General features: G+C 41.3%; 5 protein-coding genes and 1 long non-coding RNA gene across 12 annotated transcripts in view; 2 read left to right on the forward strand and 4 right to left on the reverse strand.

The window, feature by feature from the left end:
• Positions 1 to 10,687: 10,687 nt before the first annotated feature.
• Positions 10,688 to 19,658, forward strand: LOC120790871 (adhesion G protein-coupled receptor G3-like). 3 transcript variants are annotated; one of them, XM_040128831.1, is made up of 12 exons: positions 10,688 to 10,791; positions 11,149 to 11,200; positions 13,278 to 13,365; positions 13,712 to 13,840; positions 14,114 to 14,281; positions 14,373 to 14,427; positions 14,514 to 14,605; positions 15,094 to 15,212; positions 17,003 to 17,283; positions 18,396 to 18,504; positions 18,675 to 18,985; positions 19,075 to 19,658. In XM_040128831.1, the coding sequence occupies exons 1-12, from the start codon at positions 10,734 to 10,736 to the stop codon at positions 19,188 to 19,190; spliced, it is 1,578 nt and encodes a 525-aa protein (XP_039984765.1). In that variant the 5' UTR covers positions 10,688 to 10,733; the 3' UTR covers positions 19,191 to 19,658. The 3 variants fall into 3 exon arrangements, with proteins under 3 accessions (XP_039984765.1, XP_039984773.1, XP_039984782.1); XM_040128839.1 differs by having other exon boundaries at positions 14,117 to 14,281; positions 19,075 to 19,327; XM_040128848.1 differs by lacking the exons at positions 11,149 to 11,200; positions 13,278 to 13,365 and having other exon boundaries at positions 10,698 to 10,791; positions 19,075 to 19,653.
• On the reverse strand, positions 19,356 to 21,531 carry LOC120790896. Its single transcript, XR_005707586.1, has 2 exons — positions 21,343 to 21,531; positions 19,356 to 19,912 (listed from the first exon to the last, which is right to left on the reverse strand). It is a non-coding gene; the product is annotated as an uncharacterized LOC120790896 (long non-coding RNA).
• On the forward strand, positions 20,418 to 25,911 carry slc7a6os (solute carrier family 7 member 6 opposite strand). The gene is made up of 5 exons (XM_040128861.1): positions 20,418 to 20,702; positions 21,528 to 21,857; positions 23,113 to 23,319; positions 24,040 to 24,172; positions 24,892 to 25,911. The coding sequence occupies exons 1-5, from the start codon at positions 20,421 to 20,423 to the stop codon at positions 25,020 to 25,022; spliced, it is 1,083 nt and encodes a 360-aa protein (XP_039984795.1). The 5' UTR covers positions 20,418 to 20,420; the 3' UTR covers positions 25,023 to 25,911.
• An 83-nt stretch (positions 25,912 to 25,994) lies between these two features.
• Positions 25,995 to 34,859, reverse strand: slc7a6 (solute carrier family 7 member 6). Of its 3 annotated transcripts, none has more exons than XM_040136582.1 (10): positions 34,780 to 34,859; positions 30,682 to 31,264; positions 30,439 to 30,564; positions 30,063 to 30,207; positions 29,840 to 29,963; positions 29,600 to 29,703; positions 29,320 to 29,416; positions 28,755 to 28,904; positions 28,001 to 28,184; positions 25,995 to 27,884 (listed from the first exon to the last, which is right to left on the reverse strand). In XM_040136582.1, the coding sequence occupies exons 2-10, from the start codon at positions 31,169 to 31,171 to the stop codon at positions 27,817 to 27,819; spliced, it is 1,488 nt and encodes a 495-aa protein (XP_039992516.1). In that variant the 5' UTR covers positions 31,172 to 31,264; positions 34,780 to 34,859; the 3' UTR covers positions 25,995 to 27,816. The 3 variants fall into 3 exon arrangements, with proteins under 3 accessions (XP_039992516.1, XP_039992535.1, XP_039992524.1); XM_040136601.1 differs by lacking the exon at positions 34,780 to 34,859 and adding an exon at positions 34,370 to 34,611; XM_040136590.1 differs by lacking the exon at positions 34,780 to 34,859 and adding an exon at positions 32,191 to 32,904.
• Positions 34,860 to 38,916: 4,057 nt separating this feature from the next.
• adgrg1 (adhesion G protein-coupled receptor G1) lies at positions 38,917 to 59,260 on the reverse strand. Of its 2 annotated transcripts, XM_040137233.1 has the most exons (17): positions 58,981 to 59,260; positions 51,113 to 51,273; positions 48,387 to 48,459; positions 46,268 to 46,530; positions 45,845 to 46,031; positions 45,497 to 45,542; positions 45,115 to 45,211; positions 43,375 to 43,497; positions 43,015 to 43,131; positions 42,247 to 42,289; positions 42,019 to 42,125; positions 41,596 to 41,711; positions 41,224 to 41,483; positions 41,029 to 41,128; positions 40,548 to 40,822; positions 39,308 to 39,449; positions 38,917 to 39,152 (listed from the first exon to the last, which is right to left on the reverse strand). In XM_040137233.1, exons 3-16 carry the CDS (start codon positions 48,448 to 48,450, stop codon positions 39,322 to 39,324), a joined length of 1,926 nt encoding a protein of 641 aa, XP_039993167.1. In that variant the 5' UTR covers positions 48,451 to 48,459; positions 51,113 to 51,273; positions 58,981 to 59,260; the 3' UTR covers positions 38,917 to 39,152; positions 39,308 to 39,321. The 2 variants fall into 2 exon arrangements, with proteins under 2 accessions (XP_039993167.1, XP_039993157.1); XM_040137223.1 differs by lacking the exon at positions 51,113 to 51,273.
• A 6,771-nt stretch (positions 59,261 to 66,031) lies between these two features.
• The window catches only part of LOC120788657 (synapse-associated protein 1-like), a 4,666-nt gene continuing 650 nt past the window's right edge, over positions 66,032 to 70,047 (reverse strand). Inside the window, exons 2-9 of one of the 2 annotated variants that reach the window (XM_040124726.1) lie at positions 69,992 to 70,047; positions 69,665 to 69,731; positions 68,417 to 68,490; positions 68,150 to 68,289; positions 67,767 to 67,918; positions 67,121 to 67,170; positions 66,852 to 66,999; positions 66,032 to 66,670 (exon numbers count right to left, since the gene is read on the reverse strand). The exon at positions 69,992 to 70,047 is cut by the window's right edge and continues 63 nt beyond it. In XM_040124726.1, the coding sequence (XP_039980660.1) occupies positions 66,540 to 66,670; positions 66,852 to 66,999; positions 67,121 to 67,170; positions 67,767 to 67,918; positions 68,150 to 68,289; positions 68,417 to 68,490; positions 69,665 to 69,731; positions 69,992 to 70,047 (818 nt within the window). In that variant the 3' untranslated portion in view covers positions 66,032 to 66,539. Of the gene's footprint in view, positions 66,671 to 66,851; positions 67,009 to 67,120; positions 67,171 to 67,766; positions 67,919 to 68,149; positions 68,290 to 68,416; positions 68,491 to 69,664; positions 69,732 to 69,991 lie in introns of both variants that reach the window. The other variant, XM_040124640.1, reaches the window with a different exon arrangement.

Below are 70,047 nucleotides of genomic sequence, written 5' to 3' on the forward strand. Positions count from 1 at the left end.
GAAGGCTCTTCACATTGTTGGGCTGTCTTGGCTGACACGCCTCTTCAATGTTGCTTGGAGGTCGGGGAAAGTGCCTGTGGACTGGCAGACCAGAGTGGTGGTTCCCATTTTTAAAAAGGGGGACAGGAGGGTGTGCTCGAATTATCGGGTTATCACACTGCTCAGCCTCCCAACCAAAGCTTATGCCAGGGTGCTGGAAAGGGGGCTCCGACCAATGGTCGAACCTTGGATTCAGGAGGGGCAATGTAGATTCTATCCTGGCTGTGAAACAATGGAGCAACTCTTTACCCATGTAAGGCTACTTGGGAGTTTACCCATCCAGTCTACATGTGCTTTGTGGACTTGGAGAAGGCCTACGACCGGTTCCCTTGTGGGATCTTGTCAGGGGTAGTGTGGGACTATGGAGATCCTGGGCCATTGCTTCGAGCCATTCAGTCCCTGCATAACCAGAGTGAGAGTTGTGTCTGTATTCTTGTCATGAAGTAACACATGTTTTCGGTGGGTGTTGGCCTCCATCAGGAATGTAATTTATCACCAGTCCTGTTTGTGATCTTCATCGATAGCATTTCAAGGCGCAGCCCGGGGGAGGAGAATATCTGGTTTCGTGGCCTCAGAATTGCGTCACTGCTATTTGCAGATGACATGGTTCTGTTGGCTTCATCAGACCGTGACCTTCAGTACGCACTGTGGCAGTTTGAAGCCAATTGAGATGAGGGTCAGCACCTCCAAGCTTGAGGACATCTCTCTCTCCCGGAAAATGGTGGATTGCTCCCTTCCAGTTGGGAAGGAGTTTCTGCCCAACGTGACAGAGTTTAAGTATTTCGGGGTCTTTTTCATGAGTGAGGGTAGGATGGAACAGGAGATTGAAAGGTGGATCCGTGGGGCATCAACAATAAAGCGGGCACTGTATCGGACCGTTGTGGTGAAGAGGGAGCTGAGCTGAAAGACAAAGCTTTTGATTTACCAGTCGATATAAATTCTGACTCTCACCTATGGTCATGAGCTTTGGGTAATGGCCAAAAGAATGAGATCGTGGACACAAACAGCTGAAATTAGTTTCCTCCGCGGGGTGGCTGGGCTCAACCTTAGAGATAGGATAAGGAGCTCTGATATCTGCAGGGAGCTCGGAATAGAGCCATTGCTCCTTCGCGTCATAAAAAGCCAGTTGAGGTGGTTCAGGCATCATCTTCTACTGGAAATCTTCCTGGCAGGTCAAACTCGTAGGAGACCCCGGGGTCTCCTACAAGTTACCAGAACACGCTGGAGAGATTATATATCTCATATGGCCTGAGAATGCCCTGGAAGCCCCCAGGAGAAAACGTTGCCGGGGAGAAGGACACGTGGGCTGCCTTGATTGACCTTCTGCCACCTCGATCTGACTTTGGATAAGCGGCAGAGAATGGATTGATAGATGGATGGACATATATATGTCCATATATATATGTATATATATATGTACTTGACTGAAAGTCTGTTCGCATAAGTGGTTTTTTGTTTTTTTTCTGCAGTGTGGCAAGACAGATAATCCATAATATCGTGGGAAGATCCCCTGCTTGAGCCTGGAGGCTCTATAAATTACAACTCTGCAGGAACCAAAGCCAGGATCCAAATAGAATCTCCATAGGTACACAAGCTGGCCTTGATGAAGATGGTGCTGATGAATTTAGAAGGAACAGTGCTGATTAAGATGGTATGATGGTGAATATGTTAATGTCGTTGTTATATTAGGCTGACATCATTTTAGGCAGTGTTCAGTGAAAACAAACCTTGTAGACCAATGTTATTATCATCCTTGATTATTATTTTTTTTGTGTGTGTCTGTGTTTTGAGTGTAAGCCACAATTCATCTTCTTATATCCACTGTTAGCTGCTGCCTCAGATTGAGTCATTGGTCCCTGAGACTCGGCTGCCTGTGTATGCCCTACACACCATCCCAAAGGAGGAGAGGATTATTGGTTTGGTCAGCTACATGCAGCAAAGCCAATTCCAAGTATATGCTTTGTCTTATTTACATGAATCCATCCTGACACCCTCATGTTTCAATCCATAAATTACATTTACAATTTAGTCTCTGTCATAATTCTCTGCAGATTCTTTGGTCATCATTGGTTTGACATTGAACACTTTAAATCAATCTTTCCTGTATCAAAAATATTTAAATTATATCATTTGTACATTGGTGTATGTTATAGTTCTCTATGTTTTCTTCCATTACTGTCTTCTCATTAGTTTGAACAGGAGAATATCTCATCAATGGTTCTCAGGATTGAACTACAAGGGGAATAATGCCTTCATAATAAGAATAAGTCAATCAAGATGATTTTTTCTTGTCTATACAGTGTGCTGTATGCTTTACAGACTGTAAAGATGCCAGACACTGTTTCAGTGGCTTTCTTGAAATTTGGGCTCTGATGTTATGCCTGTTCCTTTTGTATCTTAGACACCCTGTTTAAACTTACTGAATGAGGATATATTGTCCTTTTTGATGGTGTTATCACACTGAATTCTTCTAATTCATCACAAAATTGTCCTTGTGTCACTGAACCCTTAAATTTTAAAGGGAATGAAAAGAATTAATTTCACTGGATTTGATCACAGTATTGTGGCACTGGGTTTTTAGTATTTTCTTAAACCTGCTTTTAATCTACTGGGTAAACTTCATAACTGTGCAATGTACCATTGTTAACTTCAAGGTAGTTCTACATTTTTGTATTTTTACAGAACTACTAATTTTCACCATTTGATGTTGTTTGGTGCATGTGTATACCAACAGTTTTGTACATCACACATGACAGATATGTCTGCATGTAAAATAATATACTGTAAAGCCGTATATATAAAAGACATTTTTAATTTGTATGCGATGACGAGAGGTTTTAATGAAAGCAGTTTAAGTGACATAAGGTGGAATTTTTATTTTAATGCCCTTTAAGGGCATTTTGCCCTTCAGACAGAGCGAAATTAGGCCTAATTAACTAAACTGATTTTTTTCATGATCCCAAATTGGCTCTGGAAAACAGATGGATGTGAGACTTAAAATTGATAACCAAACTGACTTATTTGCAACTGCAACCATACAACAGAAAAAAATAAAACAGATGATAGTCATATATGAATCTTTGATTATCTTTATTCAGTATGGGTAAGTGCTGGTATTAACACAATATGAGAAAAATCTTGTTGCTTACATTTCTGACTTATTTCTAGATGTTAGTAAAAGTGAATCTGTAAATTGCAGAAAGTTAATCATGTTTTCTCCCATCTTTTCTGCACATAAGGCAACCAGTCGAAGAAGTCCACTGGAAAATACTGTCACACATCAGTTACGTAGGTTGTGGCTTGTCTGCTTTCTTTCAGTGCTTTGTCCCTCAGGGTGTATGTCTTCAGTCGGTAGGTATAAATATATCCTTTAGATTCGATGCAGATATCTAGTACACTCACCAAACACTTTATTAGGAACACCATAATAATGCTGGGTAGAGCCTCCCTTTTCTCTCAAAACAGCCTCAGTTCTTCTTGGCCTGGATTCCACAAGATGTCAGAAAGACTCGTTTGAGATTCTGGTCCATGTTGACATGATTACATCACATAATTTCTGCAGATTTTTCAGCTACACATTCATGCTGCCAATCTCCCGTTCCACCACGTCCCAAAAGTATTCTATTGGATTCAGATCTGGCATCTGGCGAGGCCACTGACGTCCACTGAACTCATTGTCATGTTCACAAAACCAGTTTGAGACAACGTAAATTGTTGCCTTAAAGGGATGTATATGGTCAGCAACAATATTCAGATAGGCTGTGGTGTTCAAACCATGATTGATTGGTATTAAGGGGTCCGAAGTGCCAAAAAAATATTCCCTACACCGTTACACCACCACCACCACCAGTCTGGACTGTTGACACAGCTTGGATTACTCCTTTTCTATTCATGTGTCTCTGAGCAGCTTATTTCTGCTCAATTCAACCTTCCTGCTGACTGAATGGGGGGCCAAAGTGGAGCCAGACCGGGTGTGTGTATTAGTTCCAGCTTTAATGCATTGATCCTTGCTCTGCTGTTAGACCTGGCTGGCTATTGAGGCACTTCACCTCTATCTGCTGCCGATGAAGGTGTTTAACATCCACTACAAACCCTACCCATTCAAACTGCCCCATCTTGCTGGATGGGGTGAGTGTTGCAAGAGTGCCTACTCTCTTTACCACTCCTATTACTTTGCTACTGAACCGGAGGCTAGCTAGAAGATGACTGGGATATCTTTATGTATGTGGATAGTATGAATAGCTCTGCCTCTTCTTTGATGCTTTTGTTGAACATTGGTGCAGGGTGAAAAAGAAACCCTTTGGTTCTCGTGATTGGCACCAAAACCTGTTGACTACTACTAATGTTTTGGTACATGTGTGATTCTCAGGTTATCCCTGGTGTAATCGTGGCAGTCTCTTTAGGAGTGAAGGACGTCAGACAGTTTTACAGAGTTACATAAATGACCATGGCCGATACTAACCAAACTGATGAAATGTGAATACATGTCAATTGCTTTTGGCAAGACAACAGATATAATCCATTCTAGCAATATGATTTTTTATGATAGTTTCTAAATTTTGTAAAGATTTCTTTTGACTACCATGTATAGTATAATTTATGAGAAATTCTAGTTGTGTGCAGGAGTGGCATCACTGTACTGTGTCTTACCTCCTTGATGGGGACCACCTGTCGCCTGGCCATCCCTACTCAGGATACATCAACTACCCCATTCTCTACCTTTTTATGAATCCCCAACTCCACTCAAGGTCTGCTGAGGGTTTGTCATGTTAAAATTTTGCTTGCTTGTTTTGAATAGCGTTTGCCTCTGAGGGCTTTTAAACCAGTCTGTATGCTGTTAGAATTTAATTAGAACATCTGTATCTCTTTGTCAAGGTATCTTTATCTTGCTCAGCCAAGACTGACAGACCCAGAAGAGAGATATGGAGGACAGGATGACTAAAACCCCTGTGAAGACTTCAGGAATCACATTCGATATGATAAAGCCTAGAGATGTAATCTGTGATTGCATAACTCCCCTGATAATCCACTTCCATGTAACCGTAGCTATAGCAACTACCGCACAGAGCCCTGTAAACATTAGGTTGAAAATTCCCTTAATTGTAATCTTTTGATTTAACCTTTTAAACATTTACCACTGTAATTTGTAAATATTCTTCACATTAAACAAAAACTCTTGTTTAAATCAATTCTGCCATAAAAGTAAAATTTTTTCCTTGACTAAACTACTGTAGAATATTGTAAATGTGTTATTGAATAAAGTTTTAACTAATCAATATGGGAGACTGATCAAGTTTGAATTAAATGAAATCATATGTAAACTGAATTAGCATCAGCACTGATACGATGGCATTTTCCACAAAAGTTGACTGTGTATCCGTAGCAGCACTGGCTCTCAGTTGCTGCCATGTGAAACGCCAAACCAAAAGAAATGTGGACAAATCTGTCCAAAAACAGTTTAACCTCTCTGTTCGGGATAGCTGTAGAATCATTATAGTTTATATTATCTCACATAAAAAGTAAGACTACATTTCTGTTGACTTCGAAACAAATACATAATGATTACTTGCTTCAGTTAGTATAAAATTCAGGAAAAATTGGTAAAATTGGAAGAATAACCACATGTCTTGATGTTGAATTTAATATATATATCAGAATATATATCTGAGATGAATGAAAGTCCATAATACAAACAAAGTAATACAAATACAAAGTAAGGAAAAAGGAAAGGCAGCTAAAACTATTAATAAATAAACATTTTTGAATGCAGCAAATTTTGCTGGCAGTTTTGTAAAATTGTTTTGTAAAATTGTGAAAAAAATGAGAAACAAGAGGTGACTCTTTCACTTTTTGCCGCCTTTTGGGGAAATTTCAGGTCTTTTTCTTAGAGAGAACACGCAACTGAAATCAATTACTGCAGAACTGTGCCTGATCGTTCTTCAAAACTCAGAAGCTCCCATACTGTTGATATACATAAAAATTTCCCACTGTGCAAGCATAGGTTAAATTGTACCCTTGTAATATCCATTATAAAAGATACGATATGAATCAGATTTCCTGGCCATATCAGTCCCGCACCAACCCACCAATCACCACCACCATGTTTATCACATAGTGGTGGTGATTGGTGGCTATGTTTGTTACTCTCTAAACACTCATCAAGGAAACTTCAAACAGATAACACTCTTCTGATGTTCTACAACCCAAACATATGGTTATTTCTCATGTGATTCCTCCGTGTTTACGCTTGCGTGCTTGTGAGGTGAATATTATTTTAATTATATTTGCAAGGTCGTGGATTATCAAAGCAAGAGAAAAATGAAGTCACTCATGGTCCTCTTGGGTAACTGGCGAATACGACATAATGATATCAATTGGCCTACAGGAAAGCTAACAGAGGAGTGCCTGCAGTAGGTCTGACACTCAGGCACGTTTTGTGGTTGCTACTGAAAAGCTGCACGCGCGACCCCCTATGTATAAGAGGTGCATCATTTCTTTCTGGTCAGAGCTGGCAATCTCCAACAAACTGAAGATGGTCGTGTCCTGGTGGAAGTGTATAATGCCTCTCAGGAGAGAGACGGGGATCAGACTCTAGGGCAAAGACTGAACTGCCTTTTTTTGGAGAGAAGACCATTGGGGGTGGATGTGAGCAGGTGTAGAACCTCTGAACAATTCCTGACCCCATGACGGAGAATGTGTGCTTCTAATGGTTATTGAGTGTTTGATTTATGTACAGGATTGCGTGTTTGATGTAAAAACTGGACGTCTAAACATTTTCCACAACCTGATTGCAGTAAAACAGAAACCATGTCACTTGGTCTCCGCATTTCGCAACACAAATTCTGCCGTCTCCTGGTTCCCTTTTAGAACAGATCACCTGAAAACTTTCAACGATGAAACAAATAAAATTAATAAAAAGTAAAATTAATAAAAAGCTGTCTCTTTTTTTTCATTTAAAAGTTGTTCCGAAATGCCCCACGTACAATTTTTTTAGGATTTGTCTCAGACCTTGTTACTCATTCTTATGAGATTTTGATAATTGCTGATTCCACTTTTCACTGGAATAAGGCCTGTTATCCCTGTAAGTAAAGACTTTCCGGCACTTTTGGTTTCACACAGTTAGTGTGTAAATCTACTCATTGCAACAGTAACACTCTTGACTTGATTCTATCACACCGGACTGTGGTTTCCGATCTGACTGTCTCTCCCATTAAAGTCAGATTGTGACTCCTGTGATGTCAGATCACTTCCTTAAATTGAAGCAATACTAGTCTGTCCTTTTAATTTTGCTGCTGATGTATTTGCCCCATGTCAAATTTGTCCATCAACTTTCAATGCTCTTGGTGAGAAGCTGCTAATGGTCTTGGCTCCTTTCACTACAGTGACAGGCCCAATTGGCAGGCCACAGCCAGTTCTAGTCTCCTGGAGTCAGTTGTACCTCTTACTACAAAAACTAGATGGTTAATAGGGTCTACAACCAGGTTTTTTCTGAAGAAACACAAGCTCTTAAGCAGGCGAGCGGGAGATTGGAACGCAAAAACTTTCTACCCCTCATGGCACGAATGGTTACTGAATTACAAATTATACAATGTCTGTTGCTAAAGCAGTTTATTTCTCTAACTAAATCAGTAAGAATAAATACAATAATAGATTTCTTTTTGACACCGTAGCCAAACTTACTCAAAAAGAGCCACTTCTTTGCTGCTTTTGCTTGCCGTTTATGTTTTTCTGTAGCAAATTTAGGCTCTTGTGTGGTTTCTTATTTACCAGTAAGAACACAGTGTGCTTCCTACAATAATACCACATCAGTATTTTCTGATGTGAGATATAGAGCATCTCAAGGCTCTGTTCTCAGTTCTGCTTTTCTCTCTTAACATTTAGCCTCTTGGTCAACTTATATGAACTCAGGAATTAATTTCCTGTGCGCATAATCTTCACTTGGGTAGAAAATTCAGTCCAAATCAGACTAGATGACTCCTATCATAACCAGGCCGCTTAGGTGGATGGAAGTGACATAGGCAGAAATGAAATCCGTGGTCAGCTGGACACTATGGAGATAGACAGAGGTGCATACGGCAATGTGTCTCGCCTGTCCATGTTCATATCACCCAAGACGCATGTTAATGCCAGATGCAAACAATGTCTTAATGCTGGACAACACTGAATGATCAATTTAAGTCCAGAATGTTGGATGTTATGTAACTGCAAAGTTATAGTCATGAACATTTCAGAGAGAAAGATTCCGTTATGTTATATTGTAATCAGGTCTTCAGGAGCAACTCAAAGCTTGGAGCAGAGACTGAGGGAAAGATTTGGAGAGACCCCGAGGATGTTCAGTGAGTCCTACAGGAGTGGCCTCACTGTGCTGGGTCTTACCAGCCTGACTGGGACCACCTGGGACAAGACTCTCCTGGGCTCGGAATACTTCAACTAACCCATCCTTTTCATGTAGAGCAGGTCTAGATTGTACTCTTTATAGTGAGATTTACAGAGACCCAACATTCCCCCATGAGCAAGCACTTGGTGACAGTGTCAAGGAAAAACTCCCTTTTAACAGGTGGGGGGTGCATCGCACAGTACAGGTACCACATAAAGATGTATAATAATAATTAGACTAATAATAAAACTAATAATTATAACAATAGGGTGAATAATAATACTAATAAAACTAAATGTAATAATAATAATGATAATCATAATAATTGAAGCAGTGGGTCTTGAGCAGGATCATGGGGGCAATAGGTGGTTTGCAGTCACAGATCCAGACTCTGCAGCACCAGGGGCAGAAATACCTGCCAAAAACAACAGAAGGAGAGAGGAGAGAGATGAGAAAGCACAAAACTATGGGAGAGAAGAAGCCAAGTTAGTAACAAGAATTGAGGGATATGAATGCGTACAGATCGAGAGGAAGAGGAGGAGAGAGGAGCTCAGTGCATCATGGGAAGTCCCCCGGCAGTCTAGGTCTATAGCAGCATAACTACGGGATGGGTCAAGTCAAGCCTGAGTCACCCCTGACAATAAGCTTTTTCAAAAAGGAAGGTTTTAAGCCTAATCTTACATGTTCAGCTGGTGTCTGCCTCCCAGACCAAAAGGGGAAGATGGTTCCACAGTAGAGGATCCTGATATCTGAAGACTCTGCCCCCCATTCTACTTTTGGAAACTCTAGGAACCACAAGCAAGCCTGTATTCTGGGGGGTTAAAGGACATATCCCGATTAACCAGTCTGTAAACGGTCAGATTGTTATCAGATGTATCTGTTCAAATTGTTTTACCAGCTCATAAACCCACCTAACAATTGTATCTCTTTGTCAAGGTTTCTTTCTCTTGCTGTGGCTCTGTCAGTCAGCCAATTAGCATAGGAAGAGATATGGAGGACAGGATGACTAAAACTCCTGTGAAGGCTCCAAGAATCAATCTGATTAGACCCCCTTTCCTGTCATTAATCTGTATGATGTAGCCTAGAAGTAGTCATTGATGGCGTAACTGCGCTGGTGACCCCCCTTCAAGTAACCGTAGCAACAGTAACTCCCACATGTAGCCCTGCCAACATGTTACGTGAGGAATTGTCCTAACTTTACATTTTTAAAGTGCCCTCAAGCTTTACAGATTTTCCTCGATCATTTTTTTTTTTTAATTTTCTTTACATACATATAAAATTTTTGTTAGGTGTAGATCAGTTCTGTCCTTAAAACAAAACTGTTCCCGTCCTTAACCCAGAATATTATACATCGTGTTTTTGGATACGTTCTTAACAAATCAGTATAGAAGAATGGGCAAGTGTTGCTATTTGCAAATAGTTTTAACAACAATCCTTGAATGCATATATGTAACTTTCAGTTATTCAGGTGACGTATTAAAGACTTTACAAATAATCTAAGCGTGGATGGCATTTTCATTTTCCTATTTGTGGTGCCAACTTTGGAAAACATTATGTGGTGCAGGTCTGAGTTTCTCTTCCCCAGCAAGCTGTAAGTGTCAGTACTTGCTGACCATTATGACTTAACTATTTCTTCTTTCTTGCGTATATGGGAAAATGGTAGCATTTGGAAACTTCCTCTTTTCTGTAAGGCAGGCTCGAACGTTGGAGATTTTTATCATAGTTAAATGTGGACTTCTGAGATCTGGTGTGTAGCGGTGGGTGGAGTTGAATACATGGGCCTATGTCAGTTGGCACGGTAATGTGCATGAAGCACGCTCTCATGCACACCCCGAATTACAGGCACACAGAGAGGGCCAGTAAAAACAGATGGATTTTTGACGGTCCATAAACCCAGATTATCATGTATAAAATTGCCATTTAGATTTATGTACTTATTAATTGAAGGTTCCACGACGCCGCTCCGGATCGCCCACTTTAATTTCGGGTCATATTGTCAGCGGTGGACATTTGATTTGCTTTCTTTCAGTGATAACGCTTTAAAATAAATAAATGATGATAGCTGGGCTTCACTACTAATCTATAAATACACAATTTGAGCAGATAAAATATGTCAGACAGTAGCTAAAATTAACATCAGCAGCTTATAAGAAAACACATCTCATATGAATCACTTCCTGCCCACATGGCATCTCCATCCCCACTCTACTACCATGTGATGTAGATGTGAAACTCCCTGCTCCCCTCATCAACAAGCAGAACAACACTGTGCATAAACTGTGTCACCATAAGTGTGTTTGAGGAACAGTGAGACACGATGTGGATTACTCCTTTTCTCATCACACTTGCCTGGTTTTCTACAACTCAAGCTAATGGTGAGTTTTCAACATTTGTTGTGTGTTTGCGGTTGTGTGCCTATGAGTTGAATAGCGTTTTAACTGTTAATCTATCAAAGCTTTGGATCATCAAACCGAAGGAAAAACGAAGTCAGTCGTGGTCCTTGTTACCTGGTTTTAGTAGCTCTTACCCAACCAGTTGTGCAACACTACAGTCCAGTTTCCCCCAGTGAGCGGTGGTCAAATAGTTACAACACAAAATCTTTCCTTTCGTGATTCTCTGGAGTGAGATCTGTCACTTACGAGTTTAATCTAATTCAACTGTCAGGCTTAATTTGTATGTCCATTCATATATTGTACTATCTTTGACTGTTTCTGTGTCTGCCACTCTGACAGATTACTGTGAAAATCTCCTCACAGAGTGTCGTCAAATAATCCCCTGGACCAGGTAACTCGTACAGTAGATACGAAGCTGATGCTGTAGATCTTACATTCCTTTTTTTTTGAAGGGTTATATCCGGTGTCTTTCTCCTACACTAATGTATACATGTGATTGTTCCCTGCTGTCTAATGACTGTCAGGATAGTTTTGACATGATTTTGCCCGAGACAAAATAAGCACATTAAAAATGACTATGCAACTCAATTTTTATAACTTATATTGTTGTCATGGAAAAGGCTGTCAGCCTTTCATGAACTAAACGCACATGCATTTCTCTGTTTATCTCAAAATGGTTTGTAATGGCTTCGTCAGTCAAAGTGGTGTACAACTTTCTCAACCCATAAATAACTATGATCAATAATCATGAAATTAATGACAAGAGTTTTCACTCAGCAGTGCTGTTGTGTAGTCCTTGTTGAATTATTTAGCACCTATTAATTTTAAGTACAGAATTTAGAATATCTTCAGAACTAAATGCAAATTAACCAATTTTGTAAAATCAAAATATTTTTAATAAAATGTGAAAGGTTACTGAACAAAATAAAATAAAAAAACAAACAAACAAAAAAAACAACACAATTTTGGCAGCCCCTAAAAATTTCATGTAACCATCCAGAAGCCGCTTGCACTTGTCTGCTCGTAGTTTCTGTCTCTCTTCCACTGCTTTGTGTTCAAGCTCTTTTAAGTTTGCAGGAGTCCTTTTTGCAATGGCAGATTTCAGCTCTCTCCAAAGGTTTTCATGGAACATAGGTCAGGACTCATTGCTTGCCAGTTTAAATCAGTCCATCTTTTCCTTTTCAACCGTTCTTTTGTGCTGCTGGATGTCTGCTTTGGGCCGTTGTCCTGCTGAAAGACCCAAGACCTTCACCTCAAACTGAGTTTTCTGACACTGGGTAACACATTTAACACATTCTAAAAATCCTTGGTAATCTTCTGATTTCATCATTCTTTTGATACAGTCAATGCTTCCAGTAGCACAGGAAGCAAAGCAGCTCGACAGCATGATAGAACCTCCACCATGTTTTACTATAGGTTGAATGTTCTTCTCCTTATGGACTTCATTTCATCACCTATAAACAAACTGATGCACTGTTTTCCCAAAGAGCTCTACTTTGGTTTCATCTGTCCATAGAACATTATCCCAGAAAGCCTGTGGCTCATCTTCTGAAAGGTTTTGCAAACATTAGTTTTGCCTTTTTGTGCCTTTCTATCAATGGTGGTGTCCTCCTTGGCACCCCCCCCCAATCAGGGATTGTATCGGTTATAAGCTACCATTGATACAAATTTGTCAGTCAGTGTGCAACTTAGTGTGCGGCCTATGGTATGGGGAAAAACCACCAGTCCAGATTGATCCAGGTCAGCCTGAAGCTCTCTAAATGTCTTGCGTGGTGTTCTTTTCACATCAACCTTTGCAGACTTCTCTCATTGAGTTTCTTCTTAGCACCACGTACAGGAAGCATTTTAACAGTTTTATGACTGTGAAACTTCCTGATAACATTACAAACTGTTGAAACAGGGATTTCAAGATCGTTGGCGATTGACCTGTAGCCTTTGGAATTGTCATGTTTTTTGATCATAGCATTTCTGATGCTCTCAGACAGACAATGTCTTCACCATTGTGAAAAAGAAACTGGAAACAATCAGCCCCTTTTTATGGAGTAAAACCATCATTCACTGGTTAATTCAGGTCATGTGAACACTGAAAATTAAGCACAGCTGAGTCTTATTTGTTTTTTATTTTGTGAGGAACAAATTTAAAATTCATCAAACGGGTGACAGTGTACATTCAATGTCTATATTTTTTATTTCACTACATGGAAGCTTTTTTTTTCGCTGTTGTTCAGTAACTTTGGATGTTTTATTGAAATATTTCGACATTTTAATTGTGTTTATTTCTGAAGATGTTCCAAATACTGACGTCTGCCAATAATTTCAACTAGGACTATATAACCTGAAGACAATTTATCTGTGTTGTCTGTTCGCCTAAAATCACTATTAATTAAAGTAGTTACAATAGCATAGTAGTTGGTTATATTACTGTATAACTCCATGATTGATGAAATATGTGAAATATGTGTTGGTAGGTGTTATGAAGACAGGATTGCAACGTGTACAATAAGAAAGCGTTTCATGCCTAACTTCTTTCGTCAAAGGGTAAACTCGTCTCAAGAGGTGAGGTTATATTTTGGGTAATCGGCTCTGGTCCTCAATTATTAGGGGTAAAACAATCTTAAGCTCTATACGACATTCACTAACAAATGAGCAAAACAGGAGAAAAACACTTTTTGTTGTCTTCATCATACACATACATGTACAGTAGAGTTCAGGATGTTACAGTTTCCAGTATATCATTTTTCCCTGGACATGTTTAAAAATCCGAGGAATTAAAATCATCAAATCAACGAATTTAATTTCCATACATTTTTTTAGTTACTTATCATATAAAATATGTGCTTTCTGTGTATCCAATATTTGTAAATAGTTTCTCCATGCTTTTGTGTGTACTTATGGCTTTTAGGCTAAAGTGAGACCCACTCTCGAACACAAGGTTCACATCCCATCCTCGGCTCTCCAGAGAAGCAGAGGAGCTGCATTGGAGGAGGAGGTACTGCTGGTGGCCACACTGATCAACAGCACTTACTTTGAGGTCAGTAGCCCTGAAGGTACAAAATCTTTTAATAAATTGGCACTGTTGGCTCCATCTGTATAATTTGACAAGGTAACCCTTTTCCCTTCCAGCTGATTTGCTTTGACTTCCATGAACTCCGTACACTCATAATCAGCCATTGCGTATTATGAAATCGAGGAAAGGCTGATACTGTAGCTAATGTTGTTGCAATTGTTCGCATGTTTTGGAAGTTGAGTTTGCCTCAAATTAATCTTTTCGTGTCTCCTATGCCACCTCTGTTTGTCATTGTAGCAGGGTCTGCCTCAGGGAAGGGCAACGGTAGGGGGGATAGTACCCAACCAGTCTGCCCCGAAGCAATACACTGTTATGGGAGCCCTAGTCCTAGCAGTGATGGCAGGGAGCCAGCCCGTCAGAAACCTCTCACAACCCATCAAACTAACCTTCAAACACAACAACCGGGTAAAAAGACAAAACTAGCTGTGCTAGCATACACTTGGATAATGTAATCTGCTTTCGTCTGATTTTTGATTCGCTTTGGAATATCTTTCAGGGGGAAAATGGGACTTGTGTGTTTTGGCAGGAGTCAGAGCTGGAGGATGGAATAGGTAGGCTATATATTATGCCAGCCCACATTATTGTTGCTCTAAATAAAAAGGCAGTTTATGAATAATCATTATGTGTGTTTTTTTAGGTTATTGGAGCACAGGGGGTTGTGATACCATTGACAGTGGAACTGAGTTTATTTGCAGCTGCAACCACCTCAGTTTCTTTGCTGTGCTTGTGGTAAATAGTTTACTTCATACTGATCATTTCCTGTCATTGTTAGTTCTTTCATTCACCTCATGCCACGTAATGCCCCCCCCCCCAAACAGGGATTGTATCGGTTATAAGCTACCATTGATACAAATTTGTCAGTCAGACTTCCATCCAAGTGTAGTGTAAATTTTAACCAGCTTTTCAGAAAATCTGCAGACGAAAATGCAAATGAATGCACACCAACCCAGTGAAGCTTAAAGATTTTTTTTTCTTTTTTGCAATATTCAATATTTCAACCTTTTTTGTCAATTTTTGTTTCCACTCCTTTTTTCATGTGCAGATTGAAAATGCAAATAAAAACAGGTCGATGAAAATGCACTTAAGAAAGGCACAGAGCGGAGCTGTACTTAAGACAAAACTAAATCAACTAATGCTGTCTCCTGGGGAGGCCTGTATTAGACTTTTGAACTTCATTCTGAGAGGAATTTTTATTATATCTTTTTTTTTTGTTCCAGAACCCTGTAATATCAGTGGATGCACCTAATTATTTGATTCTTACTTATATCAACTGCATTGGATCAGCACTCTCCATCTTCTTTGCAATCATCAGCCTGATCCTCTATATATGTCTACAGTGAGTTTTTTTGTCTCTTATATTCAAATTCTTATTTCCAGAGGGTGAATCATATTATAATATCATAAAAATATCTGTAATGTTCTGTCCTTTTTGTGGAGGAACTGAAGCAATACATGTTTGTTGTCATTGTATTCATTTCACAGAACAAGTGTTTATTTCCTGTAGAAGTTAAACCACAGGACATAAATATTGATACTGTTTTTGAATTAGTCACATTGTTTCACTTGCATCTCTTACAGTACATGTTGCTTGTTTATGGTCTTGCGGATCAAAGCATGATGATGCCCTTTTTGGTTAAGAAGCCAGTCATGGCTGCAATTTGCAAGTTGGTGTGAAGAGACTGACTGAAGAAACAGGCCTGACTCACTATTCTATGTGCTGCAGTCTCATCTTTTCTCAGGGTGCAGCTTCAATACAGGAAAGAAAAAAAAAATGGTTAATGTTTGTGTAGTTCATTAGATGGTGTTGATGATGTGAGGAGGATGAAGGAGCCCTGCGTACACCGTCTTGACTGCACATAAAGGTTTATTACGAAGAAGTACAGCGTCAAATCAAGCACCTGCAGGTCTGTTCGTGAGAGGGTGTGAAGCCAATGAACGGCTCTGAAAATCAGCCTTGACCACCGACTCTTAAATAGGGCAGTTGTTTTTCCTGAAAAACGTCACTCACCTATGGCTATAGATCCAAAGCATTTCCGCCTATTCAAGCTGCAAGGCACCCTCCGATGACCTTTGACCTAGGGCCTTTGTGAAAACACATGACTTCAGCTCTACATATGTAACCATACACCTCACATGTACAAGTACTTGTATATGTGAAACGCATCTGACTGGCAGCTGCGCATGTTCTCTTTTGGGCAGCCCAGAGGAAGCATGTTCCAGCCTTCTTTACACAGTGGTGCATGTAGACAGGGTGCCTAGTCCGATACCGACAGTGGGGAATGTCAAGCTTATCTGTTCTGTGTTGCTTTTGTCCAACCTGCGGGACTTTTGACAGATTTTCATGTTTCAAAGTGCAGCCACCCCCCCCCACCAGTGGGTTTTGAGGTGATAGTGAAAAACAGAGATCTTTAAATTCAACATGACAGCATCCAATCAATGTAGGACCATGACTGGAGGATTCACCATGCTCCAGCCATGTTCTTGTCAGGTGGTTGAACAGCATCTGAAACCCCCTCCCCCATACACCCTCTCGACATCAGAATCGAGGGAAATGCATCCACTAATTTCTGTAACTTAATGGAACCGACATTTTGACAAATATTCCTCTTTTTCTAGCTCTCTTTATTCGTTGATTACACAACTATTTCTGTCACTTTTTGTATATACAACCAACATATTTAAACAGTAATTGTGTGAGTGTGGCATTTGGAGCAACTATAAACACTTTTGTCTTCCGACGAGGTTGGACAACAAGTCGCACAGACTGGTTCCTCTTAAGCATACCCCCAACTTTAGGCTTTGAGGGGATATAGCCCCCTCATTATAATTTGAATACCGTATGCCAGAAAGATCAAAGAAGGCAGAATCAGGAAAAGTCTTAAGTCAGTGTGGTACAGTAGTCAGTCAGCCTGATCAGACTGAACAGTCACATCCAAACTGCATTACTTTGACCAACATTTTTTTTTACCAGGAGGGCAAGTGATCAGTACGTAAAAGAGTATTTGGGAATCCACTGGGCTCATAGGACCAAGTTGAGGCGAAGTACCCGTAGAATCGAGGTCAAAATGGCCAGATGTTTCACTGTGTCTGCTAAAAGCACAAAAATTACCACGATTTGTATTTCAGACGGCGGCGCCCAGAGAAGGCCATCAGTGTGCATATCCAGTTAACGGTGGCACTGCTCTGCCTCCACATCAGCTATCTGCTGTCCACCTTCTGGGTGCGGCAGCTGAATGAGAACCAGGAGGGCTTCTTTTGCTGGTTTCTGGGTCTCTTTTTGCACTGGTCCATGCTGGCCACCTTCAGCTGGACAGCTCTGGAGGGATTCCACCTCTACCTTCTCCTCGTCCGAGTCTTCAACATCTACGTCAGAAGATACCTGCTCAAACTCAGCTTGGTGGGATGGGGTGAGTGCTGGTGAGTGCAGAAACACTGTGCTGGGACAGCGTTTCTGCTAAATATTAAGGTTGTATGGATATGCTTTCTTCCAGTATACTGTCCATAAGGCAGAAGAAAAATATCCAGAGTAAAATCCCCTGTGTAAACAGCTCAAATGGAATTAATGGACTATTTACATCTGATTTTTTTTCAGTCATGAAATAATCAAAACTAATTGAAAAAGCCTTAATTGTGAGAACATTAGTTGGCTAACAGACACTTAAATCCTTACACTAAATTGTTAATTATTTGGTCAATATACACAGTTCCATATTCTTGTTTTCACATTCATTTTTTTTCCATTTAGAGCAACCTCTGCAAGTTACAGGTACCGACTGGAGTTTTTGTCCACAAGGGGTGCAGTAGAGCAATGTTTTGCCGAAAGGTTACAGCGTTTGTACCTCATGCTGTAGCATATACACAAAGGCAGGATTACCAAATGGGCAAAGAGGGCACTAGGTCAGCAGACCCTGAAGACCTTACATTCCTTGTGTGTCACTTGGTTTGTGGTAATTCTATCTACTGCGAATTTGTTTGGGTATATGCACAACGAAAGCACAATATCATCTGAAAAGTTATGGTCCTTAAACCCGCAACAGACACTTTTGGCCACTTGGAGCCAGCAGGAGCAACATGGGGACACCATGTTGTAAACTGACATATTTTGACCTTCTAAGTTTATATGGCAAACCTGTTACAAAACCAGCAGCTGTGGAAGAATCTTAGCATTCATTTGGAGTCATATGTCTGTCCACCTGATAAATAGCTCTGCCTTTGTCTGTCTGACACTTGGTGATGGGCAAGTAGTGTGTAGTCACTTAAAGTAGCTGCCTGCTGCATCTGGAAAGAACGCTGACGAGAGCGATGAGAGTGAACAAAAACAGTATGCATTTCTGCGGAATGCTGCGGGCAGTCATGTGGTTGTTAATGCACTGTAAAGAACAGCAGTTCAGTAACAGGAAACACAAATGTTTGAATTTTGATCTTAAACTTTATTTTGGTCTTTGAATTTAATATCCATTTTAACCATTGACAGGGCTTGTTCAAAGTAAAACTCTGTATCCCTCTCGTCTTTCTGCAGGTCTTCCTACACTGATTGCAGGGGCTTGTGGGATTTCAGGTGTTTATGGCAAACACAGTCTGGAACTGAAGGATGCCGAAAACAGCACAGCGAGTAACGCAGTAGCACAGTAAGATAGCAAGATTCATGTTTTCAGATTTTATACATTCAATCACACAGGAGGTTTGATTTCTTAGTAGATACATAACGTGATGTTACTCGCGCTCTGCTTTATTCTTTGCCCACATGAGGCTCATTTGGAATTCAAAGTTTACTCTTTAAATTCTTGACAACCCGCAGATGCTGGATGAGCAGCCATCCAGTCAGCTACGTCACTACCATGGCCCTTCCATGCCTGGTGATACTGTGTAATTCCTGCATGCTGGGGCTGGTGGTGTTTAAGCTCCAGGGCATAAGAGGAGGTAGCAGAGGCACTGAAAGCATCAGTGACTGGAAGAAGATGAACAGAGAAAAAGGGACCAGGTTATGGAAGGACTGTGCCACGGTGCTGGGTCTCAGCTGTGTGCTGGGGTTACCTTGGGGGTTAATGAGCACCACCTACATCTCTCTGCCTGGGATCTATGTATTCACTATACTAAACTCCCTGCAGGGTCAGTATGTGCACGATCCTCTTTACACCATACGCACTGTGCTTTCATGATTTGCTGAAGCACTCACAGCCTTTCTTTTCTCTTCTCAGGTGTATTTATGTTCCTGTGGTCTGTGGCTTTGACCTGCAAGTCCCGATCTGAATGCAGCTCCTCAATAGGAGGCCCTTGCTCCCAGAAAATGATGACTACCAGCTTCAATAACTGATAGTCACAGCTAAAACAAATATTATCCATTGCCTATATTAGGTGTTTACTAAACTGTTGGCTCCAGTCATATTCATTTATTCAGCTAACTAACAGTAACTTAAAATTGGGATATCTTGCTGTTTCTTTAAAAAAAGATACATAGAAAATAATGCATCATGAACAGTAACCTTTCTAGTTATTTATTGTTGTTACAATGATGATTCTTATGGTCTTTCAAATATGGATAGGCAAATGTTGTCACTGATTTACTGGTGAATTACTGATTAAATAGTAGAAAATTGATGTAATGCTATAGTAATGAGTAGCAATGGCATATAAAACAAAATAAAAATAAAACAAAAAGGGGCTTAGTAGTTAAGTTAATAACAATGTCAAATACATTTGTAAAGTATGTACTGTGCTCCATTTCTGTGACTTCATCCTTACTCAGTAATGACTAACTAGGGGTCCTTGTAACCCAGGGGATACTTCTGCAGTTGCCACGGGCTCCATGGAAAGATTGTGCAGGAGCTCAGCGAACTGAGACATTATGAATTGATTGAAAAATATATATCCACAAAATCGAAGTCGGCTAATTCCACAACAACACATTTTGATCGAGTCCCTGCGAAATAAAGGTAATGGCTAAATGGTTGAAACTTCCAGCTTCTGCCACCAGTACAGATGTAAACTCGACCAAACCAACTGCTCTGTGGACAGCTGGACTCCAGTGGGCGGAAACTGGGGAGGACAAATGAAATGAGATCGAATTTGACAGGAAAACAGTTTGAAGTATGAAAACCTCTTGGAAAATATTTTTAAATATTTTAAATTTTCATTTATTTAGTCTCACTTGAAAGACACAGTCATAGAATTAATATTTTACAAGATAAATAACTGTTCAGCGTTTGGACATAATAGTTTATTTGTAAATCGAATTAATCACAATTTTTTTTTTTCAGGCAGCATTTAATTGATTATAATTAAATACCTTATATATATTAATATATTATAATATATTATAGTATATCAGTATTATCAAAGCGACACACTCCAGTGTATGAGCTTTGTGAACATATAAACGAGTGGACAAATTAAGTAGCTAACTTGAGGGCACTAAATAATAATTCTAGGAAATGCATTAAGTAACTCGACGATAGGAAATAATGTTATTCAAGGACTCAAGTTATCAATTGGAGGAATCGCCTGTATTTGTTTACACTTCCTACCTGCCGGGCTCCGCCGTGCTATGACGTTTGTGGTACCCGGAAATAAAGACGGACTGAGCGCTCCGGGATTTTCCTTCTCTCCGTCTGCCAGACAAACCAGACAGAGGAACAACATGGATCCGAACACGACGATTTTGCGAGTCAAGCGAAAACGGGGGACCGACCCCGCAGATGCTCTGTTGCTGGCGTGCAAGCGTATCCGGCCGGAAACGTCCCAGAGCTCGGCCGAAACGGTACCCGAGCCCACTGAGGCCGAGGTGGAAAACTCCGTCTTCAAACTCGTGGCGACCGTAGCGACACAGGTGAGAGGCCCGCTGGTCCAAGCGAGGGTGTTAGCTAACCGAGCGCTGCTGGCTAACGGCAACGCTGCAGCCGGTGGAAACATTAGGCATAGCTAGCTCTAGGCAAATACACCTTAGTTAGCGTGTAGGTATAAACGAAACATTTTAGTAAAATTGGTTGGCTCGTAGCGAGCTGAATTTAACTTATTAGAGCGATTGTTATTTTTGGAAAACAGCGCGCCCTGTATGCTAGTTGTTGTTAGCACAGCATTCAGGCTAGTCAACGCTGTTAGCCAACATTAGCCATATATCACCTCCAAATCGCATTAGCCTGCGCTATCGTTAGCTCATTTGGTTGGTGTTGAATGTAGTTGTGACGTGGTCGCAGGCCTCGAAAAATGATTCGACTTAATCCAGAATACAAACTGTCGTAGCTTCAAACTGTAACGCCATTAAATCCGGTCTCAAACATTTAAGTCACATCCAACATGCAAGCTCATTAGCTTAAGTAAACATCCTGGTACATATTTTTTAGAAAGGGTCTGCACCTTTTTGGTTTAATGTTATTACAAGCGAATTTCTGGCCTTTTTATTTAAATAGTCATATGCTAAACTGTTGATTGTGTTTCTGTTCACTGTGACATTTCGAGAAATCAAGTACCTTTTCAGTGATGCAGTGAAGATTGGGTTTGAAGACATTACGGGTAGTGAGAGGTTTTTGGAAGGATCATCCCTTGGCGCATACTTGAGTTTCTTCCGACTTGTAGGTGTCGGGAATGAAAGCTAAATATCGTCTCGTTTCCATGTAAGAGCCTTGTACATTCTCGTTGTCACTCTCATCACCAGGATGCTCCCGTTCAGACGCAGGTCCGACAGGCTTTGGCTCGGCCTCGCACGGCCCACGCACTGCGCCCCTCTGCAGCCAGCTCCCAGCGGATAATTGGGGACCTACGGGCCACAAAGTGGAGCACCCGGAGGGAGGAACGCTACAGAATACTCTCCAGCCACCGTACAGGGCTGCCAAGTCCAGCTGAGCAGCAGAGCCCCGAGACGGACGCTTCTGAGAGCGCAGGGGAACCTGGGAGAGAGAAGGACAAATGTTGGGGTCTTGGTGAAATCCAGGTGGTTGATCTCGTACATGAAGATGTAGAGGAGCAGGGCAAATCTTCTGGCAAGGTGAGTTGAGCTCTATTTTATCTGACTAGAGATGAGTATTATTTGAGTCTTGTCTGTATCAGTTACCATACCGTATATTGATATTGATACTTCAAATAGTCTAATTGACAGTTATATATAACTTGGGGGGATGTTGTTATGATTCCTACCATGTAACTGCAATGTCCCTGGTTTGATTTTATCCGTGAACCTCGGTTGCACGTGATAACCCCTCTACCTCTCTCCCCTCATTTTCTGCCTCAGCTTTCAGTTGTTCGATTAAGTTGTGGAAAAACTGATGGGAGCGGTGTTTTCCACATACGCACAGCGTGTAGCAGAGCAAAGGCCGTGGCAGAGAGGGTTAAAGTGTAGTTACATTTCACTGGCGTCAACAAACAACTGCTGAACAAGCCTGAATATACATTTTGTAGAAATGCGACTACTTCATAATTAATGCCCACCGTCAGCTGCCGGTCCCGTCTTCATCGATAGCCAGTATGTCTTGCATAGCCATACGGAGAGTAGTTGTCCTAATATATTGCAAGTTTGGCAGGTTTTCTTATAGCAGTGTGAAGCATTAAATTAGTTTATGAAAGGGATTGGAAAATAATTGTAAGGAACAGGAATCCAAATACAAGAATCCGCGTTGGTACGGGTATCTAATTGTGGGACGTTATCCAGCCCTCCCACTGTGAGGAGAACAGTCACGCAGCATCTTTTAGGTCGGAGCTGCTTACTAGCATCCCTGCCAAGGAAGTTGATGAGCTGTACTGGTGCAGGTGCAGCAGCAGCTTTCCTAAAGCTGCTCGGATCACTGCAAATTTATGACAAGTTGTCCCTCCAGGTTGCTGGTGTTTCGCCATTATGTGTAACGGTAATGAAAATGCATTAACAGTTAACTAACTGCCATAACTCCATGTTTTTCTCCCTGATCATAGTCAAAAGTCTGGGGGGTGTTCTGTACGTAATGAAAGGTTAGAATTACTAGGAAAGCAGTATAATCCATTAATGTAAAGTTGAAGGTAATCAAAGTACATTTACCAAACTGTTTTATAGCTTGTTAGTTAATTGTTGAAATACTTTTTGAATACAAAGAATACATCTGTATGGTTTTGACAAAAGGCACACAAATGCTTTAGTTGTTTCTCTCCTTATGGTATTGTGCCTTAACTGCCTTGGTTAATCTGTTAAATGCTATATAAGACATTAGTCAACGTTTCTAATATCGATCGCTGCAGTAGTGATTAATTTATTCTCTCGCTCTATTTTTCTTAAGACGTTGTCCTCAGACCCAGAAGTGATTCTGTGTAACAACACAAAGATGTTGCGGGAGTGTCTGAGCATTTCTGCAGAGAGACTGGGGGAAGAGCACCGGGAGCAGGACGATGACTACGTCTACGACCTTTACTACCAAGAAACGATCATACAAGGGTGGATCCAAGACATCCTGTCTGTCAGGGCCTACGCTGATGAGGGAGAACTGGTGTGTGTGGATGGATGGACAGACAGATGAATGAATGCTGAAATCGGAGTGAGTGAATGAAGACATGTAGTAAATAGAGCGTAGACATGGGGTTTGAGTTCACACCTGTTATGGGCTAACTGCTTGGAAAATGTATATTTAGATAAATCAGCAAGGGTCAGCTGACATGCAGCTGGTCGTGGCTATATTACTGAGCTACCTGTAAATTTTGTCCCTGCTGTCTGGCTGATATTTGGCTTATTAACTCTAAGCAGTGCCTCTGGATCTAACACTGCGTTAAGACAATCAGTACCACATAAACTTGTTTTTCCACACGTTGCTGTTCTGATGTGACAGTTGAGGCCACCATATGGAAAAATGAGACTACTGACAGTAATGGGGTACATTTTCATTTCATTTACCTCAATATAGGAAGTAGCACGGAAAACTGTGGATGACATTTCTTGCAGTCTTATTATTTTGGTCTGAAAACGTTCCCAACAGAGAACTTTTTAAATTGTACCTTGCATATTTTATTTTTTAAGTTCTGGGCAGGTGGCTCAAAAATTTGGATAATGGAACAAAGTGATTGTCCAAAAGTGTTAATACAAGTTTATGTCTTAAACATAAAATAAAACTGGTTTTATTTCATTATCCTCAACATTTTGTCTAAGTATACTAAAACAAATAATGAGTCAATGAAACCGAGGCTTTCAGATAAAGGGTTGCTGTTTTTCCCAGGTGCCTGACCTTGTGGTTCATGAAGAGGAGGTGTATGAAGATGAGGATGATGAAAATGAGGAAGGCAACTGGAGGAATGACTACCCGGATGAGGAAAGTGATGCAGACAGTGACAGAGAGGAGCGCTATGGTGGTATGTATTAATGTGCCATTCAAGTCCGTGTAGATTTGGACATGGGCTCTTTTTTTTTTTTTTTTTTTTAAAACCCATTATTACCACAGCCTGTGTAGTCAGAAGCTACATAAGCTTGGATAATGCTAGTCATATTATTTGGTAGTACATTCTAAACTACATAATTGCTTTCTCTTGAAGTGAATTTTCCCTCATTTCCCTTTTACAAAAAAGTGTATGCAGAAAGTAGTTGTTGCTGATGTCTTTAGGGAGACCTACTGAAAGGTCAAAGTGCGTTACCTACTTCTCATGTGAGTAGATCTTGTGTATTGTTTTGTTTTTTTTGTTTTTTTTTTCCTAGGCCCATAGTGGTTAAGAAGATGAATTGGTTAGGAAAGGGGAAAAGACAAACGTTTGACTATTTGGAAACATGCAGGATGTTTTTGTTTCCCAAAATGTGATCCTACCGGAATATGACATGCAGACAAGAATGCTCTGTACACGGCTTCTCTCTACCTTTTGTTCACCTTGTGATACCTGACAGAAAACACTAGAAACATCCCAGTCTTCTACAAGACTTGCAATTTCCATTAATCATTATATTAAGGCACATTACTGATGTATGTATCTAGAGAGACAACATTGACCGTTTCTAATAGTGAATTTTTCACAACTGCAATTCCAAATGCTAGTGACTTAACCCAGTCATTCGTTGGCTGATTTCTGCTTCCTGTATGCAGGTTACTGGGAGGAGGAGCACTCTTACAGCCGGAGGAGCTGGGAGTGCTACCAGAGGGAAGTGCTGCATGAGCTGGGCTGCCGTGGTGAGGAGGAGGATGATGAGGATGGAGACAGATACAATTCCGATTGATCTACCCCTTAACCCACACCTGTCAATGGATCTTCCTGATGCCCTCCCCATTGATAACACCGTGCTCCATAGACCTCTGTGTAGGTGAGAGTGGTGGAAACCAACGGCTAGTATGGCACGTAATATGGAAACATGCCTGAAAAAAACGTTTTCCAAGAAATACCATTTTAAAGTGTAGCAATTTATGTGTAGCACTCATCAGATTTTGTTAAGTTTGCAATTTCAAGTAAAATTGACTGACAAGCATCCTGTTGTATTAACACCAGTAACAATTCCCTATATCTTCAAAGTATTTGTGTCACTGAGTCACAAAATTTGTAAACAACTAAAATGCAAATTGCTTACACACCATATCCGTGGACACCTATTTAAGTGTGAAGTCATCTCTCTCTTTACTACACAGATTTTTAAGGGTTAGGTGGTTTTTCCAGAAAGATCCAGTGTCTTTAATTTTTTTTTAAATTTATTATTATTTTTTAATTGTGGTGGAGTGAATTTCTGTGTGTTTAAAGTGGATGCGTGTTAGAAATATTGCACATTAGTGTGATAAATGCCTTGTATGCTTTGTGCTGTTAACAGTTCTGTTAGTAAGACGTCTCGGGCCGTGTGATTGCAATTTAGGGTGTTCGCATTTTGTGTGTGTGTGTGTGTGTGTGTGTGTGTGTGTGTGTGTGTGTGTGTGTGTGTGTGTGTGTGTGTGTGTGTACACATATAATTGTCTTAGATTTTTGCATAATGTGAAAGCGTGTTGCATCATTTTCGTTGTGGGTGTGAGTTTGGTAATGAAATTCCCCTTGAAGTTCAGATTGTTTCTCGGACGCTTGTTGAATTAAACTTTTGTAAATATGTAGATGTGTATAAAAAGAAAGCTTTCAAAATAAACACAAAACATGTCTGTCAATTTTTCCTGCATGATAAACACAAACTGGTTTGTTTTAAAAACTTATTTATTGACCATATAATTAGGTAGAAAAATCTACTCAAGACATCAGTTTGGAGAGTAAACATTTCCTAATTCAAAATCCAAATTCTTATTAATGCTGAGGTTGGTGATCTGATGAGCTGTTTTGCTCACTTATATTCCTTAGGCAACGCAGTGTTATTTTTCTGAGGTAGACCAGTGACCGCAGACGTGGGAGGAGAATGTAGAAAATGAAGTCCCAGCTGCTCTGAAATTTTCAACATGACGCAGTGTCTTTTTTATTTATTTATTTATTTATTTTTTTGGGGGGGGGGGGTAATATCAAAAATTATAATCAACGATTTTCATCTTGGAAATGTTCCTCTCTTGCCCAGGATTCAGGAGAAGCTCTGCTGTCCTAACCTGTTGGAGCATTACAAGCCAAACATGCAGCACATGACACGAAGGGCTGTAATGCAGACGTTTGATTGAAAATAAGGTTTCATTGGCACCAACTGGATTCTCCATCTACAAAAAAACTTCCACTGCAGGGAACAAGTTGTCTCTTGTTTAATACTTAATTTAATCATTTGGGATGACACGATTGTGGTTGTATTACTGCACATTAAAGTTTCACTTCTCTTAGTATTTAACAGTTTCCTGATGATTATACATGGTTGAAAAAAGGATCTGGCACGTTAGTCAAGCCTGCACTTTGTGGCCATATGGTGCTTGTGTGAATGAAATACAGTCAGACCACTGGACCACGAGTGGACCAGTGCCAAAGTATGATTTCCTTAATGGCACTAGATTAAAGCCTAGAGGTGCCATTTAAGATGAAATGTAGTGTCAGATATAGTATGTTTGAAGCATAGTTTACTTGAGATTATTTAGAACACAGGATATAGAATTGTTACACAACTAGACCTAAAGATGGATAACAATTTAACTACAATGGATAACAAAAATGCTATTTTGATCTAATCCTCAATGTCTGTTGATGTGTTGAATATAGCACATTGGGCACTAAAGAATTCGAGTAAATTGATTTAGTGATACACAGTTTAAAGCAAATACAAAGAACAGGAAGTCTCCAGCTTCCTACAATGCTAGACAGATCGGATTCTGAAGACACTAAACCCACCTCATCCAAAATGCTTTAAACATTCACAAAAGTCATTAAATGCGGCAAATGGGAAGAAGGCAGTGTTCAATTTCAGCGTATAGCAACAAGAGTTGAAATGCAAAGAATGAAGAAACAAAAAAACTACTACACAATAGCACCAAAATGAGATAAAGGCAATGACATTGGGATGATGGGTCAACATCTTCACATAGCCAAAGACACAAAATATTTTCTTCCCTTTTTTCATTCAGGAAGTGAACAGCAAGCAATTTACGATGCTTTGATTCTCAGGGGAGATTAAACACATTCACAAATACTGCTCATAATATCTCTATCCAGTTACAATAACTTAATCAATATAATAAAATATACTTGCATTATTATTTCTCATCTCACAGGCACATACTTTTCAAAAGGCATTTGTACAGTTACCTGTAACCTAAAAAGGCGAATCATTTTGAATGAAGGTGATTAAATAGTGGGATGAAGAAATGAAACTGCTTGTAACAATATCAACAGTATGCAATAACAGCACTGTCTCTACCTTTATAAATCTGTGAGTGAACCTGTGCATCTGTGGCAGCATTCCCAGTGTTGTAAAGAAGTCAGGGAAGTCTGAGAGCTTCCGCATGATTACGAAAAAAAGTCATAAATCCTTTTTCAACAGCAGAATCCCATGTCCAGTTCCCTGGTGACTGTCAGCTTCGAGGATGCAGAGACTGCCGGCTAAAGTTCTACTGTTCTACTCTTCTAAAGTGTACTGGATGCTATTCTCTTTTGTCCATCTCTGTCAGTACACAGTAGCAGGTGTACTGGGTGAAGTGAGTCATAGAACCTGCAGTAAGAGACAACAACAAATCCGTTGAGTCTACATTGTTGAGTGAGGCCAAAGAACGATGGCGGTTGAAGTGACAAGTGGGCCTTAGGGTGCCCGGTGTGTGGAAAACTCACGCAGTAGCTTGGTGACGACAGGTGGTCGTTTGGACTCTGGTAAGTAGACACCCAGGAAGTAGACAGGAATGCCAGATAGGGCAATGGCAATGCCAATCAGAGAGTTGACCGTGTCGCTGTAGAGTGGCACCGCCACCAGGAAAACAGCACAAAGACAGAACACCACCGGGTACAATAAAGTCAACTGTAGGGGGAGAAGTCAAGAGGGAGAGCGTGAGCTAGAAACACAACAAAACACGTAGTATTGTTAAAATGACCAAAAATCATTGCTTGAATTTTTTAATGTTATTTTCTCCCCTTAATTCAGCTGTAACGGGATCTGTAAGGAAGAACTTGTATTATTCACTGGAAATTTATCAAAGTTTGCAGAATGAAAATTTACCCATTTATGTATGACACAAGGAAACACAAATATGATCACAAATGCGAACACGTGTTCATCCTCAGTAACAAATGGAACAAGCACACACACGAAACCCAAAAAAAAAGTGTCAGCACCTGCTTAGGAACTACCAGTGTCGATGGGAAATGCAGTTGTCAGATTGTGAAACACAAGCAATGGTAGACACTTAGTATTAGTACTCTCTGCTGTGAACTCCTTTGTAGATGGCAGTCAAGTATCACAATGAGTGCAACAATTATTGATCCCATTTCAACTTCTATCCTAGTTTTCTACTATTATGACCCAGACACAGATAAGTGGATTAATGGATGGGTGCACGGGTTTTCCACATGTGTGTTTAATGGGTCTTGCCTTGAGAGGTCTGGGTCTGTCGGGCTCCTTCCAGCGGAGGTAGATCTGGCCGGCAATGGACAGACCCATGAAGAACCAGTAGCTAAAGCTGTAGTAGTTGATGAGCTGGAAGACGTCCTCCACTGTCAGGTAAATCAGCGACATGACGCACTGGACGGTGGACGGAGGAAGAAAGGGAGGGCGAGGACAGTGAACGATGTCAATGAGTGTTGGAGCGTTCGCTGCCATATGAAGAATCCATTCTTTTCGCTTCTTAACTGATCAACATTTTCATTTACCAGAGGTGAATAGGTGGTTTAAAATAAAGAACTGCTGCCAGATACGTTTAGTTTCCATTAAGACCAAAACTGTGTTTTATTTACTAGATTGTAGAATGGAAAATGAGTTTAGCATAGAATTTAAAATAAAATAAATAAAAATGGTTTGATGTTTACAACTTCCTATCAGCCAGTACAATGAAGGTAACTATTAAATTGAGAAGGCTACACCTTACAGTATACTACCATTAAGTGGACATTTCCTGTACTTCCTCCATTATATACATGTAACTGATTCATATTCATACATTGAAGATCAGAGCAGGGACCGGAGTGAATCTCTGTATGTGGATCATGGACAGAGTGTCTGGAAGGTGACCCTCGCGGGAGCCCACAAAGAACAACCTGGACACAGTACACATGAATTAAGACAGGTAATTCAACAGGCAAAGTACCAGGCTGCTATACTGGTCATATAAAACTGAACCGCTTAGGCACAGTAAATTACCAGTAAATCATTTTTATGAAATAACTACTGCAGATTTCTGCGGCGCTGCTCGAATTACTGTGTGTGGGTGTGTGTTCCACCTGGATGCAGCAATAATGGAGGCGTTGAGGCCTCCGTAGCAGGACAGAGCCACAGCAATGGGGATGGTCCAGCTCATCACACCAAGAGTATGATCTGCAAATGTCTGAACCAGACACATTCACTGGTTTAGCTGCTGTTTCAGCTCACACACAGACACACACAGACACACAAACACAAAGCACTTGTTCGCCATCTCATCAGCTTCTTCTGTCAAAGCGCTTTACATTTTGTTTACTCACCACTGCCACTGCATCACTGGCCACTATAGCACTAACATCCAGAACAGCATAATAGGCCACATTGGTGAGGATGTAGATGATGGTGACGATGGGCATAGAGATGGCAATGGCCAAGGGCAGGTTCCTGGAGCAACAGCACACTGGATCGTTACCAGGCTGATTCACGTATTCTGATCTGACACCACTCGTACATTCAAAAGGGGGAAAAAAAGGGAAAAATTACCTTTCAGGGTTTTTGATTTCCTCAGTAACAAAGTTGAGGGTGTCCCAGCCGGAGTAAGAGAAGAGGGCAGAGTAGAGCGCAAGTGCAATGTCACCAGGATCTGTAGATGATCCCTGAAAGGATGATTCAAAGTTGGTCGTGTAGCCTAAGACACAGACACAACATTTAAAGGAACAGTCAGTGAAATCTTATTGCATCCACGTAAAAAGAAAAAGACGATCATAAAACTATTTATATGTGGCTGTTCAAAACTGTTGTGGATCAGTCCTTGTCCTTCCACTGTCATTGGCTGCTGGGATTTCAAGCCTTCTATAAAATCAGTCTGGTGCGAAAATGTGAATGTGAAAAAGGTCAGTACTGTAGTGACACCACTCACCCTGGCACAGCTTGACGATGCCAGTGGCGATGATGACAATGAGGGCCGCCACCTTAGCGTAAGTGAAAACGTCCTGCACGCGGGTGCCCCACTTTACATAGGCCGAGTTGATGAACGTCAGTAAGCCTGGGGAGAGAGGAGAGTTTCGCAGATGCTCTTAGAGTTGAGTCTACTCCTGTAGGAACAGGTGGACGGACATGCGCAAACAACAGTGGGGATCCAGAGTGGATCAAGTGTACTTACATATACACGCTGCTGCTATGAGCCTAGCGGCTGCGTACGGCGGTTCGCACGTTGGGAAGAGCGGCTGCACCAGGTAGTTTGCAAATGTGATGGCTATGATTGCCTGGCTGGTGGGCTCGATAATCAACAAGGAAGTCCAGAGACGAATGAATGCAATGAAGCCGCCAAATGACTCCAGGATATAAGCATAAGATGCCCCTGATTTGGTGATGGTGGTGCCCAGCTCAGCGTAGCAGAGGGCCCCGACCACAGAGAACAGGCCCCCAATGGCCCAGATGATTAGTGACAGCCCGTAAGAGGCGCTGTAGATTAGTACACCCTTGGGGGAGACGAAGATGCCAGAGCCGATCATGTTTCCCACGATCAGGCTGACTCCGTTGAGCAGCGAGATCTCCTTCTTGAGCTGCATGCTCTCTTTGGGTGGCTCCGAAAGATGGGGAGAGTGGCCAGCACTGCCATTCATCTTCTTGGATTCTTCACGGTCAGCCATGGCGCCTTCGTACCAGGGCTGAACCGGCAGGAACAGAGGACCGGCTGTGGACACTTCAGGTCCTTGTCCCTATCTGGCAACTTCTGGAACAACCTGTCCGACACATTCAGATGTACTGAGTCATTGTTGGTGAAGTAAAGAGGAGCTTAATGCCAAATGGTGAGGCAGGGGATTGTCTTGCGAGTGGTATTTAATGTTGAATGTATCAAACACTGGTAAAAGAAAGGTCAGAGCTCAGAGTAGCAGGGGAAAAGGACAGAGGTTTAAATGAAGAGATAACAGAAAGGGAAGTGAAAGTGGAAACAATAATTGCAGAGGCAGCGAGGAAGAGAAACATAATCTGTGATGCTCTGAGGTGAACACTTTTCCTTAAGATGATTTAATATACTATTAACCTGAGGGGGATTCAGCAGGGGTACTGCTCGTGTCTATGCCCTAAACCAAATGACAAAAAAAAAAACAGCTCAAAATGTGAAGAGAAAATACTGCAGGTCTGTAAACTGCCCAAAACTGCAACTGATATGGCATCAAGAAATCTTACCCCAAAAAATCAGATTAGCTGCATTGCATGCGGTTGAAAAGACATGAGCAAAACATCTCAAAATGTAGTTAGAGCAAAATCATGGGTGACAGCCATATCTTACGGTTGTCTTGTCTCATAGCTCACACACAGCAACAAAACAGATAGACTAGCCAAGAAAATATTTCAAACATCTGGTAACTGGGGACTGTTGTGAGAGGTTGCAGTAGCGGAAGTACTGTCATATCAGTCAAATCAGTCGCCTCCCTTAACATCTCATGTTTGCCCGCTAATCACCTCCTAACTTGTGTTACAAAGGACAAGTGTAGAAAAACTGCTTTGAAGATGGTTTCATTTCAGATAAGGATGCGAACTATCTCCAGGCAGGGCCGAGAGAAGATGTGGGATATAGATGAGGGCTGAGCCGGTTAGAATAGCAGGGGCAGCGCTGCATGTAATGTAGGTGTGGAATGTGTAATTTATAAGACAACAACATAACTATGAACCGGGACTGAGGGGTCAGTTATCACAATGGGCTGGTGCTGGTGTGCTGAGCCTGTGTGCATGTGAGGCGCATGCTTCAGTTCAACCATTAGGCATCTGCTCCTCGTGCGTGAACGCACCTCCACACCACCTGTTTATGTGACGATAACGGACCAATCAATAGCTCAAACAATCCCACTGCTGTTAACTTGAAATCTCATTACTCAACAACAGAGACGTACAAACAGGAGCACCTGCCTGCATGCTGTTTGCCCTGAAGCCTGAGTCAGGCTGGGAGCTAAAGGTGTTGGTGGCGCGAGTCGTCCTGTGCGTGTGATAACTTGTGCGTGTCCGGTGAAATGCGTCAAACATCTCGCATTTAACGATCCTGGAGACATAGCATACGTAGGCGTCATGTACAGTAAACCCTGTGGTAGTTCTCGTGCTGGAGCACGAGGTGGAGCATCCATGGAGATCTCGGCTGCTTTTCATGTGACTGTGGATTTGAATTGGGCCCGGGGCCGTTGGTAAATGTCATTCCCTCCCGCGCCCCGAGGTTTCTCCAAAACAGAATTTGAGAGCCCGAAATAACCTCGGGGGACAAAAGGGGAAGCTGAGAGTAATGCCGAGCGAATCCTTTTCTGATCAACACGGTGGAGGAGACTGGGGTCCACTGCTGTGTTAGACGGCCGCTCACAGACAGAAGTCCTACCAGCCGGAGGAGCAGCTCGCCGGCTGCTACTGGCCGAGATCGGCTCCAAGCTAATAATTGATCTTACCGTTAGAGCTGGAGCAATCGATTGATTAGTTGATCGACGGAAGATTACCGGGCAGCGATTTTATCAAGCAAAAATCCCAAAGATTCTGTGGTTCCAGCTTCTGGAGTGCAAAGATTTTTTTGACCATTGTAAACTGAATATCTTTGGGTTTTGGACGGTTGGTCAGACAAAGGAGCTTTTTTCAGCTTAAGGAAATTTTGGCGGGCATTTAAAAAAAAATGTTTTCCCAGAATTTACAGACCAAACAATGAACAGATTAATGGAGACAACAATCAGCAGATTGATCGATAACTAAAATAATAGTTACACACAGCCCTACGTAAATGGATAATTTTGTAGCATTATTATTCTCAACTAGTGTGTGTATGTGAGCAACCACTGTACAGCATGTACTCTGAGAAACAAGATCATTATCATCCGTGGGTGCGTGCCATTTGAGGGGGGGTTCAGCTCAGCACCCGGTGCACGCGGTAGCCACGGCCGGGTGAGGATGACAGCGCGCGAGTCGTCGACCTGTTCGCCACCGACTCGCTTCCCTCCCCGTGCCACGTTCAAGCCCGTCACCAGCGCGCGGTGTCCTGCGCTCTAAAACGCGAAACGCCGTTCATACATGCCGCCACCGGTATGTACCGGTAACTGTCGCTGAGGCATTACGCGAGCGAGTTCCCGTTTCGGGAGTCAAGCACGTTACCGTGAAACGAAAATCCAAAAAAACAAGTGAGCATCATACATGTCAGTGGTGTTTTATATGTGGAGTGAGCAAGTGGAAAACGTGGGTGGAAAAAAGTCTAACGGGCGTGCGACACGGGCCCCCCCACAAAAAGCCAGGCTAAAAAAGGTGGATAAATCCTCTCAGCAAATACTGATGAGTTATCTCTGCTGCCGTGCTCCTGATGCCAGGCCGGTTTTGGACGAGCTTCGGGATTGCTCGCTGGGGATGTGTCTATTTACTGGCGTCGCGTTAGATGCGCGGAGACCAATCTCTGCCCCGTAATGACAGAAGCGTCTCGCGTTTTTAGCCTGTGTTTTCCTGCTAAAACAGTCCAGGGACATTACATCCAAATCGCTAAACCGCACTTCCGCTCACGACCTTCACAATAAAGCCACAATCATCTCCGTCTCGACCCCGGCGGAAGTAACTTTTTCTCCTTCTCTCAGTCTCTTACCGAAAATGTCAAGTCAAGTTTCTTGACCACAGGTGGCTTTTACAGGCTACGAGGCAAATGGAGATTAGACAGGAGGTTATTCAAGGGGAGACTCCCGTCCCGTGGATGGCTGTCATGCAGTTACAAAACAACGCCAACAAATATAGTTATGCTGTTATTAGATAATAACAATAATAATAATAAACATAATAATAACGGGCCTGGTTGTTCTGCAGCAATTCTAACAATTCTAGTGTCTAGCATAGCTTACTGTGTTTGAACTGGGTAGGTTAGCTTATTCTTTGTTTTGGTCCACTGAACATCAGGGCTTTGGATCCTACTGGGGCAACCCAGCCGAAACAAATGTCTGCGTCCACCTCGCCGCAATCAACGGACACGGCCACCGTCGCAAAATACACACTTCGAAGTCACAAACGTCTGACTGTGCCTTTTCTTCCCTTCCGAGTCGACCCGCTAATCTCCGGCACTAGCGCGGCTCCCTGCGGTTTTCTTGTCTCCGGTGCAAACAGATGGAGCTCCCCCCTTGTCCCGCTGGGTCTACATTCAGGTACCCCCCTGCCCCCCCCTTCGTCGGATACGGAGCCACTGTCCCGCTCTGTCACAGCGACGAGCCCCTCCACGGCCGAGTCGGACCCGCGGGGCATTCCCGGCCGGCCTTACCTGTGCTGGCGTGCCTCCCTCTCCTGCGTGCCGGGCGGTTTTGACGGCCAGCCAGCCCAGCGTCCGCTGACCCAGTGCATCGGCGCCCGTAAACAACTGGCTGCAGCCGCTCGGAGGGGGAGAAGTCATGTGACGGCGCCAGGCCGGGCAGGAGCATCGCATGACCGCGGCAGCGAGCACACGCACCTTGCGAGCGGATTTCGGAACGGAACGTTTCTTCGCTTACTGAAAAAAGAAAAGAAAAAAAAAAAAGGAAAAAAAAACGAAACCAAAAAAAACCCAAAACATTCGCGTTCCGTACCTGTGGCGATACAGGAGTCATTATTAGCTGACACTCATCATTTGTGCTTGGGGAACAGATTTCCATCACCACTTATCAACAGATGTCTAAAATGGAATGATGATAATAATAATAATGAGCATCCCCGTCGTCGTCACGGCTGATCTCCCCTGCTCGATATCTAGCAAGTCGACGGAAAGGGTCCCGTGAGATCGCCGCTGGGCCCGACGGTGCCAGCGTGTGAAGAACAGACATGTAATTAGAGCGGCCCTGCGAGGAGCATGGGCCACGGGGGTCGGGCCCTTGAGCAGTATGTGCCATGGATATGTTATTTAAGGTTCAGCGATGGCTGGAACACAGTTACGCACGCACACACACGCACACACAGGGAAGCTGCAGACTGGCAGCACGCAACTCATCCGTGTGCTGGCATGGGTTCGTGAAGTACGGGGCCCATTCATAGTGGGCCTTTAAAGAGGAAAAACAAAGCTGTATTGTTATGGCTACATAGTGTATGAAATATGCATTTTAATACAAAAAAAAAATGTCAATCGCACACAACTACAGCACGCTGAGGATGACACAGTAAAGGCTTGACACGTTGCCAACGAGCCAGTACAAAAAAAAAAAACCACCAAAGCTTCATCGTCTCTGGAGGCGAGAGCCCACCCAGTGACAGCCACCTGCAGAAACCGAAACGCCGCATCAGTGAGCACCTGTCAGCACCGGCGATGGGGACCGTACCGTGTCACGCTTTTATGAACACGCAGTTACGCCTCTGTTGGTGCGGGTGGAGGAGGCGCCATAGGATACGCCTTGTGTTAAGCAGCGCACCTCTGGCTCTGGTTTGGTCTGATCTCACTGTGACCTGGCATGTCTGCGAAGGGGTGGCACTACTGATAAAAATAAAGTACGAGAGTAAAAATAGGCCATTTTTCTGAAGGACTGTTAAATCCTCTTGTTCCAACACGGCACGGATTCGTTTGATCTTTCTTTTTTTTTTGAGTGGGGGGGGTGGAGACATTAAGAATTTCAGTGGCAAACAAGCAGCAATGTTTCTGAAGAGAAAAACAAATCTAAAACCTCCAGGGAGGAAACACACAGGCACAGATAAGAAGGAGGGACGACAGAGCAGGAAAAGAGCAAGCCTTGAATGTGCTTACTTTGCACTGCTGCACCGCACACACACACACACACACACACACACACACACACACACATACAGACAAACACACAACCATTAGCTCTTTATAACCAAGACTTTATTTTTAATTAATATTCTGTCTACATCCACAGAAACTCAAATATACACAATGATCCAAGTGTCATAAAAATGTACATTAGGAAATAAAACAGTGCAAACATCACAGTATCTGAAAACCCCATTGTGGACTCTGGTGGAGATGAAAGAAATGACATTCACTAAAATTATATATGCATGGATTTAAAATTTTTATTTCAATGTGAAATTAAAATAAAAACACATTTTGCCAGCCAAATATACAGTGGCAAGAAAAAGTATGTAATAAAACCTCTGGAATGACTTGGTTTTCTGCATTAATTGGTCAAAAATTTGATGTGGTCGTAATCTAGGTCACAAGTGTAGACAAACACAGTGTGCTTAAGCTAATAACACACAAACAACTACAGTCTTTCATGTCTATATTGAACACACCCATTAAACATTCACAATGATGGTGGAAAAAGTAAGTGAACCCTTGGATTCAATAACTGCCCGAACCTCCCTTGGCAGCAGTAAGATCAAAGAAGTGATTCCAGTAGCGGTGGATGAGACCTGCACAACGTTCAGGAGGAATTAAAATTACTTCCATGTTAAGGTCATTGTCCTGCAGCACCAACAAACATTCTGCTGACGTTCGGCTGGCGAACTTGGGAAATCATTTCCCCCTCGGTGGTATTGAGCTCTCCAGACCCAGACGCAGCAAAACAGCCCCGAATCATGATGCTCCCTCCACCGTACCTCACCTCGGGATGACGTACACCTTTTTGCGCCATACATAGTGCTGCATGTTCTTCCCAAACAATTCAATCTTATTTCTATCAGTCTACAACACATTTTCCCGGATTTGAGTGGAGTTTCAAGCTGCTCTTTGGCAAACTTCAGGCGTGCAGTGATCTGTTTTTTTTTAGAGCAGCTGCTTCCTCCATGATGTCCTGTCATGGACACTATGCTCCATGCGCCATGATTTGTGCATGGTAAACTAATGAAAAGAGGTGTTAACCAGCTCCAATGAGTCCTTTAAGCCTTTAGCTGTTACTATTAGTTTCTTTTTTACCTCACTGATCATTCTGCATTGTGCCTTTGGAGTCATCTGCTGGGAGAGCAGCCACAGAACCAAGTCTTCTCCATTTATAGACAGTTTGTCTGACTGTGGACTGAGTAATATCTAAACTCTTTGAGATGACTCTGTAAACCTTTGAAGTTTTATGCAAATGGCCAATTCTTGAACTGTTTGTTTTTTCTAAGTCAAAGCAGCTCCAACCCACACTTCCAATCTTGTGTCACTGATTGGACTCCAGGTTTTCTAACTCCTGACTCCAGTTAGCATTTGTTGACGACATTAGCCGAGGGGTTCATGTACTTTTTCCAACCTACACTGTGACTGTTTGAATGATAGATTCAATATGGACAAGAACAAAACAGTAATTTGTGTGTTTAGGGTTAAAATAGATTGTGTTTGTTCATAATGTAACTAAGATGAAGATCTGACCATATTTTAAGACAATTTTTTACATCAATGCAGGTAATTCCAAAGGGTTCCCTACAATTTGGTCCATTTTGAAGATGAAGACCTGATAATCATTATATTTTAAGTAAATTATTTTGCCTGAAGGTATAGAGAACATATGGAGTCATTCTGAAGTCTACTCTTATAAAACATTCAGCTATTATTTTACAATGCATACTTACTGCATCTGAATGTCTTCTATTATACATATTAGAGTAATGTAAAAGAAAACTCACTAAGGTTCTATATGTACATTTTTTTAAAGACTGAAATTCTAAAGTGCTACATTAAAAGACTCAGCTACAAAACAAAAGCATACACGGTATAAAATTAAAAATAAAAAGCTTATCTAAGGTTCAACGAGAGCTTCAATAATAATATATAATTTCTCTTTACAGATAATATAATGGAAATCACAGCACAGTAACCTGCAATCACTTAACTTCCCCAAGTTTGCCTGTCTGGAAATATATTTTATCCCCAGCTTAGAATTTAAAATCTCAAATAAAATCTTTCCCTTTCCCCTAACTAGAGCCAGTCTAGGTATTCTACAAATACAGGCTCCAGGCCTGTATTGTAAGTTCCTGAGTGATGGTGTCATTTCTTCTCTACTGCCAAAGAGAAGAAGAAAACAAACACATCCTAATGTGGAGAGATGCTGTCCAAAGCCTGGAAGCAGTGCAGAGATATTCCCTTCTAAAGTTTCTGAGTGAGCCTCGCACTTCTACCCAATCAGAGAAGGCCGCAGTGAGGGGTGGGAGCTCACGGCTGTCAATCAATACGTGACCACGCTTCTGGTCTACTCCTCTCGTACTGTAGCTTCCGGCGAGTATTAGCTGCTGGAAGACGGACTCACAGGCTAGCAAGCTCCCGACTCCTGCATTAGCGGAGTCTCATGCTAGAGCTAGCTTGATTTCCAGAATTAGGCTAGTTCTAGCTTTACACAAAAGTTATTATTTGGAAAATTCATCTCAAGAAATTTGGTAACTTTTCACCACATGAGATGACTAATGAGCACAGCTTGCTCCCTCGAGAGTGATTTAAGCCCATTTAATTTGATAAACTAGTGCTAATGCTAATGGCGCTAGTGTCTAGTGATAGAAGTGGTGACATACTATTTCTCCATCATCACCTCTACCTGACTGAAGGTAAGTTCTGGGAAATCCAATGAGGTGTGCTTGTGTTTACCAACCCAGGGGGTCTATGATGTTTAATACCAAGGGATACCAGAAGAATGATAGGTGTAGGATGTATGGTGAGTTTTTTCACTGCTTGTTGGGGTCACTTCGAAGTTCAATCCTCATTTGTGGGTTATTGCTCAGATTTACCAGCAGGTGCCACACCTGACAACAAAATTTCGAAAGAAACAGTGAATCAACAATGTCGCAGTCCGTGTCAGAAAACATTTTCCATTTTATCATTGACTTGGATAAGAGTACTTTATATTTACGTAAAAGCTTGACTGTTGCAGCGTTTTCCATTTTTTTATGTACCACACCTTTTTTAGTCCATTTAACTCTTCTCCTGGTACTGTAGCATGTGTTGCCTGGTCGATCCGGTGCTGTTGCTGCTGAGAGCAGAGTCACCAGCCTGTTTCCGCATCCACTCCAGCATGTAGAACCGCAACATCAGAAGGAAGCCTGGGGGAACAGACCAGAATCAAGATTCATCCCTATTCAGGATCACTGGAGAAGAAGCCCATGCACTATATCGGGATAGGGACACAGTGAGGATCAGTCCATTACAGATGAACATAAAGTTTAATACTCAATTCTCTACTACAATATAAAGGATATTATATAAAGCAAGTTTTTGCCTGCCACTGATCCCAAGTTTTATTTCTGAGTGAGCCAGGTTAGTATCAGTTTAGTTGCAGCTCATTACAAAATGTTTGGTTTTAGTTTTGGTGAATCTCATATTAAGAAGACTTAATATGAGAAAAACTAACATGATAAAACAGATCATGTTGGTATGTACTGTATTTTAATTCATAAACTTGGCTTGGCTTCAGTGATGGTAATGTAAAAAAAAAAATATCTTCCATTATTCAGTTCTGCTACAAAAGTTTTTTTCTATTTTCTCATCAATCAGGGTGGAATAGGAGAGAACTTACTGTAAGCATTTAGTCATTGTTTGTCGGACGTTGAGTTTAAATGTTTGTGTGTCATTAAACTGTCTCATGTTAGCTTGTTAACGTATAAAATTCTCTTTCTAAACTACGAGCGTGCAGCAGCAATGGGGTTAATAGGTTGAGTTTTTGGACCTGAATCAAAACAAGTGTGCTGCATGTGAGAGGAAACAGCTTTTCTTCTGATAGGCACCAGTAACAGAAGGCCATGATTAACCATGGCCATTGTCTTATTCCCACACTGATACAATGGACACTGGCTCCAAATACACAGTCGCCACTCTCTGAGCCAACAATGAAAATACCCCTGTCCAAAGACTGACTATATATAGTTAAACCTTCTGCGGAGGTGGCAATAATGCTGAAAAAGTTAAACAATACGTATGTGGCTTCTCCTGGTTTCAATTTAAACTCCTTTTCTTTTGGATTAGCATATCTGACAATAACGTCAAATTTAAAGTCTTGTGGCACCATATAATGCCTGAAAAATGCAAGTCTCTGCTCTGTTGTAATAGTTCCGTGGTATGGTTTCTCATAAATGAGAAAGAAGACAAGTGTAACAACATAATGTAAAGCCTGCCCAAGTGCAAAGTATGTCACAAGCACAGACCTTGAAAAGAGTTGAGGGTGCAGGAGAGGAAGAGAATGAAGTCAGAAAGGGGTCCAAAGTCCAGGAAGGTCAGACCCCAGGTTGTTCCAAAGAGGCAGCTGAGACCCCAGATACTGAGAAAAGCCACACGGTTCTGCCTCCATTCATCCCGGGTGCGGATCTTCCTGTAGACCATGAGGAGCATCACAATGCCCGAGATCACCAGGATGGCCAGCACCATCATGTTGGTGACATAGTGAGCCAGCAAGGCCTTCATTGTGTCTTTCATCCAGCACCTGCAAACACCAAATACACTTAAAGAAGGAAAAGCAAATGATCCCAGATAGGGCGAATAAAATGCCAGAATAATGTTCAAATTGCTTCAGTTGTTTCTAAAACAGACATGTCACCACGCTTTTTTAATTGCTTTTTGTTCACTATCCTGGCATTACTGCACATATCTCTCCCCAGCAAGTATCTTTATCCAAATAATCTCGCTTACATCAGATAAGGGTTGGAGATGTCATCGCTTGGCACCACCTCTCTCAGTCCATAAATGTCACCTACTGCAGCCAGGATGATAATAGGAACAGCAGGAAGAACTGGAAACAAATTTTCAAACGTCACACGTTAATGTCATGTTCACCTTAACATGCCATAAAGTACACTTATTACAAATATTACGTCACGCACTCACCGAAGCCGACCAGGTTCCATAGATGGGGGTTTGGGGGGTGGCTGAAGATCATGTACACCAACCAGAAGGTGTGGAAGACTTCCATGCCCATCCAAGTGAAGGAGCTGAGCAGGGCGTAGTGGAGGCCTGCCCCCACCCAGGTGCACAAACTCTCCCCTCCCATGTTGGCCAGGATCCCAGTAAAGAAGAAGAGCAGATTGAGAAAAGCGAGAGACACTGCTAGGCCCAAGTGGATGGATATGGACTGCTCCTTGGATCGCCTGCGAGAGGGAGAAGGGAACGGAAATGAGTAGTCATTTAATTGTTTACAAAAAAAAGATCTATCTTGTTTTGACACTTTGGACTAAATTAGCCCTCAAAAAGGAGCATTACCTCTTCCTGCAGAGAAAAATGATGAGAGCGGCACAGCTGATCACAGACACAATGCAGCCCAAGGATGTAATGGTGGTCAGTGCCAGGAGGTGGCGCACTGGTCGAGGCTCCAGTTGCTGTCATGCGACACCGAGCAATGAGCAGAGCAACAAGGTTATCATACACCAATTTATTGGAGTGTATACAGTATATGTCTATTTCTATGTATTTTGTGTGTGTTTCTTCACAGTAAATTGATACTGCATATAGTGGCTGTATGTGTTTAAAATCATCTATAGATGTGGATTCTTGTAAGTCCTTGATGTTAATCTTGTGGGATATACATGTACACTGTACGTTTTTCCTGCATCACAGGACTTTCTTTCTGTTTTGTTTGTCTGTTTCTTGCATGAGAAAGAGAAGTGTATCTGCAGCATGTCTCACCACCAGGACAGAGAAGTAAGTGAGATGGTTACAGAGGCACTCGGTGTGTTCCGCTCCTCTCTGGCGTGTCACGCATCCATCCTCCAACCATTTGACCTGCACTGGATCTGCGCATAGACAAAAGTGATTTAAACACACTTCATTATCATCTGTGGGAGTTAGACTAAATAAACAGGGAAGGAGAGTTACAAGTTGAATGAATAGTGTTTGGTTCTAAAGGGTTCCAACCTTTCCTCGTGTCCCATGAAACACATTTCCTTGAATTCTTTTTCTGAAATAAAGAGGGGAGAGAGACTTGAGCTGCAATCATTTCCCTTTACAATGCTGCACATTTGTGTTCATAGTACTACGTGGAAAAAAAAAAAACCTTGCTGCATGTTACCATATCACCGCAGATGGTTAGAGTCACAGTGTAATAAAAAATACACATAAGGTACGACACTAAACTGTGGGTTTGTGTGCGTGTCTGTGTGTGAATGTGCACTGCAGAGAAGAAGCAACCGACCACCCTCAGCGTATATAAAACCATTTGTTTTTGCAATATGTGAAGTAAGAAAAGAAACCAAGTGGTTTCTGTGTTCGCTGCATTGACGTGACAGACAGCTTGAAGCGGCTGGAAATGAAGAGGACCATTTTGTTACTCGAATCGGCATCCGCAGCTAACCCACATTTGAGAAGTTTGTGTGTTACTTGAAACATACAGCGCGCACCTTACAGTAACAAAACACTTGATCCAGTTGTGTTTCAGTTTTGGGGGCACGGTTTGGGCTTGGCATGATTTCAGGAAAACTATCCGACTGTGCTGTTCACAACTGGGCAAGACATGGACTAACAGACATTTTCCCTTAATTAGTCAACCAGAATTATTTAATTCACTGTGTGTGGCATCAAATACCTGTTTAATTTTGAATTCAGAAAAAAAAAAAATACTGACAATTCCAGACAATATAAAGTGGACAGTGATCACACCGATACAGACAAAAGTACACAGCTTACGGGTATAACATCATGGTGAAAGCCAATCCTGATTGGCTCAGACAGATCAGCGATGACCTCCTTCTCCACAGTGATTCCAACCACATCAGTGAGAACCCTGAACTCCTTGAGACCATCCTGGAACACAGACACACACACACACCTTTACCTTCCCCTCATATAATACAGCCTACAAACTGTATTTACACACAGGGGAACAAAAGCATCGAGATGGCTTTTAGCAAAGCTGTCAGTAGAAACAAAGCCTTGCTTCAAAGCGAAAAGCCGGGTCAAGAAAAATGGTAGACAGGCAGGTGTGTGAGGTCATGCTGACATCTCTCCTCAGCTGCTAGTGTTGACTGAGGGTAAACAGAGCCTTACCTGGAACAGGGAGTTGTTTCTGAAGAATGTGCAGACTACTTTGCTCGTGTTTTTTGCAGCTTGTCGTAGAGCAGGGGGGAGATGGACACTCGTGGGGGACTTTTCAGATATACCTTTAGTGGCCTGTGAAGCAGAACACCGTATATGGAGAGAAAGGACATTGGACAGTTTGAGACAGCCCAACAGGGTTTGGGTCAATTCACTTTTAAGACAACACATGACAAGTGAACAGGGAAACTGCTGACCATAAACCGACACATCCCAGACAACAATTCTTAATTATTCAGTTCCACACAGGATTGGGAACAATGCTGACAAAAAAAAAAAAATGTTTTCACATTTTCAAATTTTCTTATTGAAAAAAATCATCGACAGGACTTGTATCACCCTGCTACTCTGCTTGTGAGTGTGCATCACAACCCCATGGTGTACACAGCTGTAATGAGTAGACTGCATGTAGATTAATGGGTACATACACAAGTGGCCCTATTTTAAGGTCGTTTGGAGGAAAAAATGTCAACATCCATCCTCTACTTGTCAGTAAAATGCTGTATCAAGCACTTTCATGTGGCTAACTTCTCACCCTTTATTCAGAACTAAATCACCACCGCCCTCAACTTGACTGAATACTCCCTGGCTTGTTTAAAAACCTGCTGGAAATTCTCAGTCTCAGAAGAGTAGAAGCCCACTCACTAGAGTGGAATTATGAAGTCGCTACTAAGACAATATCCGTTGTATGAATCACTGCCTATGCATCTCTTTGTGAGAGGCACTGCTGTGTTACGTGCATGCTGAAAATATCTTCATGGTTACAGTGGGAGTAATGTGCAAAACAATCACAATAACTGAAGTTATTATTGATGTCGAGGACGGTGTAACGCAGTTGAAGCCTACAGAAACCTATTAAGTGGACATTAGGTGGACATTCAGTTATTTTGTTACACAGACGTATTTTATTTTCTCTTTGTGTCTCAGAGGAAATGCGAGTCATTTTTGAATATGCAACTAAAATGCAACTGAGACAGGCCAGTGTGGTCACAATATACCTGATGTGGCCTGTGTCGTCGATACTATTGGTGGCACATCCCAGGGTAACGTTACCGTTACTCCAAGTTGATCTTGTTGTCATCATTTCCCAATCAAAGCCCAGAGCGAATAACAAACTGATCCAACTAACAACTATTGTCTGTGTATCTAAAGTCTGATATATCTTATTCCTCTGTGCCATAATGCTTACTTGTTCAAAAACATTTAAAACACATCAATGAGCCACACTGTGAGACTGGTTTATTTTGAACTGATCTCCTGTACACTGTTGTAATTACTCACTAGTGAACAAATCCACAAGTGAAAAAGAATTCCCAATAAATGCACTATTTACTCCTGTTTGAGCAATGTCTGCTAAAAACTACAGCACCCGGCTGTTTTGGGAAAAACTATTGAGCCTTGTTTAAACCTTTACCTATACTTTTTTTAAAGTGAAAGTATGTATTTTTGGCTTGTTTTTAAAGATTTACTTCTTCAGCGGGAACCAATGGGCTTGAGGCTGAGTGCAACTCACGGGCTCGGAAAGGCTAAAAAGTATTGAGAGGCTGACTATCACACTGTCGGTTTTGGTCTTTTCATGGTATTTGTTTAATATTTCATTGTAATTTGATTTTCAATATCACTTTAAGTTCTAATTCCCTTTAGAATGTAATAATGAGTCAAAGTTTAACTCTTTTTGTTTGTTTGTCTTACAGGTGATGTGACGTTGTAGCCTCTGAAATCGTCCTCCATCTCCACCTCAAAGGTGTGAGCGCAGGGGTCTCTAGCATTCCCTCCAGTGTCTTTAATCCTGGACAAACATTAACGCACAGCATCAAGTTCAAAACTGAAGTTTCAGCTGGTCATGTAAAGAAAGCAAGGTTTTCTTTGCAACCCCCACCCCAGCATGGTTCAAAGTTTAGCTTCTGTTTATGGTCGAAGTTTATGTACTTGCTTACTTTACAGAAAGCTACACAACAATGGACTTTTAAGACAGAGTCAGATGACGAAGGATGTTGAGCAATCAACCCTCTCATGCTACTTCAACAGTGAATGTGATGATGCGTTTGATTAAAAAAAACAGAGAGTAAATTACGTGGCGATTCGGGTCGATCCGTGGCTTGCTTGATCACATAAAAGTTCTGCAAAAGAAGAAATAAATAAATAAGCAGCTTTGAGTTTGACATGTTTAAGTTGAACAGAAATCAGATTCTCCAGTCCATTTGTATATATGGATTTTGAGAGGTTTTATTTTAAAGGTAATCTGTCCATCTGTACATACATTTGACTGGACAATAGGGAACGTTAACGATCAGTGTGGAAAAACTGGCTTATTGGAACAGAAAATAATACAGAAAACCTTCCGTTCATATATAATGAGTAAATCTTTGATCTTGCTAATATATTCTAGATATACTGTAGATAACAGCCACATCTTCCTTACCACAGTTAATGGTGCGTCCGTTGAACTTGTAGGCTATGAAGGTTTTGTGGGTGATGATATCTGTTCCGATCATTCCATTGCTAATGCCGTAGGTTGCTTCGGGTTCATTGGGGCCATTCGACAGATCAGTGCAGCAGGAGCCACGCAGGCTGGCAGGCCAGCACACGGTGAGGTTCTGTCCTCCGACCTGTACAACAAAACAAATCACCCCTTATTAAGCTCTGCATCAAGGCATTCAATTAAGCTGCTGTAGCACATTCCTATTTCACTTCCAGAGGTGATACTGAAGTTGCCAAGAAAAAAGAAAAAATGAAAAAAAGCAGAACAATGCACTTGTCTTCTCCATTACTTTCATGTTGCTGAGCCAAATGACAGGTGAAAACAAATTCTCATCTTGCCTCCCTCCTCCTTTTTCTGATTTACCTGCAGTTTCAACTGGTCCAGCAATGGTTCCCAGTACAGACAGAAGTCACTTTTCTCCTCTGACTCAAGTCCATACTGGTGGAGGGGAATGACATCAGACCGCGAACACTGGGCTGTGATCTGCCCATCGATGGACAGAGAGCTCTTATTGGCTGAGATCGAGATCCCATTACAGCCTGGGGAGAGGTTGAGGCTCAGGCTCAGGCCCTTGCCATGGTGCCAGGTGCCACAAAATTTCAAGTCCTGATCATTTTCACTTGAACCTGAAGGAGACAAAAGGAGACTTGATCTTTACTTTTCCATTAAGTGTTACAAAATTAGTCAAAATATATATTCAGTTTAAATAAAAGTTGTGAATGCAATACCGACACACACCCACAGACAGGCAGACGAGCTCATGCTCCAAAAAAATGTTCATCACAAAAAAGTGATTTCATCCAGTTTTGTCTCTGACTTATTTCGGAAAAAAGGAAAATCAGCTTGTTTTTTGAAGCCGCGTCTTCCATTATTCTGATGAGCTCAAATAATAGTCAATAATATTTTGGGCTTGTTGAAAGATGTTCAGAAAATAAATGCAAAGCCTACTGTAAACCTGTGAAAAAGTTCTGCACGAGAAAGTGAAATAAGGAAATATTTGTAGTTGTAGAAAAATGTGATATTATGTATGTACAAATGATACCAACAGTGAGGTTACAAAAGAACTCTGGGAAAAAATTATTGCTTTTATGGTCCTCTATCAGCAGATTCAGAGCAAACACCTGTATGTAAAAATTCATGTTCACACTATTTCCATGAAGCAACCGCTGTGGTGAATCGCACTCAGATGCACCGTGCCCAGTTCGTCAGGGGTTTGCTTAGAGCACTTTTGGTATTTTAATGGCCAGACCTGTCTGACGCACCGCTAGTGCACATGGATCAGAAAGTAGGATCTGAAAGAATACATTATCATACATTATAGGTGGGAATGTTAGAGACAATCATGGCCATTCATATTTGCTACTTTCATCCATAAGTAACGCCATATATAGAATGAAAGTAAAAATTTTGCTCCAGTATTTTGCATGTTGTATTTCTTTTTTTTTGTTTCTGAAATTATTTTTTAAGTGAAAAAAAAGTTAAGAAAAAAAACATTAATTCAGATTTGACGATGCTAAAATTTATGACAATATAGGAACAAAACAGTCCCCTGTCTAATCCTCACACTGGAACATAAGGTAAACTGGTTAACCAGTAAACTGCTATACTGCAACAATCCTGCTTGTGATCCAAAAAAGAAATAGGATTTTGTATTTTAACAGTTTCTTGTTTCTGGGAAGATCAATATAAATTTTAACCTGAACAATCTCTATCACACCCTGTTGATAATCACAGCCACATCTACTTGTATTGTATGTAAAAATGTGGAGCTTCAGGCAGTGCTCTGGCCAAACTGGTTAAAAACATGATGACGTACGCTGTTGTTGCTCTTGGTTACGAAACGTTTTGGATGGAGAGGATTGGTTGTATCAGACAGTCCTGAGGGAGTTATTTGAGGACAAAGAAATTTTAACTGACCTTATATTTTTCACAGGACTGTGTGAACTGTTTTTAATGTGTCAGGCACCTGACACATTTTAAACCACAGAAATGATTTGGGATTCTTTCCGGACATGATTTCACAAGCTCAAAAACTTATTGACCCTTACTGGAGTCCATATACCGTGCCTTGGTTCAGGGTAGTAACCCTCAGACAGCTCTTTGTACATGTGAAACTGCAGCGATAGCAAGTAGAATTTTCCTCGTGTCTGCAAAACATTTTCATTGATTTACGAAGCACTTTAGTTGCCTAATGTCCCCAAAAAGAAGTTACAGCAGTTTAAAGTAACTTCGCAAACATGCCAATGTAAACAGCAAATTCAAAATCTACCCCGCGGAGGAGACATATGGTGAATGTTTGAAGTTTCTATCATGTGTTGTTTTGAATGTCTCTCCTTGAATATCTCTACACATAACAAAATGTACCACAAAGAGTAGCCAGGATGGTGGAGAACAGTGTATAGCAACACAGTTGTAAAAATGAACATGAGGCTAAAAGAGGTACGTAAGATAAAAACGTTTTTTTCCACTGTGGTTATCTTACCTGTGGAGAGGAGGATGATCAGGATGAACACAACCCTCAGACTACCTGTCAGTTGGGGCTCCATTGGTAAGAGCTGCCATAGGAAAACACAGAAAGTCAAAAGCAGTTGCAGAAGGGGAATAAATCTATAATTTATTTCCGCATAGGCAGGGAAACAGTCAGTCAGCAAATCATTCCCTTTTTACACCAAAAGTAGCGCGTGTATGTGGGTTTTTTAAACTTGCAAATCCTCTAAAAGAACCTGACAGAAAAATGTTTTTTCTGGTGTGTCACATTTGATGTCACGATTGTGCTGGAAAACGGGGTTAGTAAACAGCAGAAAGCAGCATGGAGGCCACTGATTGTGCTACAGCGGTTACTTTTTTATATCTTTTACTTCAGTATCTTTAATGCCACCTGTAAGATGAGACATCTTACAGGTGGCATATGAAGAACAAAATCACCACTGCACATTTTTCCCATAGACTTTCAAAAACAGTAAATGTTTCTGGCTATTTACATGCCAATGTACGGAAATTCGATGAGCGTCATAGCATTGCGCCGGAAAAGGGGCGAAAATTAGCATGTCAACCAAGATGTCAATTTTCCATCACAGTAGTTGGGTTTCTGGTTACGCTTTAAAAACCCAACAACAGAAACCGGCTATTGAAAAAGTGCAGGATTAAATGAAAAAGCATAGTGTGCATTTGTGGCCACTTCATAACTGTAAAAAGCCCATTTCAGTAACACACAAGTATATCTCTTACATTCTTTCTATGCATGTGCAGAGACACGATCATATATAAAATCAAAAGTCCCTATCTAGACCGGCACAGGTTTGACATATCAAAAAAGTTTTTTTCAAATGATATTATTCCTATCCAGACCCCTGCCTTGTTATCTATACTCTCTTATCAACGAATATAAAAGTGAGTTCAGGCTGTCCCTAAGGACAGCCAGAGCTGCAGCTGAGTCCTCAGTCCATATCTTGCTGGACATATCAACAGCCTTTGATACGGTGAACCACCGCATCCTTTTATCTATCCTCTCCAATATGTGCATCTCAGGCAAAGCACTTTCTTGGTTTGAATTCTATCTCACTGGGCATTCCTTCAATGTGTAATGGCAAGGACATACGTTCTTATCCCATCCCCTCCCCACATCGGTGCCCCAGGGCTTGGTGCTGTGGCCTGTCCTCTTTAAAATATAAACCACCTCCTTGGGCTCAATAATCTGCTCACACAACTTCTCATATCACTGCTACGCAGAGGACACCCAACTATACCGACCATTCCCACCAGATGACCCATGGTCTTGGCGCAGATCTTGGCTTGTCTCTCAGACATATCCAAATGGATAAAGCAACACCACCTTCAACTAAACCTCTCTAAGGCTGAACTTTCAGTCATCCCAGCCAATCAATCCATTCATCACAATATCAACATCAAAAAAACATCATCTCTCACCCACCAGCCTAAAAGGGCAAATGTCACTTGCTACTCAGTGACCGCCTCTGGCTACACATGGCCGCCCGAATCAAATTCAAGACACTAATGCTTGCCTACAAAGTGATTTCTGGGTCTTCACCCATCTATTTGATCTTAATCATACAGGCTTATGCTCCTTCTTAGCCACTGCGTTCCTCTTGCCATGCCTGCACACAAGGCAAACACAGTCCAGACTGTTTTTGTTTGTGGTTCTCCGATGCTGGAACGAGTTACCAAAAGCTATCAGAGTATGGGGGGGGGGCTCTGTAGTTTCAAGAATCTCTTACAGACTCATCTCCTCCAAGAGCAACTCCTCTACTAACACCTCAAACACCCTAACATGTCGACCTAGCACTTGCACTTTCGGTGCACTTCTTTACCTGATCTTCTTGCACTTTTTTCTTATTGATTTTGTACAAGGATCAACCCTTGAGGGACCCCACATAACAGAGGAGCGGAGGAAGGCACATAATTGTTAATATGAACATTGAATGGTTGTTTGACAAGTATGAGGACAACCATTTGAGTGTGTAAGAGATACCAAATTTAATTCAATAGTTTCTCAATTAAAATAGCATTATCAATGGTGTCAATTTTTTTTTCAAGAATCTTAGAAAAGAAGGGGAGTTTGCAAATGGGCCTGCAGTTAGCTATATCAGTGCTATCTAGTTAGGCTTTTTTGAGGAGAGGGAGGACACTGGCTGTCTTGAAGTAGTCAGGTATGCAGCCAGAGGAGAGAGACTGTTTGATAATAGAGAAGAAAGGGGGAAATGACTGGCATGACCTCCTGAAGAAATTTTATAGTCCTGCTCTACTGAAGCTTTAGTGTTGCCCCTCGCTTTGGATAAAAGCATCTGCCAAATGAGTAAATGTAATCTAATGTAATGTAAAAAGGTGACATGGCTGATAGACTGTTTCGATATCATTCAGACATTACATATCAGACATTACAGTACTCAGAGCAGAAGAGAATACAACATAAAGTTCCCTGAAAATAAAAACACAAACTTGCATCACATTAAGCTGAGAATCATGTGATTGTTACCAGAAAGATGTGTCAATTAGCCACACATATGCACACTCATTTCAGTCAATTTTTTCCAAAGATGACATCTTATCCCAGACGTTTGCTTTCACCACACAGACTTTCAGGTTGACACATTGCCCACCACCAACTTAACCCACTTGCCAGCTTTGTTCCAGCACTAGAACATACACCCACGGTCACACCTTTTAATTTAAAATACACTAAATACACACTGCTTCTGTGAATGCGTCGAGTTACTGTAGAGTATGCGAGACAGTCTGAAAAGAGATGAGGATGCTGGTTTTGAAGGGGAAACAGAGCAGTCGTGGTTATCCTCAATATCAGAAGACAGACAGGAACCAGTTGAACCACCGACAAAACAGAACGACGGCAACTGAAAGATAAAGACAGACACAAAGAAACAGAGAGATCGCATAGCCCACAGGGTCAGTTGGCTATTTATAACTATGTATGCTGAAGCACACACTTGATACTCGAGATGGACCTCAGCCTTAGACAACCACACAGCAACACAGATTCAATCCGAGAAACAAACACACACACACATAAACACACACAAAGCGTACACACACACAGCGAAGGATGTTTGAGCACTACAGAGCAACAAGTTTTTGCTATGTGAAACTTAATTCAGGGACCACTGCTAACCTTTAGCTGATATAGCCATATAGCTCACAAATTCCTCTGCCAAAAAGAATCTTTTAACAAGCTGTCTGGAAACTCCATGCAGCGAAAGTCTCACTGTGGAATTCATGCACAGGCTCAGCAATTACTGCAAAGCATTTTTATGTACAAACAGGGGTGAATTTTGACATTTTGAATCCAAAGACTGTGTTTTGAACTCCTTTTTGAATGTTGGTTGATATTGAACGGTTAACAGAGAGGACAGAAGTGAAGTTACAGTGTTAGGTAGCAGAAGGTGAATAAATATTCAAACTGTATAGATCAGACCTAGCCTGGTCAAGCTGAGGCTGGATTTCAGGCTTTCAGCTCAACCAGGCTTAACCTATGTTAGCATACACCATCCATCCAGAGTTTGAAATTGGCTGCAGTTGCCTAATTAAAATGTAGAGCTCTGACATTTGTTAATCAAATGTACAATATCGGCACAAATATGTTCTACTAAAGCACATTTTTCTGGCTTAAGGTTAAGGATCTCTGAGATAAGATCAACTGAGATATTGCATATTTATAGTTTTATATGTATCATGAATACATACTCAGTACTTAAACTGGGCAGAACCAACCAGTACAATAGAGTATGAAGCTGCATTAAAGAATCAGAAATATAACTGTATGTATTCTGGGGATGGTACACCTATCAACCACAACACACACACACACACACACACACACATACACATATATACAGTGAGGTGCATAAGTATTTGGACAGTGAAACGATTTTCATGATTATGGCTCTGTACACCATTACAATGGATTTGAAACAAAGCCATGAAGATGTGATTGAAGTGTAGACTTTCAGCTTCAAAAGTAATTGGACAAACCAACATAATTATAAATATCAGGATTATTTTTAATACTTGGATGAAAATCCTTTGCAGTCAACGACTGCCTGAAGTCTGGAACCCATGGACATCACGATATGCTGAGTTTCCTCCCTTGAGCTGCTGTGTGAGGCCTTTACTGCAGCTGCCTTCAGTTGCTGCTTTTTTGTGTGTCTTTTTGCCCTCAGTTTTATCTTCAGCAAGTGAAAAGGGTGGTACCACCTTGTGGTAAACCCTCTGTATTTACATTCATGAAGGCGTCTCTTGATTGTAGACCTTGACAATGATATAACTGCCTCCTCCAGAGTGTTCTTGACCTGACTAGATGTTGTCAAGGTATTTTTCCTCACCGAGGAAAGAATTCTACGATCATCCACTTTAGTTGTCTTCCGTGGTCCTCTAGGCCCTTTGGTGTTGCTTAACTCACCAGTTCATTTCTTCTTTTAAGAAGGTACCAAATTGTTGATTTGGCCACTCCTAAAGTTTCTGCCATCTGTCTGATAGGTTTGTTTTGTTTCGACAGCCTAATGATGGCCTCCTTCAATTGCATCGACACCTCTTTGGACCACATAATGAGAGTTCCCATGAACATCTACCAAATGCCAGTTCAACATTTGGAATCAACTCCAGACCTTTTATCTGCTTCATTTGTCATGAAATAACAGGGAAGAGGCCACACCTGGCCTTGAAACTGATTGTCAGTCAATTGTCCAATTACTTTTGAGCCCCTGAAAATGAGGGACTATGTATAAAAATGGCTGCAATTCCTAAACGTTTAATGCAAAATTTTTGTTCAACCCCTTGAATTAAAGCTGAAACTATTCACTTCACTCACATCTTGATTCGTTCATTTAAAATCCATCGTGATGGTTTTCAGACACAAAATTATGAAAACTGTTTCACTGTCCAAACACTTATGCACCTAACTGTATATATGTGTGTGTATATATATAGACACACACACACACACACACACACACACACACACACACACACACACACACACACACACACACACACACACACACACACACACACACACACGCATATAACACTGCCTGATCATTGCAAGACTTAAATGAAAAAGTGAAATGATCTATTATAGAATAAATAAAGAGAAACAACGTACTAAAATAAATATGATTTAGACTGACAGCTGAAGTAAAAATGCAAAAACTGAAGCTGGAATCTATTTCAAACAACATGATTGTGGTTTTGGCACTTCCCTTTTTGATAATTGAGGACCGACATTAAAGGTTTGAGGAAAGCGATGCCAACATGTGACTTTGCAGTGGTTTATGATAAGGAACTAATGTGTGTTTGTTATTCTGTATACACGCACTCACAGAAACCGACAACCTCTTGAAGAGAGGAGGTAAAGTAGTGTAGTGATTTAAAAAGTTACAGTAGCTGTGGATTGGGTAAATGTGGGTAATGTGTTTTTTTTTTTAAAGCATATTTGGTATTATTTTGCAATTGTAATATATATTCTGATATATAGTGAGTTTTCTGGAAATTCAATTGAATAACTGAGATTGTAGACTAGCTTCTTCCATGGCTTACAACCACATATAACCACATCCCTTGCTATTCTTGCTCTCTTTGCTAATGCAGAATGGAAACTCCTCTGACATTTTTGATTCGAAGCATAGCTGGGAAAATCACAGATAAAAACCCAAACTGTTTCCTGACTTTGTAAAATGCCTTGCAATAACGTTAGGAACGTAACATATTTTAGGAATAGGACACAAAGGTTGCGTTTGAGTCAATTGAAATTAATTATATGTTAGTTCAAATTTGTTCAAACAAAGCGTGACAGCCTTTTCTGCATTTACTTTAGTTTTCAGTAAATTTATGATAATTTTAAAATCTCTCTAGGCCAGTGAGTTAAGTTAAAGCAGTTTTCCAGACTGGCCATTCCATATAAAGCTCTGACAAAATATTGTTACAAATATTAAAATATTATTGAATTGTTACAAATACATAGCACTTCAACATAACTCAACAACATCAATCTAACTGTATGTTGTAATAAAAGCTACTGGTAATAAACACTATATTGTTACAATTTTTGTAGGGGTCTTAAAATTGCATACCATTTGATTTAGGCTTTTTTCAAACTAGCAATTTCATTTAGTCTGAGATGTCTCAATGTCTCAAATTCTTCTGAGAGACAACTGAAAGAGAAAGAAAAAGACAGTACACAGTCATTTTTTGGGTCAACATGATGACACATAACCCAACAACAAGACTCTTCGTCAGCTATTCAGCATGACGCCCTGTGGTGAATTCACACGCAGCATTGATGTGCGACTCACTGGCCCCCCTCATTACAGCTCTCTGACTATAGACATGAAATTGATGAAGGCGACCTCCACTCACACTGAAGGAAACAGTAAACCAGTGTCACCCCACCCACAGATAACTAGCGAGTGTGAGCACACAGTAGAAGGCTCAGTTCTCTAGACAGGTTTGAGAGACAGCAAAAACGGCCCCCACTCTCAACACAAGACTCTTCTGTGTACATCTGCACACATCCACATAAACACGGGGTACTGGGCGTGTATTTAACACCAAGAAGTGGCATTTCCTGTGTATAGAGTTTGATAACAGAACAATTATTTCTTCTTCCTCAGCTCAAACCTCTATATTCTCCGTCTCTTACACAATGTTTCAATGTTGGCATGACATGTAAGCTAAGTCTCTCTACCCGCACACCCTCTCTATTGTCCCTGCACGGCACCCAGGCACAAGACTTTCCCGTTTTCTTTCACTTCCCGGCTCTTATATGTATGAGTGAGCGGCACAGACAAAGAATAGTACAAAACTCACTTTTCAGTACCACACTCATCCTGAAACGTGCTCCTCCCCTGCCCACATCACTCCCACGCACATAGAGAATGATATAGCCGGGATCCTGTTTGTGTTTAGGTGTGACTGCATGCATATCCTCCAAAAACCCAGGCATGTGTGAACAAGACAGGCCCCCCGACCCCCTGATCTTCCGGTCTGTCGCTTTGTGTTTTCCAGTAAAATTTCACCCGTCTTCCCATCTCAGTATCACATAAGGGGTCTGACTCACTCTCCAATGTTAATCATCTTTAAAAGTCTTGTTGTACCTAATGTACACTGGCAAGGCAGCCAAAACCATATGTGACACAGACTGCAGAAGAAGGTGACAGACAGATAGAATTCTTCATCTGCGTCATCGAAAGATCCAGGAGGTGTTGCATTTTTTTATAATAAAAATGGTCCAGGTCCAGGTTTATTCCAGACCAAAATATCTTAACAACTATTTAAAATATTGCCAACAGTCGTGGTCCTCAGAGGATGGCGCTTCAAGACTTTGGTGATGACTTTTGGTGACTTTTCCTTCAGTACAACAATGAGTTTAGCATTTTAGTTTTTTTTTGTGTGAAATGTGAGAAAACTATTGGACCGACTGCCATGACATTTGGTTTCAATGGTGCCCAGATGGTAAATGCTAATAACTCTAGCACCATCATTTGTCAAGTTTTAATTTGTTTCTTTGGTTTATGACCAAATACCTACAAAACTTTACTTTTGTGTTTAGTGGCAATTAGCATACACTAGCACGCTAACATGCTAACATGCTGGTGATCAGTGTATTAGTACTGTCACTGTGCACATGCCAGCAAGCTTTTAGCTCAAACCCATGCTGTGCATAAGTACAGCCTCCCAGAGCTGCGACCATGGCACCTGCCGTCTAATATAATGCCATGGGGTTGAGCTGCCTTGTATTTTACCACAAAAAAATAACTGTCAAACTTGTTTGTGATCTCTATCAAAAGGCTAATCTGGTGTTTAAGCTGCAGCTGCACCTCAGGTTTTAATTTCAAACCCTATGATATACAGGACCGGTTTTCACTGCAATAAAGTACCAAGAAAAATACAAGAAAATACCACTTCCTGCCCTTCTCGAAGATTTTTAAGTACCTGAATGTCATATTTTCTGTAACGGTCTGTCCATTTGTGTTGCTGACTGCTGACCTGAATGAAATATTGTCATTTCATTGTCAGTTTTGTCTATATGTATATTTCATAAAATGTACTTTTTGTGTCTCAGTATTCTCTTGGAATAATTTCACAGCACATTTTAGGTGCAGCTAACAACAAAGTCTGTCAACTAAGGAAAGTTGACGGTAGACCGAAAATGAAGTTTGGATGTTGCCATGGAAAAGTTTCAGTCTGCATTTACCTCGCTCCTCTAAAAGCAGCAGAGAATGTGCATGGAAGAGTAATTCAGGAAAACAAAAGCTGCTCTTTGTTGTCAGGCTGAAGAGACAGTGAGCGTGAATAAGGGTCAAAGATCACTGGCTGGTTCGCAGGCTGTTTAAGCCAGTGGTTAAAAGACATACACACAGACACACAAACAGTTCTCGCTCCGTGCACAGCACTCAGGCAAAATGAAAGGCGAGGTACGGAAGTTAAAGATCACTTTAAAAAACTATGTTTTCAAATTGTAACATGAGTAAATTTAGCTTGGTGGAAGATTCATAATGTCAGTATTTTGATTTACTGAGTTTATTATCCAGCTCTTTAGAGTTTTTCCTTCAGAATCAAATTCATGGTGTTAGGTAAAGTAGGTAAAGTAAAACACTCACAATCACACTGAGGAAAACTGATCAGGAAAAAGACCCTTCTACTTGCGCTCATGTCGTAACACGATGACCTATTTTGTCTCTCTCATTTATCTTGTTGCAAAAAGTGCTGCTGTGGGAAGATTGCACTGTGCTACAATGCCTTGCACTGCTGCCAAACTAGGTATAGAGATGTAGATTTGTTTTCCTGAGTCACAACACAACATGTGTGTGAAAATGTCAGGTTTCAGTGATATACTGAAAAGCTACGGGGCAAGCCTCTTAAAGTGAGATCATGACATCTAATTGAAAGTGTTAGTAATAACAAGACTTCTTTTTCATCTCACCTGATACGACAAACACTAAAAATAACAGCTGGGAGAGCTTTGTCGAAGCAGGGAAGAGCTGCGGTGTATTCTGCACAGCATTTCAAGTTGAAGTGGAAGACTAGAAGTAATGTGGCTGATGTGGAATGCTCCCTAGGCTACATTTGTATTGGACTTCGCATTCCTTGTGATAGCGCCGTAGCGATGCAAGTGTGCATGTCTCTGTGAGTGTGTATGTGTTCCTTTATCTGGATCTTGCCGTCCTAAGAGAGGAAAAATGGAGGAGCAGGTGGAATGCTGCAGATATTTCTTTCGGGGCTATGAATAAATCAATAAAACAACACAGACACAGACATGCACAGACAAAGCCACCCCCAGTGTGGCCTTAAGTGTTGGTCACGAGGTTCAGTTTGCCATCAGAGCCTTTCTTTTCCTCTTTATTAAAAATGAAGTCAGCACAAAAGAGAAGGAGTTTCTGCAATGAGTCACACATCCACTACAATAGGCTTATTTGCATCACAAGGGATCGAGCATTCCAAAAAAAAAAAAAAAAAAATCCTCCTAGTTTTTCATTTCTTCACTTCCAGTTTCAAACATCAGATGCTTCTCTGATCTGCATGTCCTAGTTTACAAGTGTTTTAAACCAAGACATTGCTAATTTTCAAGGCTTTTTTTTTTGCGACAGTTTTTTTTAACTGGGTGAGGTCTTTTTATTGTGAGTATAGGGGCAGTCAGGAAACGGCATGCTCCAGCTGTAGCAGAGCAAAGTGGAACCTATAAGGTCCTGCTACCTGCCTTTGATGTCTGCCTTTCAACACCGATATGAACCCCAACATCATCTCCTACTACAGGGGCATTGTAATTTAACACCAACAATGGAGGGGCCAAAAATACATACCTGGAAAATGGCATCTACAGTAGGCCTGCATACGTAATTTAAACCACACCCATTGCATTAGGTTCACCTTATTATTTATCACGCTATTCCTTAGGATACTGAGGTTGTTTTTCCCTGAAAGAAACAATTTGAACTATATATATATATATATATATATATATATATATATATATATATATATATAAACACACACACACACATATATATATATATATATATATATATACATATATATATACATATATATATATATACTTATATATATATACATACATATATACATATACACATACATATATACATATATATATATACATATATACATACACACACACATACATATATACATATATATATATACATATATACATACACACACACATACATATATACATATATATATACATATATATACATACACACACACATACATATATACATATATACATATATATATATATATATATATATATATATATATATATATATATATATATATATATACATACACACACATATATATACACACACATATACACACACATATACACATATATATATATATGTATACATATAACCAGGTTTAATAGTTATACCCTAATCATTTTTAAAAAGTGCAAAGAGTTCACTAATGGAGGTACTAATACATTCCTGATGCGTTCATATGAATCCCATAGCAATATTTAGCCTACTGTATTTCTGTAGCACTATACCGTTGATGTTTCGACCAAGGGTCTGCAGGCTTACCTTGTTTTCCTGCCTGCAGACTTTCGGATGCCCAAAGCCTGGGATGGACCTCCAGATTCAGTGACTCACTTACACCGTCTTCGGTTGGCCAGGGAGAGGAGTAAACTTCATTCGTGTTTACCTGCTGCCTTTTCAGGTCATTTCTGACGCCTCCGGCGCACTTCAGACCGGTGGGAGGGGATTTAAAGAAAAAAAAAATGGAAAGTCCGAGGAACAAGGCGCCGAGCCGATGCGTCGACTTCAGCCGCCACGCAGAGCCTCTGTTGGGGCTGCGACTGTCAGCGCGAGCGGGGTGTGAAACAGAGCTTGTTAAGGCGGTTTCAATGAATGGGGCGTCGTTTCCGGTCAGGACTTTCACAATACATCAATCAACAGAAGAAGTTTTATCATGAATGTAGAAATCTCCTCTATTTGTGCTATTATTATTATTATTATTATCATTATTATTGTTATGATTCCCCTTTAAATAAATGGAAATACATCAGGTATTCATTTCTTGTATATATGCCCCTGAATGCATGCTCTTAGGCTCAGTTCTTTATTTAACCCAAGTGTAAGCTATTCTTTAACAGCCATATTATATGGCCGGTTAAAGGAAGTTAAGTTGCAGTTTTACTCCGTGGTTTCGTGTAGTTTTAGTGGACTGGTGCCAGGCGTCAAACGGGAAGCGGGACCGGGGCGACTGTGTTCACTGGATCTGGGAGCACAGAGGAGGTGCTGCATAGGTTAACAGAGAGCACAATCAGTCATTGCACTTTCCACCCTCAATCCAACAAGTTGACAAACCTCTGCATTACATAGCTTTCGGTGTTTATTTAATGAAGAAATAGCCATTTAATGTCATTGTTTTTGACCCGTAACCCCCATTAGTTTAGGCTTTGCTATTACATCCTGTACACCCCCAAGATGTATAATTAGATTCATATTATTCATTGCGGTAAGACTTGCTCTGTTCAGACCTCGGGCTACTTTAGAGTTCAATTCAGGAAATTGCATAAGTTCTCAAATAAGTATTCCTTAAGTGCCTGGACACTTTGGGGGCCTTGTCAGCCTATCTCCTGGTCTATCCGTAGAGGCACACGTTGACCTGGTTATCTCCAAAAGCTTTAACAGTGACCCCGGTGCATAATTTAGCTTGTATTCATTTGAGTTTTTGCGCGACATTGATGTCAGCAGGCCAGACGGTGTGGGAACTGCACGACTTCGGTGCCACAGTCAGGTGGCACGCATACAGGTTTCAGCTGTTTCTACAGACCGCAGTTTCATCATCGGGAGGCTTTGAAGTTAGTGGCAAAAAAAGGGGGGGAAAAAAAACTGCTTCCGGGAAACATAAAGCCCCTTGTGCCAAGCACACGATCCGTAAAAGGCTTTTAATTAGGCAGCCGCAAAGCCGAGCACAAATGGCAAAAGACTAAAGTCAAGCCTCAATGTCATATTTAGACGAACAGCTACAACAAACAATGAACACAGTAACGCAAACACTGAAGCCACTGAAGGTAGGAACCTTATTGCACGACCTTTGCACATGCAAGTTAGTACATGTGCAGAAGCTCTTTGTGTACACTGTATTGTGTTTGTACTTAATCCAAATAAGTGTTCTTGTTTTCCTTTGGTTAGTTTTAGGTTTAGCATGTGGTTTTTCCATGCTAAGGAAATTTTCCCAGTAAATATAGTTTGAATAAACTGGACTTTTACATGCCTTTGTATTTTGCTGTGCACAAAAATATCCGTGAAGCACCTGAGAATGCAGGTGATAAAGTAGGTTAATGTTTATACCCACAGCATTATCTGAAGTCAGTGGCACATTTCATTTTCAACTTAAACACTCAGCCTTAAACTCTTGAATTTAGACGTTTGTCTAGAGAAAAAAAAAAACCAAAGAGTCGGGGGGGTAGATTGAACACCTGCGTACTCTCCTCTGTTCAACTGTTTAAATGAGTGTTTGTGTGTGTGGGTTTGTGTGTGTGTGTGTGTGAGAGAGTCTGTTCTTGTCTGGAGCAGGATTTTTCAGTTGAACTGCGTGGGCTTGAGTAAAGTAATAAAGGTCCAACTGTCTCGGTGATGACAGGTGTGCTTGGAATCACATGCGCACACACACGCGCACACACACACACACACACACACACACACACTGTCACAGACAAAAGTGACAATTTGTGGCCCAAAAGATCTGCTGTGAGGGTGAGTGACAGAGAGAGAGTGAGAGTGAAAAAAAAGGGCTGATGACAAGATGAGAGACAGCGAACAGAGAGGAAGAAAAAAAAAAACACACAAAAAGCAGTACTCTGAAAACGGAGTGGAAGTCAGCAGACAAACACAAGCCTACACAGGTTAGCTATCTTATCGTCCATCTCCATATAAAAACCATAGCAGACTGTTGGTGACTGGGGTTAATCCTTAATAGATTAACTATTAGGCTTGGTGTTAACATGACAAGGTGCAGCAGACCAGAAATTGTCTGTGAACACTTGTCAGCAGCAAACAATGTCCTATACTTGTATGGGGCCCCCTGAGTGTGTAATGCCAGCTCCTGTCAAAAGCTCCAAATATGGTTAAAAAAGAATCTTTGACAATCATTATGTTGATAATGAGGGCTTGCGTCTGTCAATGACTGTTTTCGGTGTAACTGTGCAAACAAAGTGCAGTATAAGGGGAAACACCAAACTCCTTAGAATAAGACACTACCCAACACCCAAGGTATTAACAATAATAAACGTGTTGGTATAACTGCACCTATAAGGACCTACACTGAAAAAACATGATGCATTTTACCAAATGCAAGACTTTGTATTGTATTCTTTCCCTATTTCTGCATGTGAACGTCGACCTTAACCCATACGCTCACCTTAACCCAAGTGTAATGTTCTCAAATCTTCAAACCCAAACTCAAAATCCCCAAAATATCTCAATTTCAGTCTCACTGAGGACATTTTCAAATACATATGCCCGTGTTTTCATAGATTAAGACACTCCTAGGAGCCCCTTTCTTGTTAAATTCAGCAACATTGGTCTCAGAGCCTTATTGGGCTACATCCAGTATGGTTTAAATGACTTTACAGCACTGTCACAAAAATGAAAGGCCAGCATTCCCGAACAAAACAACCGTTTTACAGGGGTTTAAATCAGCTCTACACCTGTCTGGAGTTCAGCCATCCATACCTTAGAGTTTTGTGTTCAAGTGCAACCATTTACATCAGTCTAAAGTGCTAGTACAGCTTAATTTAGGTTATTTCCCATCTGTATTTATGATCATTTTGCTTTTATTGGGTGTTTGTGTTTTAATGTCGAAAGTCAGTCTAAAAGTTACTGTGGTATGTAAAACCCTGAGGGACCAGTTGTAAGCTTACTTATTAAAAACACCAAAATGTGACACGCCTAGGCTAAGTGCTTCTAATCATTCATATAAAGGAATACAGATATTAGTAATTGTATGAAAAGCCTGTAGAAAATTAGTTCATTAAAAAATATGCAAAAAGAACCCCCAAAAAACAATTTACAGTAAAATAATAGACATAATCTATGCTTACATAAAGCACTTTTAGGCTTGATGGAGGATTAATAAATACACTAGGTACATTATGCAGTATATCTAAACCAGCTCTAAGCCTCAATATAACTGCAGAAGAAGAGCTCCTTTATATTTGGGTGGAAATAACTCATTAAAAGAACCCCTGAAGTCCACACACAAAAAAAGAAAGAAAGAACTTCAGTTTACCAGATTCCTCGGTGGGGCCCCTTGGGTGTCTCTGGGTGCCCTAGTGGCTCGCTTTAGAAGGAGCCAACTAATGTTAAAGTGTAGTTTACCAAGTGTAGCACATGAGAGGGGCTCAGGATGTCAGACCATCTTGCCCAGTTTCCAAACGAAGTTCTAAGCTCATGAAAGCAAAGAAAGGCCATAAGGGTTTGAATCTTCCGAGCAACTGAGTGTCCAATTCTGAAATTTAATCACCAATACTTAATGTTGAACCTTAAATACAAATAATTATGATTTTTTTTGTGGTTTAAATCTCCCTCTGTGAAATTTCTAGTACTTTCAAGTTCTGCAAAGTAAAAAATATTGATTATAACCCGGGCCACCTGTATATGTACTTAGTCACCAGTCGAGAATCATCACAGATAATTATCACCAGACTCACAGACAGTCCCCCTGAACTTTACAGAGCCTCATAACATCGGTGACTTCACTTCACTTCACACTTTGGTTCGCTCTCACTGTTCGAGTCCGCATGGTTTTCAGCCACAACAGACAGCTGTTTGCAGGGAAGCTCTGACCGAAATGACTGTACGCTACCTGCTCAGCACCAAACAGCTAGGTTAGCTACCATAGTGGGACATTCATCACCTAAAGAGCCAGGCATTTCCTTCAGGATCTAGTTGCTTAAATGGAACTAGTAAAATTCAGACATAAAAATTCAATATGAGCAAATCAGACCTGAACTTCCAGACTGATATGCAGACGAACCCTAAATGGAATCAATCAGACCTCTGTTTCATCAGGTCAGTCAGTCTGAGAGACAGAAAATCCTGGACACTGCTCTGCAAGACATTTTTGGTCTGAATTTTTGGACCTGGAAAAAAAATTACAAAATTGAAATGAAATCAAAACTTGAAATTACCGTCTGTGGAAATTTCAGACGGAGGAATTCAGATCTCATTGTTTCAGATAGATGGTTTTCAAAGTAAAACAGTTTCAGTTCTATACATTTCAGTGTCATCATTCTGTATTCAGTAGTTGGTAGGAGGCATTCAGATGCTCATGAAGTTGAAATTACTATGGCCTCTCTTGGCTTCTAGAGCTATTATGTTTGTCCAAGGTTTGGTACAAGTCTCTTTTCACCCTCTGGCAGAAATGCAAAGAAGGACAGTAACCTTTTAGATTAAAGCAGTTTACAGCAGTAATAGTTTTATGTATTGTCTATATGTGTGTGTGTGTGTGTGTGTGTGTGTGTGTGTGTGTGTGGTATGTAGTGTGTATAGAGTGTACATACCACGACATTAAAACCAGCTACGGGTTTTAATTTAGCTGTAGCTGAATGCTGTGTACCCAAATATGATGAAATTCCCCTCTACACAGTTTTCGGGGCTGCTGGTAACAATAGATTTGAAATGAAGTCGTGGTATGAGTAGTAGGTGGTGTGAGTGGCAGGCAGTGTGAGCAGCCTGCAACCTTTCAGCCTCTTCAACTCATCCCTTGTTCACTCTTCTCATTGTTCTCTCCTCCCTGTATTTCCCCCTTGCTTTCCTTTAAAGCTCCTCCATTTCAGGAACACTCCCTCCCTTTTGTATCGATGCAGGCTACAGAAAATGCTTTATTGGCCGTTGTCGTAAAATACTAGAAATTAGCAAAAAAAATTAAATAAAATGATTCGGAGGATCTGTACCCAGCGGCATAGTACATGCCCAACATGAACCACATGATCTGTGATGTGTTTAAGTATTTCAGACAACCTCTCAGCATGGTTATCTCTCATCTCTGTTTATTCTGCGCCTTTGTCTGATATACAGACAAGGAAATCTGCAGGCTATGCGGGCTAGACAGACTCACACACCGCGCGCGCACGGGAGCACATACACACAGGCCCGCCTCTATGCAAAATTAAAAGACTGTTAAACCAGCATCACACACAAGCGATAAGCCACACACATGAGTCCTCGTCTGCCGGGCTTTGTCACCCTGGCAACAAACTGTGTGTCCTGCTGGAGACCAGCTGGTGGACCCTGGCTGTGATGGGAGTGACATGTGCGTATATGAGAAAAAGAGACAGAACAAAGAGAGAAGACACCGTGCAGCATTGAGAATTAGTCCATTCATTAAGCTGTCCGTTTTCTACATTATATGCCTGGGCACACACCTGAATCCCAAGAAGAAGAAAGAAAAACACAGCAGGCATTAGCACATTGATCCTTGTATTGATTGCCACTTGCAAATGAGGGTTTATTCTCCAATTCAGTGTAGTATCTTTATTGTGGTGGGAGCAGCATTGGCTCTCCAGACAAGAGTACCATCTGTTTCCACCACTCTCCTACAGAAACGTAAGGAACATGCAGAGACAAGTCTGGCTGTCTGGTTGGCACAAGCAGAGCTATGTTTTTGTCTCATTCAACATGATTACAGCCTTTCTACTACCAAAACATCCAGGCTGCTCTTCCATCATTCCGCACTTACTCACTCGCTTGAATGACTTTCTTCTCCGCAAACGGCCCCCTTTACACCTCACATTTGGCTAGATGGAAACCATATATTACATTTCGTTCTCACAGAGAACATTGATTCAGTTCCGAATTTGAACGGATATGGTCTTTTCCTGGAATGATCATGCAACTGAAAGCGTTGAACACAGTGCTACTTCTCAGTCTTAAGGCGGCAGCGCTGTGGCTAAAGAGAAAGAGAAAAAAATTGCACCGAAAAGTCCCCAGCCAGGCCGTTGCGATTACACAGTCAAGGTCTTGGACCTCTAAGACATCAGAATGTCCCAGGAAATAAATTCACATGACTTGAAAGAGACATGGATCTGAATCAGACATTTGGACATAGCTAGGCTAACTGTTTCCCCGCTTCCAGTCATGATGCTAAGTTAGGCTAACCTGCTGCTGCTGCTGACTCTGTAGTAACCTTATATTTCACGAACAGATATGACATTGGCTTTGATGATCTCATCTAACTCGGCAAGGAAGCAAATAAGCTTATTTGCTATTCAACCGAATGGGACAGTGGTCTCAGACTTTTGGACCCCACTGCATACATTCACTGTATTTATACCCTGGGCTTTGGCTTTGTAGCAAATGTTCAAATGCTTTTTTTCCTAATATTCTAAAACCTAGTTCCCCTGGGCCTTATGTCCACCATGATGTCCAAACATGATGTATACTGTCCATTATAAGATAAATATTTATTGGAGGATGATTGATAAAACAGAAAATATACAGTATTTCAGTTGCAGTGAAAATAAAGTGAAGAAGACATGCGGACAGGAGTTTGTCAAAATTCGTTACAAAGTGTCAACTGACAAGCAGATGTAATGACAGGTTAACGCAACTTGGAAGTTGAGTATAATGTTAGAATCCTCTTTATTTACATAAATGTAACTTTACATTTGACTTTACTGTACTATAACTATACTAAGACTTCACTTTACAACCAACTACAAAGCAGCAGTGGAAACAAAGATAAAATTTGATGCAGATCTGTGATTTCAAACAAGCCCTCTCCATTGTCAAATCCAATCTTACTTGTACTGGAGCGCCCTCTAGCAGCTTTTCTCATCAAAAAGAGAAAAGAGAAGGGAAACTGAGTAGATAAAACTAATTCAGGAGGGAGCACTGAAGTAGTACTTCACTAATATGCCTGAACATAACCACTTCTTCCAGCAGAAGTGACACACCCTTGCTCTAACAGGATCTACACCTTCATCAGGTACAGGAGAATGTTTACAAGACAGTAATCACAGTTGGGTGGGGCCGAGGATGTGGAAGTTCATCCCCCTGTGCATCACCGGTCACTATTCATCCATTCTAGGCCAGATCCCTGCCTTTACAGGGGACAGACACATGGTAGTTGTCTAGCTGTCATCAGCCTGGAGCATCTTCTCAATCTCTTGATCCCACTGGTCGTCCTTGTTGTCTGACTCTGTCACCACCTCGTACTCCTGAAGCTCTTGCTGCAGCTCCTTCTCCCAGTCTGCTGCCTCATCTGGACGAAAGGAAAAGTTATGAGCGAGATGATTATTTTCCCCGCAATTTAATAATAAACAATACACTCACAGAATCCAAAATCCAAATTGGCTGAATGGGTACAGTAAATACTTGTAGCTTGCGTGACGTGAGTACCAACATTCAGCCGAAGAATCAAAAGAATCTCTTCTAAAACTAACCATCAGGAGAGGGGATGCTCTCCTTCTTATCCAGCACCAGCTGCTCCATCTCTTTTCTCAGGTCCTCCTGGTTGATGGCCGTCGAGTCGAAAGCATCGCTCACAAACTCTGACACTCCGGGACTTGTAGACATCTCCTCCTCTTCTTCCTGAGGTGGCTGGCAATGACGCAGACAGGACTGAAAAAGCAATTCGCTGTGCGACTCTTCCTTACATTTTAGAATGGTGTTGGAAAATATCAAGATATGCAACACACCCACACGGTCTCACCTTCTGTATGTCGCCGATGGAAACTGGAGGAGTTTTTGGTCTGACATTGTCTATAAAGACATAATACAGCGCTGTTAGTTTTACATATGCAAATCACAATGTGCTTTCCCGTAAAACCACAGCCATGTCTGTGGTTTGTGATGATAAATCCAAAAAGACAAACACAACCATAATGCTTTACAAATACTTGCCCATTTTTACATAATTTAAGAGCATAAAGAGAATACACCTGGGGCCAGATGTAAAAAGGATGTGTGTGCACAAAAATAATGCACACACCATTTCCCACGTATTAATTGGCATTCATAAAGGAAACGTGTGGTGAGAATGAGCGCATGCGTGAGCACTTCAGACCAGGTGTACACAGGTTTTTCCTAGACAAGTCATAATTGATATGGTAACGTGCAAATGAAAAAATAGGTGGGGGATGGAATCTAAAAATAAAACCTTATTCATTTAGGTTGTTCGCCAGTGTTACTGTCTGATATTTTTATAGCATAGCATATTTGATATCTTCAACCCTTGTTGAGGTGCATATATAGTTACAAAAGAAAACAAGCAAATGCAGTGGCCCCTGTTGATGTAACAGGTGAAATGACCGTGCAAGGCGCCTCTGCTGTTGTTAAAGCACAGATGGGAGTCTGACCTGTTAGCACGACGTCCTCAGGTGAAACACCGGCCCCTCTGTCCTCGCCGTCCCTCTGCTGCTGCTGGGCCGCCAGCGCCGTGAGCTGAGCTGACTGCTTGATCAGAGACACCCGGTAGAAATAATTCCTCCAGAACACCTCCTCCCTCACACTGTCAAAACGCAAACACGTCACCATCCATTCTGTAACGTCCTGTCACTATCACTGTAATGTCGCATTTTAATGAGGATTCCACAGGTTAAAGTAACTGTGTCCTGTCAGCACACGTGCAGGCACAGGCATATAATGTAAAATGTACACACACACACACGCACGCGCACACACACACACACACACACACACACGCACACACACAGACAGACAATGCTGGAAGACTACAGACTGTTTGGGAACCAGGTCGAAACGCATGCGGTTAAGGAGTTGGTCTTCCTCCAGCATCACTGCGGCCAGAGGATACATCTGCTCCATGTCGAAGTGGAACTGAACACCCGCGGGAGGGTCCCGCATGAAGTTCCTCTTGTCCTAGAACCAGCAGCCAGAGAGCTCAGTTTCTACTAAAAGGGCTAATTATTCAGGCGATAATCAGAAGTATGTATTGAACGAAGACATGTTCACACATTCATAAAGTTAGGGTTATGTCTTTGCTTACAGCTGACAGGGCAAGGATCTGTTGCTGGATTGTCTCCTCCTCATTGTAGCCAACCCAGGGAGGCACTGCTGCTCCTGGACACAAACAAACATCGGCGCGTCACGTGCTGCGAAAATTCCCTTCGACAGAAAGTACCCGAGACCATCAGACAGAACTGAACACTTCAGAGAGGTGTTCCATCGCTCAGTCACTGGTCTTATCTCTCAGATACACACGTATACTGTACACACCTGGATCTGCAGCAACAGAAGGTGCTTGGCTAACAAGTAATATGAGCTGATAATATCAAGATACTGCAGTGAGTCCACCCCTCCTCACTGACAGAATGTAGAAATGATGATTAACACGTTTTCTATCAATGTGGTCTTGGAAAATAGCAATTTGAATTATTTTTGACATTTTAAAAGGTGCAACTCACACCTCAATTCGATACATCTAAGTGTTGTGACCATTCAATATTTTATAGACAGCCAACATGCGGAGCAGATGATAATGTGCCTTACATTTCTACTTTCAGTGTGGTTCAACATTTAATTTTATAAAAGCATTTAATTCCATTTTTATTATTATTATTTGACTGTTATCATTTCTATTCATAACATGCACTAGGCTTCAACTGTTGTACTATTTATATCTGTCCTGTCTTGAACTTATCAGTTTGTCAGTCCCACGTAAAGCACTTTGAATTGCACTGACCTGTGCTAAAAAAAAAAAAGTTTAGTTGACTGATTTAATTGTGTTTTAAAAAATGGCCATTTATGCTTGCAGGAAATTAGGAGGGTTTTTAAATCACCACCGCCAATTAAAAAAAAAAAATTCCTTGGCCAGAGATTTCTGGATTTTGATACTCAGTTCACCAACTGGCACTGGCAGCTCCCGAACAGTTATGGACAGTGCAATTAGAAAACAACTTAGTGGGCTCAGTGAATTTTCGGTCCGGACACTCTCATAAAATAACGTAACGAGCACCTTCGAGGGTCACGGTTTTTGTTCTTATGTCTGTATCTTTGTGCCGGTTGCAGGAAGTTATTCCTGTGTATATGCTGCACATGCATGTGTAAGTGTTCATTGCATACTCTATATGTTATATGACTAGAATCCTACTGGTTTTCAGAGCTGTCTTTGCCATATAGTCCCTTTCCATAGAGTCTGACTGTGCTTAGGACTGTGCAGTTTCCATTTCAGAGAGATTTCTCGTCATTAACTGGCTATTTATTGTAAACAAGATTTGTTCCCTTCTGATTTTACCTGATTTTTTTGCTTTCTTCTCTTGGACAAACTTCTCTTGCTCCTTTTGAAAGTCTCCTAGAAAAGTCTGCAAATACACAAGTGTAACACACACCCACACATTACACAGAGAGGACTACTTTAAATGGAGAAAATGACTTATTATTTGGTATAAGGGTCTAGGGGACAACATTTCTAGTGGAATACTGTCATGATAACGTTGTGTCGTGTTGAGCACATTGCTGCCCGTGACGACAACAAGCAGAACCTCTGCAAATCCACATATGAACCCAGAGTTGCCTTCCAAGGGCTGCCGAACTTGTCAAACAAGGCAAAAGAGCAACAGGCCTTGTCTATGATGCCGTCGATTTTGCCTTCTTCCACAGTCTTCTTGATGGTCTGAG

Source organism: Xiphias gladius, chromosome 1 (assembly GCF_016859285.1).
Source record: "Xiphias gladius isolate SHS-SW01 ecotype Sanya breed wild chromosome 1, ASM1685928v1, whole genome shotgun sequence".
Classification (NCBI taxonomy): domain Eukaryota; kingdom Metazoa; phylum Chordata; class Actinopteri; order Istiophoriformes; family Xiphiidae; genus Xiphias; species Xiphias gladius.

Coding starts and splice junctions, on each gene's coding strand:
- LOC120790871 (XM_040128831.1), top strand. CDS start 10,734: ATGTGGATTACTCCTTTTCTCATCACACTTGCCTGGTTTTCTACAACT. Junction 13,841..14,113: donor TCAACAGCACTTACTTTGAG/GTCAGTAGCCCT, acceptor TTGTCATTGTAG/CAGGGTCTGCCTCAGGGAAG. Junction 14,428..14,513: donor AGAGCTGGAGGATGGAATAG/GTAGGCTATATA, acceptor GTGTTTTTTTAG/GTTATTGGAGCACAGGGGGT.
- slc7a6os (XM_040128861.1), top strand. CDS start 20,421: ATGACGTTTGTGGTACCCGGAAATAAAGACGGACTGAGCGCTCCGGGA. Junction 20,703..21,527: donor TGGCGACCGTAGCGACACAG/GTGAGAGGCCCG, acceptor TCTCATCACCAG/GATGCTCCCGTTCAGACGCA. Junction 24,173..24,891: donor CAGAGAGGAGCGCTATGGTG/GTATGTATTAAT, acceptor TCCTGTATGCAG/GTTACTGGGAGGAGGAGCAC.
- slc7a6 (XM_040136582.1), bottom strand. CDS start 31,171: ATGGCTGACCGTGAAGAATCCAAGAAGATGAATGGCAGTGCTGGCCAC. Junction 30,208..30,438: donor CATCGTCAAGCTGTGCCAGG/GTGAGTGGTGTC, acceptor TCTGTGTCTTAG/GCTACACGACCAACTTTGAA. Junction 28,185..28,754: donor ACAGACCCAGACCTCTCAAG/GCAAGACCCATT, acceptor CTCCCCCTACAG/TTGACTTTATTGTACCCGGT.
- adgrg1 (XM_040137223.1), bottom strand. CDS start 48,450: ATGGAGCCCCAACTGACAGGTAGTCTGAGGGTTGTGTTCATCCTGATC. Junction 46,032..46,267: donor TGGACCAGTTGAAACTGCAG/GTAAATCAGAAA, acceptor TTTGTTGTACAG/GTCGGAGGACAGAACCTCAC. Junction 41,712..42,018: donor CTTACTTCTCTGTCCTGGTG/GTGAGACATGCT, acceptor GTCGCATGACAG/CAACTGGAGCCTCGACCAGT.